Source organism: Hordeum vulgare, chromosome 6H (genome assembly GCF_904849725.1).
Source record: "Hordeum vulgare subsp. vulgare chromosome 6H, MorexV3_pseudomolecules_assembly, whole genome shotgun sequence".
NCBI classification, from domain to species: Eukaryota; Viridiplantae; Streptophyta; class Magnoliopsida; order Poales; family Poaceae; genus Hordeum; species Hordeum vulgare.
Genome location: NC_058523.1, coordinates 313,153,103 through 313,225,191, shown reverse-complemented (window position 1 = coordinate 313,225,191; position 72,089 = coordinate 313,153,103). Strand labels below are relative to the sequence as shown.

The 72,089-nt window shown below is 46.5% G+C and overlaps 1 protein-coding gene across 2 annotated transcripts; it reads right to left on the bottom strand.

Annotated features, from left to right (window-relative positions):
- Window positions 1–35,920: 35,920 nt before the first annotated feature.
- LOC123401791 lies at window positions 35,921–39,254 on the bottom strand. 2 transcript variants are annotated; one of them, XM_045095640.1, is made up of 5 exons: window positions 38,779–39,251; window positions 38,021–38,170; window positions 37,608–37,760; window positions 37,128–37,210; window positions 35,921–36,128 (listed from the first exon to the last, which is right to left on the bottom strand). In XM_045095640.1, coding segments are annotated over exons 2-5 (249 nt in total). In that variant the 5' UTR covers window positions 38,033–38,170; window positions 38,779–39,251; the 3' UTR covers window positions 35,921–36,127. The 2 variants fall into 2 exon arrangements, 1 of the variants encoding a protein (XP_044951575.1); XR_006611185.1 differs by lacking the exon at window positions 38,021–38,170 and having other exon boundaries at window positions 38,779–39,254.
- Window positions 39,255–72,089: the final 32,835 nt, after the last annotated feature.

Here is a 72,089-nt window from a genome sequence, read left to right as displayed (position 1 = left end):
CCTCTATGTATAGTGGCGACCCCGGTCCTCTTCCCTTGTCATTTCGGCGAGAAGGGATCCCACAACGGCCAATTTTGAAGGGGAACAGGGGAACATGCTCCCCTGCCCAAAGGTGGTCTTCGCGTGCAATGCGGCTGCCATCGCTGTAGGGACGGGCCCGGGGATGACATCTGTCCTGCTAGCGGGCGGCGACGACCTTGTTGCACCAGAATGGAAACCTTTGGAAGATGCCTTTGGTACCCTCGTACGTCCTTGCCCCCTTTGCACTAAAGGGGAAACTGCTCCGCCCTGTTGTCTGCTGCTCGCGTGTCCTTCCCTTGCGTCATCCTTGACTCCCGAGGCCAGGCCTCGCCTCGGAATATCCACCGCTCCGGAGGGGTCTTGATGCTGTTCCTCCTCGTGAGGCTTGGCCTCTCACGAGGGCCTTGCCTTGAGTGGTGCCGAGCCCATTGGTTTGTTTGATGAAGTGGGCCAGCCCTGGGCCACAGGCAGGCACGTCTGGGTACCCCCATTCGAGAACACTGGCAACAACAAATTGTTCATTAAAAGCTTTGTTAGGAGAACCAGAGATAATATCATCAACATATAGTTGGCATATGAACAAGCTTCCCTTGACCTTATTAGTAAAACGAGTGGGGTCAATTTTCCCAACTTCAAATCCATGGTCATGTAACATCTTGGTAAGGTGCTCATACCACACGCGTGGGGCTTGTTTAAGGCCATATAGTGCCTTATCAAGAACATACACATGATTAGGGAACTTGGGATCCTCGAACCCTCGGGGTTGCTTGACATAAACCAACTCCTTAAGGGGACCATGAAGAACTGCACTCGTCATATCCATTTGGTATAATTTGAAGTTATAATGAGAAGCAAATGCAAGCAACACGTGAATAGATTCAAGGCGAGCGACAGGAGCAAAGGTTTCACCATAGTCGATGCCCTCTACTTGGGTGTAACCATGTGCTACCAATCTTGCCTTATTACGACAGACGACACTGTTCGCATCTTGCTTGTTCTTAAATATCCACTTTGTCCCAATGACAATGTGGTTCTCCTTTGGTCTTGTCACCAGTCGCCACACTTTGTTGCACTCGAAGTTGTTGAGTTTTTCATGCATGGCTTCAACCCAATCCATGTCTTCGAGAGCCTCTTGTAACTTTAGGGGTTCAATGCAAGAAACAAATGCATGATGAGCACTAAAGTTTGATAATTGATGAGGAGTGGTTACCTCTCTCTTTAAGCTGTCGTAGACATTCTCGAGTATATGAGAATTCTTTATGAGCTTTTTGGCATTCTTGGACGCACGTCTTTCTTGAGTCCCCTTAGGGGTAAGCTGACGAGCCTGTTTGAGACTTTTACCGCCTTTGCGAGTTTGCCCTTGATCTCGAGCTCGGTTTTGTTCTTAAGCTTGCTCTTGATCTTGGACTTGGTCTTGATCTTGAGCTTGCTCTTGACCTTGAGCATCCTTAGAGGGGTGAGCTTGATCAAGGACATCACTTGGTGCAGGACCATCCCGAGGTTGATTTTCTCCTTGATCAAGATCACAGGGTTGAGGGCGTTCAGAGTGTTCTTCGGAAGCGTGCTGGTCTTGTGTCGATGATGGTTCCACATCAGTGGAACATTGTCCTTCTCCTTCAACCACAAGGGGTTCCTCAATGGACAGGAAGTGTCCCACACCCATTGTTCTTATGGCTTGGGGAGGAATTTCACACCTACATCACAAAGACCACTTTGCTCCACTTGGGAGCCATTATTCTCATCAAACTCCCTGTTACACGTCTCCTCAATCAATCCTAAGGACTCGTTGAGGACACGATAAGCGCGAGAGTTTGTAGCATAACCAACAAATATGCCCTCTTGAGATCTAGGTTGAAATTTAGACAATCGAGCACCTTTCTTAAGAATGAAACCATACAGCAAAACACCCAGAAGTACTTGAGGTTGGGTTTGTTACCCGTAAGAATTTCACATGGAGTCTTGTTCAAGACTTTGCGAAGGTAGAGCCGATTTGATGCATGACATGCGGTGTTGATGGCTTTAGCCCAAAAGTTATTTGGAGATTTAAACTCCGCCATCATGGTGCTTGTCGCGTCCATCAACGTCCAGTACTTCCTTTCTGCCACACCATTTTGTTGAAGAGTGTAAGGTGCAGAGTATTGATGCTTGATTCCTTCATCACTTAGAAATTCATTTAAGGTGTAATTCTTTAACTCGGTGCCATTGTCACTTCTAATCATCAATATCTTTGCATTATGTTGTCGTTGAGCTTCATTAGCAAAGTCGATGATGGTTTGTTGAGTCTCACTCTTTCTCTTTAAGAAGTATACCCAAGTATATCTTGAGTAATCATCCACTATCACCAAGCAATAATCCCTTCCCTCAAAGAGATCCATGTGGAGGAGCTCCAAGGTCCTTTTTGAGTAGATGGTAGTCGTGGGGCGGTGAGCAGTCTCATGAATCTTTCCTTCAATACAAGCACTCCAAGCACGATCTTTGGCGAAACTCACATTTGTTAGTACAAGAACGTGATCCCCTTTGAGGAGACTTTGCAAAGTTCTTATATTGACATGGTCTAGACGGTGATGCCAAAGCCATCCCACATCAACTGTAGCCATTAGGCAAGTCGTGGTCTTAGTGGGTCGCTCGGAAAAGTTAACCACATAGAGACCGTTCTCGACATGCCCAACAATGGATAGTTTAAGAGTCTTGCTCCACAAAAGGGCCACAGAGTGAATGCCAAAGAAGGTACTAAATCCCATAAGTGCAAGTTGATGAACGGAAAGTAAATTGTATGCGAGGGTCTCAACAAGCATAACCTGTTCAATGGTAAGTTTTGGAGAAATTACCACCTTGCCGAGACCCAATACCTTTGAAATCGTGTAATCACCAAAGGAGAGTTGGGTGGCATGGATGGGTCAGGATGAAAGTCCACCACCAAGTCCTTGCTTCTGGTCATATGATTTCTTGCCCCACTATCAGGCAACCATGTCATCCCACCGGAAGCAAGCTCCTGCATAAGATCAATGCTTGGATTTAGGTATCCTTTCTTTAATGGGTCCTTTCGGGTTAGTAACAAGGGTCTTAAGAACCAAAATAGACCATCAATGTACTAATTAGCAGGACCAAAAAATTTAGCAAAACCATTTCCATCACTCGCACAACATAAAACATAAGAGGGGTTAAAGTTGCCGACTGTGTTGGGAAGGAGGGTTTTGCCGTTCTTGGCATTACCTCCCTTAGCTTGGTCCTTCTTCTTCACTTGAGTACCCTCCCCAGTTTTAACAAAGGTTTCCATAAGCTGGGGAGGTTGCTTGGTCTTTGTCGGGGGGATAACCCCGGGGTACGCTCAACGAGCCTCCTCCTTTATCTTCAGCCTAGAAGGAATGACCAAAACAATTCCACAAGGTCTAAGTCCCCTAGCCGGCTAGGAAGCACCTGCCGGCTGGGGGGCAAGACGACCAATTCTCTAGCCGGCCAGGTAGCACCTGTCGGCTAGAGGAGAAACGTCTACCTCCCCCTGGCCGCCTAGGCCAAGCCAACCGGCTAGGGGCGAGGCGGCCGTGCTCAGGCCGGCTAGTCAAGCACGCTAGCTGGCTGGGGATCTCAAGTCACTTCAGATCGTAGGTCATGACGAGACCCTATGATTAAAGGTGGCTACGCGTCAGCAAAGGTACTAGGTCGGAGTGCACGGCGGGTACCAGCGTCGGCGTCCACGCCGCTGACCTCCCCCGGCTCTGATCCATCACCCTGCATAGTGTCGGCCCGTCCAACTCCCACTCCATTACTGCACTCGGCGTGGGAACAGTGGAGGCGGCATACTGCCTGCCCATGACGAATCTCGCTGGACGATGCCGGACGTACCATACGTGTCCTACGCCAACCTTACACGAGAGCCTCATTGGCTAGCCGGCGGGTCCCACACCCAGACGGGACCTTGCAGCCGGCGGCCCCCTCAAGCGACAAGACAAGACCACCGTGGGCCCCCAGGCCAGCCGGCGAGGCTGCTAGCCGGGTCCCACTCTTGTACCCTTTATCCATATTCTAGGCCGGTGGGTTCGTCTATAAACCCCCCGGCCCCCCTTCATGCAGAGGGTTGGTCAACTTATCAGACACACCAACCACATCGAAGAGGCAGAGTCGAGCCGGCTGCTCCTTCTTCCTCTTCCCCGATACAGCTCCAGGAGCAACTTGTAATCCCATCCATATAGATCATACACTCCGACATGACTAGGGGTATTATCTCTACGGAGAGCCCCGAACCTGGGTACATCGTGCGTTCCATGCTTGTACCAACCTCGCCCCCATCGCCCTGCGGTGTCACTTCGGTTGCTACCATATTTAGCCTACCCATGGCTAATGTTGTGAGTATTCACCGACATTTGGCGCCCACAGTGGGGCCGATCGCGGCATCAGCTGGCTTTACGCGTTGGGCGGGGCCCAGCACCTACACCAGACCGATCTGCATGCCCGTGGAGCCTGCCTTCGATGAGGCAACGCCGATGATGATCGACGTCCCTGTCCGCCATGCGGATTCGGACGGGGAGTCCGATGATGAGGCGCCTCCCAGCGTCGTCGTCGCTGCTATAGAGAACCTCATCGTTCTCTTTAGCGACGTGTGCCTCAACGATGGTCCTCGCTACTTCAGTGAGGACTTCGATGTCGAGGCATTATGTGCTAGCTTTGGTAGGCTCTCTATCGCTGAGAGGCCTACACACGCCGTCTGTGGGGTTCTTCAGCCCGTACCATGTCGCCACCATCTCCAACATTGTGGAGGTGTTCGTCATCGGCGCTGGCACCAGCACGGCTCATGGCAAGGCATCATCAGACGCCGATGAGCCTGCTGCTATCACCGCTGACACTCTTCAGGCTGCGCTTACTGGCCTGAAGACGCCCATCGCCGCCTCCACAAACCCTAACGACGTGCGGGCTTCGCTGGAGGAGGCTTGCTGGCAGATCTTAGAGGAGGGCATCGCCATTGCTTCGGCTAAACGTCGGATGGAGGACACGCAGCGCGAGTATAACTCCGCATACGGCCTCACTCCGGTTTTCGAGGCCCCAAGCCGGCTTGGCTCGGTCCGCGGCCGCGCCCGGGTCATCACTGAGATTCTAGGTGGCAAGCAGCCCATCTACGAGACTCCTGCGGCCAACTTGCGGGCGGCCCAGGCAGCCATGGCAGAAATGCCAAGTTTGGAAGGCGAGGAGCGCGCCTTCTAGGAGAAGCGGGTCATGGATCTCCTTGACGCCGCCAATGAGCAGCAGCCACGGCTTGACCCTGGTCAAGCCCAATGGGAGTCTCCGGGACCCAACCCCGCAGCGTGCCGCAACCCCAGCGGTCATCAGCATGCCAGAGGATCTTCCTCGCATCGCACTTCCGGCCGAAAGGGCGAGGCCAGCCACGACAGGTGCTCCCAGCGCCAGAGCGAGCATACTTAGAGCCGGCATCATGGAGATGACGAGAGTGACTCGGTGTATGAGGTTCCTCGTCCAGGGAGGACCCATGCCACCGGTTCGCAAGGTGCCCTTCCAATCCTGGCTTGGATCGGCATTCGTGTTCCCCAGGGCGATCATGACACCCGCAGGCGTCTCAACGCCCTCGCGCAGTCAGGTCTTCTGGAGGAGGATGGTCCCATCGGTCTGGCCTACTTCGCCCCCCGGATCCGAGGGAGCCGTTTCCCTGAGGCTTCACCCTGCCTCGGGATACTCCCAAGTATAATGGCACCGCCAAGCCAGAGGACTGGCTGATCGACTACACCACCGCCGTTGGCATTGCTAGGGGCAATAAGCGCGTAGCAGTCCGCTATGTACCACTCATGTTGGCCGGCTCGGCTCGGACATGGCTTAACAGCCTTCCAGCCGACAGCGTCAACTCATGGGTTGACTTCGAGAAGGCGTTCGTCCGCAACTTTACTGGCACCTACAAGCGTCCTGGCCGGCCTCGCGAGCTGGCCATGTGCGTCCAGAGGCCCGACGAACCCCTTCGCGACTACATCATGCACTGGACGGAGCTTCGCAACTCCTGCGAGGGAGTGCATGAGGTACATGCCATCCAGTACTTCATCGACGGTTGCTGAGACGGAACTCTCCTCAAGCACAAGCTCATGTGCTCTGAGCGCACCTCTCTAGCGGTGCTCATGGCCAAGGCGGGCAAGTACGCCACGACCGACTCCATGATGCGAGTCAAGGTGACCGCCTCGGACAAGGCTGTCCCCACGTCGGCTACTCCTAAGCCGGCTGGAGACAATCGAGGTGGCCAGAACAACAACAAGTGCAAGGCGGATCAGCTAGATTCACGCTCCAACAACAAGTTGGTATCCAACATGGAGGGTGAGGCGCCGGCTACTCAGGTCGGCTCCCAACAAAGGCGGCCCAAGAAGGGCAACTGGCATCCCAAGCAGACCTTCGAGCAGATGCTTGACGCGCCCTGCAAAATGCATTCTGAGGCACAACCCTCTACCCTGCAAAATGCTTTGCACAACGATTGTCGCAAGGGGAGGGCCTGCCGGCTGCCCCAGGTGCACAGGCTGCGCCTCAAGCTCCGGCTCCTGGTCCTGCTCCGGCTCCACCACCGCCGCCTCGCGACGACGGCCGTCTCCACGACGACTACCCCCATCAAGACGGAGCATTCGTCATCTTCACCAGTGAAGGCGACGACAAGGATAGCCTGCGCCAGCGACGACATGAGGTGAATTCCACGGTCCCCCCAGTTCCCCAATACATGCACTGGTTTGACAAGCCCATCACATGGAGCCAGGTCAACCATCCTGCGGTAATGCCCAACCCGGGCTCATACGCGCTCGTCCTCGACCCTACCTTCGCCTCCAAGAGGCTCACCTGCCGGTTCTCCTGGGTGTTGGTCGACGGCTGTAGCAGCATAAACATCCTCTACCTCGACACTCTCCTCAAGCTCCGGCTCAAGGAGACGGACGTCTTGCGGACCAGCACTGTTTTCCACGGCATCGTGCCGGGCAGTCCTGCTCACCGATCGGCAAAATCCAGCTGGACGTCCTCTTCGGCGACAAGGATCACTTCCGCCGTGAGTCCATATGGTTCGAGGTGGTGGACCTCAGCGGCCCGTATCACGCGCTGCTGGGCAGACCGGCTCTGGCCAAGTTCATGGCTATCCCCCACTACGCCTACCTGAAAATGAAGATGGCGGGTCCAAAGGGCATCATCACCATTGCTGGCGACTACAAGAAGTCGCTCGAGTGTGCACACGACAGCAGCCGCCTGGCTGACGCCATGGTGATTGCTGAGGAGAGGAGGCCAATTGACCGGCTCGTGGCTCAGGCTACCGAGCAGCGGACGATCCCTTCTCCTCCATCCCAGTCGGCCGACGAAGGCTCCTTCAAGCTGACTAAAGAAACCAAGTAGGTGCCACTCGACCCTGCAAACCCCAAGGAGTGCGTCACCATCGGGGCTGGCCTCAGCGCCAAATAGGAAGGCGATCTCGTTGACTTCCTTCGTGAGAATCGGGACATCTTTCCATGGTCCCCCAAAGACATGCCGGGTGTTCCCAGGAAGTACGCCGAACACAAACTTCACGTGCGACCGGATGAAAAGCCGATGAAACAACCTTTGCGGCGCTTCGCCAAGGGGAAGCAGTGCATGATTGGAGAAGAGATTACCCGACTCCTTGCAGCCGGCTTCATCATGGAGGTTTTCCACCTGGACTGGTTAGCCAATCCAGTCCTGGTGCTAAAGAAAAACAACACATGGCGAATGTGTATCGACTACAAAAGCCTGAATAAGGCATGCCCGAAAGGCCCTTTCGTGTTGCCCCAGATAGATCAAGTGATCGATTCCACTGCTGGCTGCGAAATGGTGTCATTTCTGGATGCTTATTCAGGCTACCATCAAATCAAGCTAGATCCAGCTGATCGCCTGAAGACCTCCTTCATCACGCCCTTGGGGCCTACTACTACACCACCATGACATTCGGTCTGAAGAAAGCTAGTGCGACATTCCAACGCTGCATGCATCAGTTCTTACTGCCACAGATTGGCACAAACATCCACGTCTATGTGGATGACATCGTCGTCAAGACCAAGCAGCACTTGAGCCTCCTCGATGACTTGCGGGAGACGTTCGCCAACCTGCACGAGTACAAGATCCGGCTCAACCTGGAGAAGTGCGTCTTTGTAGTTCCAGGAGGCAAGCTCTTGGGGTTCTTCGTGTCTGCTCGCGGCATCGAGGCGAACCCTGAGAAGATTGGCACCATCGAGTGGATGGTGAAGCTGGCTTGAATCCTTGACGTCCAGAAGTTCGCCGGCTGCCTGGCGTCCCTTAGCCGGTTTGCCAGCCGGCTCAGCGAGAAGGCCCTTCCACTCTACCAGCTCATGAAGAAGACGACGAAGTTCAAGTGGAATGACCAGGTGGACGAAGCCTTCCGCAACCTCAAGCGGGTCATCTCGAGCCTGCCGATCCTGGCAGCGCCGGATGAAAGGGAACCCATACTCATATACATTACAGCGACCACTCGCGTGGTTAGTGTAGTGCTGGTAGTTGAACGCAAGGAGGAGGGCAAGGTACTGTTAGTGCAATGCCCTATCTACTACCTCAGCGAGGTCTTGTCCACCTCCAAGCAAAACTACCCCCACTACAAAAAATGTGTTATGGTGTTTACCTTGCCGCAAAGAAGTTAAAGCAATACTTCCAAGAGCATGCCATCACTGTGGTGAGCACCGCTCCACTTTTAGAAATCATGGGCAACCGTGACGCGACTGGCAGGATCGCCAAGTGGTCCATCGCCATGGCGGACCACGACAACCGCTACGAGCCTCGCACTGCCATCAAGTCTCAGGTGGTGGTCGACTTTCTAGTCGACTCGGCTGAAACCCAATTTGAGCCGCCACCTCCAGACTCCACTCATTGGCGGATGCACTTCGACGACTCGAAGATGTGAACTGGTCTGGGAGCCGGCATCGTCTTGACGTCTCCGGAAGGAGACCAGCTCAAGTATGCTCTCCAGATTCACTTTGCTGCCTCCAACAACATCGCCGAGTATGAAGCACTCGCTCACGGCCTCCGGCTCGCCAAGGAGATTGGCATCCGACGACTCCTCTGCTTCGGCGACTCATACCTCATGGTGCAGCAAGTTTCCGGCGAATGGGACGCCCGGGACGCCAACATGGCAAGCTACCGCTTCCTCATCCAATAGCTTAGCGGCCCTTTAGAGGGTTGCGAGTTTCACCATGTTCCCAGGGCGGACAACGAGGCGGCCGATACATTGGCTAAGATTGGCTCCACGAGACAGGCCATCCTAGCCGGCGTCTCCCTCGAGCAGATGCACATGCCATCTATCAGGACGTCTCCAGAGTCGGCATCAATTTTCATGCCGACTGATTCCTTGGTGCAAGCGCCGTCGGCTACGCCAGCTGCGCCGGCTACAACTCCTGTTCTGGCTGCACTGGATCTGCCGACTTCAATTGCGGCACCGACTACAACCACTTCGCCGGCTACGACAACTTCGCTGGCTACAACAACAAATCCGGCTCCGCCAAGCCTCGAATCCTGTCGTCTCGACACCCAGCGGGCGGACGTCATGGAGGTAGACGATGAGCCAGTTGCCACGACGGCAACAAAGACAGAGCGTCTCGAGCCCGCGACTGCTTCATCAAGCGCGGGGGCTGCAGAAGCCCTCGATACATAGGTCGAGACGGAGCCAACCCTTGTGTCGGCTCCGTCATGGGCTCAACCCATCCTGGCCTTCCTTCTTCGCGGCGAACTTCCTCAAGAGGAGGCAGAGGCGAGACAGATCCAGCGCCGATCTGCAGCCTACGCCATCATCAATCATGAGCTGGTTCGGCGTAGCATGACTCGCGTGTTCCAGCGCTGCGTCGAATCAGAAAAGGGACAGGAGATCCTCAGAGACATTCACCATGGGGAGTGCGGGCATCATGCCGCCTCTAGAACCCTGGTGGCCAAGGCATTCCGCCATGGATTCTACTGGCCCACGGCCCTCGAGGAGGCCGTGGACATGGTCAACAAATGCGAGGGCTGCCAACGCTTTGGCGCGCATAGCCACATGCCGCCTTTGGCCCTCAAAACCATCCCCTTGTCATGGCATTTCGCCGTCTGGGGGTTGGACATGATGGGGCCATTCAAGACGGCTCGCGGTGGCATGACTCACCTGTTGGTGGCCATCGACAAATTTACCAAGTGGATCGAGGCTAGGCCCATCAAGAAGCTTGATGGCCCCATGGCTGTCAGGTTCATCACGGACATCACTGTCCGATATGGCATACCCCATAGCATCATCACCGACAACGACACTAACTTCGCCAAGGGCGCTTTGGCGCTCTACTGCTCCAAGGTAGGCATCCGGCTCGATTTGGCTTCAGTGGCACACACACAGTCCCATGGCCAGGTGGAGAGGGCCAACGGCCTAATCCTGGCCGGCAACAAGCCAAGACTGGTGGCACCACTTGTCAGGTGAGCCGGCTGCTGGATAGAAGAGTTGCCGGCAGTACTGTGGAGTGTCCGCACCACGCCCAACCGGTCAACCGGCTTCACCCCGTTCTTTCTGGTATACGGGTCCGAGGCTATCATCCCTAAGGAGTCGAGTTCGACTTGCCTCAAGTCACCCTGTACACGGAAACGGAGGCGAAGGAGGCAAGAGAAGACGGTGTCGATCTCCTCGAGAAGGCACGGGACCTAGCCTTGAGTCGGACGACAATCTATCAACAGAAGCTGAGGTACTACCACAACAAGAAGATCAAGCCTCTCTCTTTCAGAGAGGGAGACTTGGTGCTAAGAAGAATCTAGCGCACAGCCGGCCAGCACAAGCTCTCATCCCCATGGGAGGGACCCTTCATCATCAGTAGAGCATTGCACAACAATGCATACTACTTGATCGATGCCCAGAAGCCAAGGAAGCGCAATAGGGACGACTCCGGCCAGGAGATGGAACGTCCATGGAACGTGGCTTTGCTTTGCCCGTTCTATTGCTAGAAGGCACGTATCAAACATGGAAAGAGCATGCACATATGTATCTTTCTCCCTCTTCAGGGATTTCTAATGAATGCAATGAAAAGAGCATGCAAATATGGTTCTTTTTATATTCATATCTAGAGTTCTCACTCACTCTGTGAGTCCTTTGACCGGCTCTAATAGGCTCGGGGGCTTGCTAGCCGCCCGAACGACTTCCTTATGTTGTAGAGAAGCACATAGTGTACGTCGGATCGATCCCTGGTCGCCTCGTAACAACTACAAACCGGCTCCCGGCTGTCCGGCTAGCAAGGCGACGCTAGGTAAGGCCGGATACATGAAAATTTTGAATACAAAAAGGTTGCCTGCTCGGGTTGGTTTGATCTTTTTATGATCCCATTCTAGCCGGCCTCTGTTGGTTTATGTCTGAGTCTGTAAGTCTTGATGGCTTCGAAAAATCTAAGTCCTATATTCCCAAAGACAGAAGCCTCGACCCAGCCACAGACCGGCTCCCGGCTGTCGGGCTGGCGGGGTGGAAGCTAGGGGGAGTAGAGGGGTTGGAGAAAAATAAGTCAAGCAGGAATCAAAAGATGAAGATATAAAACAGCACGCATGGCATTACGAACATAATGCAAAATTCATGCATTCAAAAGCATTGGCCCACGACCGAAGTTCATTACACACCCCCAGTGGGTGGAACTGTTGGACTGACAATTCATTGCAGACAACCAAAAAACAAGACCGGCTAAGGGGCGGCGGCCTCGTCTGTCGCCTCGGTTGCGGCTCTTGAAGTGGTGGCTTCACCATCGTTGGCTTTTCCCGAGACGGTGGCACCGTCTCCTCCATGAGGGCTTTCGGCTCCGTCCTCGGCGGAGTCGGCGTATGCCTCGCCGCTGGAGGTGGCGTCTTCCACCTCACCGGTCGCCTCGTCGAAGCTGCCTTCGGCATCATAGGGCTGAAGGCCGTGCAAATCCTCAGGGATCATGTTTCCGTCTTCACCCCACTCCAAGTTGAGTTGATCCCAGGCGGCGTAAAATCGATGTCGCTCGCCCTCACGCGCAACTACTCCTCCACGGCGTGCAGCTCCCCCTTCGAGCCATCACGCTGAGCAATGAGCTTGCCCAAGTCCAGGTTTCGGTACCAGGACTTGGCCAAGCGCAGGGCCATGTAGGCTCCAGAACGCGCGGCCGAAGCACGCCAAGCGTCAAGGCGATCATGGCCTTCCGCAAGCCAGCGAGAGAGGCGGCTCATCGACCCTGACGCAACGGCATCAGGCCACATAGCCTTTATCATCGACGAGCCTGCGACTTGTAGCCGCGCCATGGACTCGCCCAGGGCACACCGGAAGGCTCTGAGGCCCACGCCGATCTCCTCCACGCTCCAGCCGGAAGCGACGTCTACGTCCTGCCCGGCCACGCGATGCTCCTCGCGGCTCACCTCGACGGCCGTCTCGACTGCGTCCCGTGTCTCAGGGAAGAGACCCGAGATAGGGAAGGGGCGCAAAGAAGAGTAAGAAGAGGAGGCAGCAAAGAAGAAAATTCAAGGCAAAACAAAGAGGACTCACGGTCGAAGTGGCCGTCGGTCTCGTGAGCACTCTCCAGGGCCTCGAGCTCCCGCACCTTGCTCGCTTGGGCGATGCGGGAGACTTCTTCCTGGAGGGCCGAGGCTGTGTCCAGCGCCTTGGCCAGCTGCGCCTGCCTCTATATCAGGGCTTCCTCCTTCTCCTTCAAGGCAGCGTCCTTGAGCTTCATCTCCTCTAGATGAACCGTCTCAAGACGCTCCATGTCGGCAACATGGGAGTTATCCTTCTCCTGCAGGGATGCGCGCAACTGCTCCTGCTCACCCTGGCGGGCAGCCTCGAGCTCCTTCTTCTCCGTCTGGGGAAGAGTGAGCTGCTGCTGGAGCCGGACGTCCGCCTCGCGTAGGGCGTCCCGCTCCGCGACAACCTCACCCAGCCGGGCCTGAAGTTCGGAGACCTAGCCATCAGCCGCCTGGTTCTGAGCTCGCAGCGTGTTATATGCCTGCACCTGGGCATCATAAAGATCCTACAAGCAAAGCAAAGTAAGATTCGACCTGGTTAATTCATAACCAGCTCGATTCTCGGGGGCTACACCCAGTGGGTGCACTAGCGCGCCCCCACTAAAAAAGCAAAGCAAGAGATAAGCTTGAAGAGATTCGGCCCGGCCAATGCATGGATGTCCCGATTCTCGGGGGCTACACCCAGTGGGTGTGTTGGCATTCCCCCACTGATTCAAGAAGAAGAAAAAAAATCAAAACCCCAGACAAAGAGGAGGCAAAAGACGAAGCACTTACCCTGGTGCGCTCCTCCAGACGCTCCAGATCGCTGCCCGCCAAGCGGGCTGCGTGATCCACCTTGTACCGGCTGTTGGCGAACAACGATACCAGCTCCGGGACGCCTTAGAGTATGGTGCCCGCGGGCAGCGTCTGGCGCTCAAGGTTGGCCACTCGCCAAGCCTTCATGGGCCGGCTCCCGGCTCTAGGACTGGATCCTGGAGCAGCCGGGCCACGATTGGAGACGACGATGGTGCCGTCTCCAGGCGTCGGTGTGGCGGCCGGCTCCGCCAACGTCCCAGCCGGTGCCGTCTCCATAGTAGAAGGTGGATTGTCCGCGTTCAGCGCGTCCATGACCACCTCTGGCACACCCATAGGCGCCTCCGGCGCGTCCAGGTTCAGCTCCGGCGCATCGGCCGCCGCCTAGGCCTCCAGCGACTCAGGGATCTCCTTGAGGTCCACTGGTGCAGAGGCGTCCGGCTCGGACGGCCTGGCTGCCTTGGCCTTCCAGGTACGCCTCGGGGCCACCTCGCTAGGTGGCTCCTCCACGCGAGCACGCGTGGAGGGGTCATGTCTAGCTTTCGTACGCCTCTCCGCAGGCTTCTCGGCCAGGCTAGGCCGAGATCGGCCTCCGACCATCTTCTCCGCCGCCACCTCCTAGCAGCGGGCGAATTGTTCTTCAATTTCCTTGTGGGCAACGTCAGCCGCTGCCCAGCCGGCTCGCTCAGTGGTGGAGGTGGTATCTTCCTCTACGTCCTCCTCCTCCCTGCCAAGTAGTGCTTTGAGGAACATGTTTTCACACAAGACAAAGCAAAAGAATGCAAGGGAACCCTTACCCCGCGACGATGGGCACCTGCCTCTTGCCGGAACCAGGACGACGCTTCTTAGTGCCGCCTTTTCGTACTCCGGCTCGAGGACCTGTCGCGACTCGTTTGGGAGCCGGCCTGGAAGTTGTGGCACCCTTGCCTTTCCTCCGGGCCGCCTCACCAAGACCGGCCGTCTCAGCCGCATGGCAGCGACCGCGCATCAGGGGTGGGCTGGTGTCCTCCTCCACCCCATCGGAGTCTTCCGCGAAGGCTGCATCAGATAAGGAGGGCGGTGTCTCATCATTATCCGTCCAAGAAGCAATGGAGGGCTTCAGATGCTCACCAGACGGCTCCGTGCCCTCCGACTCCAGCGCATCCTCCGAACCTTCGGAGACGGCAGAGCGAGCCTCGATCATGCCCTCGTCCTCGATCTTCGAGGCGTCAGACGTCACCACATCGGGGGCAGGCGGGTTGAGTGCTTGCAGCTTGTCAAACATCTGCGCAATGGAGTCAGCGGCCAGCTCAAAAAGATGATTGACTACAAGAAAAACAACAAGAACAGCCTCAACGAGAGGGCTTACCATCGGCGGCGGACGGGACCTGTCATAAGGGGCCAACCTCGACTCCCAGTTCCCACCATCGTCCATGTGGGCGGTGGAAATCTGGTTCACACCCCGCGCCACCATGCTGGCTGTGAAGCTCTTGGTGGAGATCCGGCAGGGATCATACCGGCCGCTCATCAGGCAAACCAGTTGGGGCCGCCTCTATAGAGGCAAGATCTTGCGGGAGACCATGGTGGTAAGCAGGTCACAGCCCAGGAGGCCGCGACCCTTCAAGTTGTCGAGGTAGGCGCTGATCTGTGCTACCTTGGGAATCGGCCTCGGATACTTCGCCTGGCAGTTCAACTTCGCCATCGGAGGCGCGATGTCGAATGGAGGCAAGTTGAGGGTGTCATGTGTGGGGCTGGCGTTCGTCACATAGAAGAAGCGTCTCTGCCACTTCTTGATGGACTCTTGCAGTGGCATCTGGGGGAAGCCGGACTTCGAGCGGTGGTGCACCAGTGCGGCTCGGCACGTCGTCATCGGGCGAGGGCCGTCGAGTTTCTCCAGCTCGGCCTTGTCCATCTTCTTGGACTACTGCTTTAGGAAGAATAAGCTCTGCCAGAGGTCGAGGCGAGGCTCAATCCCCAGAAAGCCCTCGCAGAGGACGACGAAGGAAGACAACTGGAGAATGGCGTTCGGCGCCAGGTGGTGTGGCTGCATGCCAAAGAAGACCAGCCAGTTGGAGAAGAATGTGCTCGCCGGAAGCCCGAAGCCCCTGTAGAAGTGCTCGTCGAACATGACGATCTCTCCGTCCTGCAGCGTCGGGGATCTGCACAGTCACGAGAGAGGCCGGAGGCAACATCCGGCGGTGGCAGAGCGCCTCGATGTGGCCATCGCAAATCTCGCTGCCGAGCCAAGCTCCGTGGGACGAGCCCTTCTTCAAAGAGGAGATGCTCGCCATGACTACGGGCGTCGGAGGCTTGGGAAGTCTGGTGGCGACGGGTGGCACGATGATGACGGAGAGGATGAAGACAAAGATAGACGGACTCTTTCTCTCTAGCCTCAGGGAGGAACATGGCGTCGATGCGGGGCGAGAAGGGGGCGAATGGCCTCCTCGGTACCCCCGCATCCCATTTAAACCCCACGAAGGATCGTGGGGAGGGCATTCGGTGTGCGCACAACCCCACTAATCCCGTGTATTACGGGCGGTAACGTTTCTCGAGACACAACCGTCGCGGAGTAAATCCGCAAAGGATCCTCCGCACAACGGCCGAGAGGGCGTCGTGGCAGGACCCAGGTCCCAGGCTCGGTCACGTCACCTGCGTAAACCATCATCACGTCAGGCCGGGCGTGGCACGTGGAGCGATTTGCGCTGCCTACGACGAAGCCGAGGCGTGGCTTGGAAGCCAGCCGGCTTTCAAGCCGCCGTCTCCTACCTCAGGCAGTGGCACGAATACAACGACATACAATCAAGCCGGTGAGGCCACCGCAACCAAGCGGCGGGCCTCTCCAGCTTCGGGGACTACTGTCGGGCGGATAACCCCGGGGTAGGCTCAACGAGCCTGCTCCTATATCTTCAGCCCAGAAGGAATGACCAAAACAATTCTACAAGGTCCAAGTCCCCTGGTCGGCTAGGAAGCACCTGCCGGCTGGGGGGCGAGACGGCCAATTTTCTGGCCGGCCAGGTAGCAGCTGCCGGCTAGAGGCGAGGCGGCTACCTCCCCCTGGCCACCTAGGCCAAGCCAGCCGGCTAGGGGCGAGGCGGCCATGCCCAGGCCGGCTAGTCAAGCAGGCTAGCCGGCCGGGGATCTCAAGTCACATCAGATTGTAGGTCATGACGAGACCCTATGATTAAAGGTGGCTACGCGTCAGCAAAGGTACTGGATCGGAGTGCACGGCGGGTACCAGCCTCGGCGGCCACACCGCTGACCTCCCCCGGCTCTGATCCATCACCCTACACAGTGTCGGCCCATCAAACTCCCACTCCATTACTGCACTCGGCGTGGGAACAGTGGAGGCGGCCGTACTGCCTGCCCATGACGAATCTCGCTGGACGACGCTGGACGTACCATACGTGTCCTACGTCAACCTTACGCGAGAGCCTCATTGGCTAGCCGGCAGGTCCCATAGCCAGACGGGACCTCGCAGCCGGCGGGCCCCTCAAGCGACAAGACAAGACCCCCATGGCCCCCTGGCCAGCCGGCGAGGCTGCCAGCCGGGTCCCACTCTTGTAGCCTTTATCCATATTGTAGGCCGGTGGGTTTGCCTATAAAACCCCCGCCCCCTCCATGCACAGGGTCGGTCAACTTATCAGACACACCATCCACATAGAAGAGGCAGAGTCGAGCCGACTGCTCCTTCTTCCTCTTCCCCGATACATCATACACTCCGGCAGGACTAGGTGTATTATCTCTACGGAGAGCCCCGAACCTGGGTACATCATGCGTCCCATGCTTGTACCAACCTCGCCCCCAGCGCCCTCCGGCGCCACTTTGGTTCCTACCATCTTTAGCCTACCCATGGCTTATGTTGTGAGTATTCACCGACAGTCTTCCTCTTCTTGTTCTTCTTGGACTTGGGAGCAAACCCAACTCCTTCCTTTGCAACCACTTCCTTTTGATTTCTCAAAAGGTCATTAAGATTCTTTTAACCATGGATGCATGTCACAAGGCCTTCCTGAAGATGCTCTCTTAATTTGGTGTTCTCTTCCACAATATGTGCATGCTCATGACAAGGGTTAGTAGCATGGACATTATCAATTAAAACAAATGGAGAGCAAGTGGCTATTTCCTTAGTGAGTTTTACTTGGAGTTCAGCATGAGAGTATTTCAAAGAGGCATGAACACTCTTCAAGGCCTTGTGAGCCTTGTCAAGTGTTGCAAGCTCTTCCTTGAGTCTAACATGGTCGATTCCAAGTGCATCCTTTTCGGATTGGAGCACACGAGTAAGAACAAGAGCATGATCAAAATCTTTCTTCAATTTAGCGAGGTCATCATTGTGTGATTCCTCAAGACTCAAATGAAGTCCTTGTTCTTCTTCAAGAGCAATAGAAAGATCCGCAATCTCATTAACATAGTCACGACTATGTCCTTGTAATGTGGAGATGGTTTCTTCATGGGATTCAATGAGGTCATTAGCCTCTCCTAGTTGTTCCAAGAGATCAACAAAATGCTTCTTGGATTTACCCTTGATTTTTCTCATGAATTTCTCAAAGGCATTTTCCTCATCCTCCACCTATTCATTTTCATCACCACTAACGGAGGTAGTGGAAATGGCAGCATTGAGGTTGGAAGTTTTAATGTTGGATGTTACTTTGTTGGATGCTTTGGCCATATGGCACTTGGCAATGCGGTTCTCGTTGGGGGCGTTGAAGAGGGACACCTTGCTTGGAAAAGAGGATGCAATGGCCACAGTGGGCATCCCCATCACTTCTCCACTTGCTTCATCATCCTCGTCCTCATCGGAGAGGTACACTTCTTGAGACATCAACACCTTTTGGGGCTTGTTCTTGAAGGAGTTGTTCTTGTTTGTGAAGGGCTTCACCTTGTCTTTGCGAATAAGTTTGCCACCATTATCTTCCCTCTTCTCATAAGGACAATTAGCCACAAAGTGACTCACATTGCCACCGTTATAGAAGGTTCTCACACGTTGCTTGCCTTTGGTACCATTGGAGTTGTTCTTGGAGAAATTTGGCTTTGAGTTTCTCTTGTTGCCCCAAAACCGTCTTGACGCAAGAGCCATATGCTCGTGATAAGCATACTTGGTGTCTTCGAGTCATAATTCCTATTCTTCTTCCTCATCTTCCTCTAATTCAGCCTTTGCCTTCAAGGCTAGGTTGGGAGAGTCTTTTCTTGACCGTTGAACACGAGCAAGAGCATTGTTAGTGTTCTTGCTCAATATGTTCATGGCAATAAACTCATCCAACACATTGCGTGAAGACAAGGAGTTAAAGTCTGGCCTCTGACGAATGACGGAGGACATGCATTTGTTGAAGGGCATAATAGCCTTGAGAAACTTACTCTTGATCCAATTGTCATCCACATCCTTGCTTCCATGATCTTGAAGTGCGACAACAAGAGTCATGACCCATCAGTATAGCTCATGAGGATCTTCATCCTCAATCATAACAAACTCATCGGCCTCATCAAGTATCACTTCATAGTTTAACCGTTGAATACTAGAACTTCCCTTGTACATGGAAATGATGTGCTCCCAACAATCTTTGGCATGAGTGAAGGGACGCAAATGAGCAAGATCTTCAATAGGAACAACCGCTTGAAGGATGAACATGGCCGAATGGTTGAGCTGATTATCAACCTCTTCTCTTGAAGTGAGGTTTCTTGGATCATGAGGGTAGTAGCCTTGCTCGATGATTCTCCAAAGTTGTGTTGAGCTGTGATTCAAATGAGCCTTTATACGAAAAACCCACTTAGCAAAATCATTCTTAACAAGCTTAGGTGGAGGACCGAGATTAATAATATGCGGTGGGTGAACCGGTCCTCCATAGACCATGGGAGGAGGAACCGAGGCAAATGTATTTGCCCCACTCGTTCCTTGAGGAAATTTATCTTTTTCACTACTAGCATTTTCCTTTTCGGAATTGGCCCCCATATCCGAAGTTGTAAGATTAGCCACAAACAATGGGCCAGTAGACGATTTGTAATTATCAAGGAAATCTTTAAGCATGTTCTTGATCTCGATTGTCACTCAGGATTCAAATGTGGACATGGCCTTATCTAGGTCCTCCCGGGAAACCGAGTTTGCAACAGCTACATCCGGCAACTCCCTTGGACTAACCCCATCGTCAGCCATAGTCTTTGGGTGGTAAAACCTTAATAAAGAGACGAGGCTTTGATACCAATTGAAAGGATCTATATGGTTGACTAGAGGGGGGGGGGGGTTAATAGGAAACTAACAAATTTTAAACTCTTCTTAAACAAATTAGGTTTAGCAACAAATAGGTTGACTAGATATGCAACTAAGTGAGCAACCTATACGATGCTAACAACAACAATAATAACTAAGAAGTAAATACAAGTATAGGTAAGAAATAACCACAAGTGGAACCAATGAACACGAGGATCTGTTTCCAAAGTTCCTTCCCTTTGAGGGGAATTACGTCTCCGTTGGAGCGGTGTGGAGGCACAATGCTCCCCAAGATGCCACTAAGGCCACCGTATTCTTCTCATGCCCTCACACAATGCGAGGTGTCATGATTCCACTAAGTGGTGCCCTTGAAGGCGGCGACTGAGCCTTTACAAACAAGGTTGGGGAAATCTCCACAAATTAATTGGAGGCTCCCAACAAGACCACGAAGCTTCACCACAATGGAATATGGCTTCAAGGTGACCTCAACAATCTAGGGTGATCAAACACCCAAGAGTAACAAGATACGCAAGGGATTAGTAGGGAGAATCAAATTTCTCTTAATGGAAGTGTAGATCTAGGCCCTCTCAACCAAACCCTAGAATATCAATAAGTTTTGTTGGCTAGGGAGAGAGGTTAGGTTAAAATGGAGCTTGGAGCAACAATGGAGCTTTGGGGGAAAAGGTAAGTCTCCACGGGGAAGAAGACCCACTTATGTAGTGGACGAACAAAGTGACCATTTTTTGCCCGAAATCTGTTCAGGAGCAGTAGTACCGCTTGGAGTAGTGGTACTTCGGCTTGCATGGAAGAATCGAGTCAAGCAGTCAACGATCAGGAGAAGAGGAGCGGAAGTTCCGCTAGAGTGGTACTACAACTCCGGTCAGCGGTACTACCAGTCAGCACTGATAGGGAAGAAACATAGCAGAAGTACCGCACAGGGCGGTACTTCTACTACAAACTTCCGGTCCGAAACAATTGCTAAATAGAATCGAAGAAACGATATAGTTAAGGGGAAGTTGGGACAGAAGTAGGGACCGGCAGTACCACGCAAGCGGTACTACCGTGCGACTCCTAGCGGTACTTCCACTTACTAAGACACAAGAGGATATCTCCAATGAGATGAGGAGGAAAGGAGGAGACGAATGTGTACGTGAATGATTCTCCCAACTTTGCCAAATGCGGACATCCTCTTGATAGTACGGACTATCGTATGACTCAGGTCCACCAACACTAAATCATACGAAGCACTCCATCTTATGAAGAGTTATGAAGAAACTTGTATTTACAAGAAAGTGAGTGGGAGCACTATAGAATTTCTGTTAAGTATATGCGGTTGACATTTTTTTGATTGAAAATGATGTAGAATTTCTGGAAATCATAAAGGGTGGTTTGAAATGAGTTTTTCAAAGGAAAACTTGGATAAATCTACTGAAAATATTGGGCATCAAGATCTATAGAGATAGATGAGGACGCTTGATAAAACTTTCAATAAATACATACCTTGAAAATATTTTGAAGGAGTTCAAAATGGATCAGTTAAAGAAGGACTTATTGCGTGTATTGTAAGGTGTGAATTTGAGTAATACTCAAAGATCGACCACCACAAAAGAAAGAGAAAGGACGAAGGTCATCCCCTATGCTTTAGTCGTAGGCTCTATAGTATGCCACGTTGTTTACCACACCTAGTCCGTGCCTTTCCATGAAGGTGATCTAGGAGTGGATCGCTCGACAATGGTCAAAGTTATCCTTAGTAACTAGAAGACTAAGGAAATGTTTCTCGATTATGGAGGTGATAAAAGAGTTCGTCGTAAAGGGTTACGTCGATGCAAGCTTTGACACCAATCCGGATGACTCTGAGTAGGATACCAGATTCGTATAGTGGAGCACTCATTTGGAATAGTTCCAAGTGGAGCGTGGTAGCAGCATGTATAGTATGACATAGAGATTTATAAAGTACACATGGATCTGAATGTTGCAGACCCGTTGAATAAAACCTCTCTCAAAAGGAAAACATGATCAAACCGAGAACTCATTGGGTGTTAATCACATGGTGATGTGAACTAGATTATTGACTCTAGTGCAAGTGGGATACTGTTGGAAATATGCCCTAGAGGCAACAATAAATTATATATTATCATATTTACTTGTTCATGGTAATCATTTATTATCCATCTATAATTGTATTGACTGGAAACTCAAGTACATGTGTGGATAACGAGATCACATCATTAGGAGAATGATGTGATGGATAATACCAAAACCTTAAGCATATCATTTGGTCGTATCCAATGTACTACTATTGCTTTCTGCATGTCAATGTATATGTTCCTATGACCATGAGATCATGCAACTCACCGACACGAGAGGGATGCCTTGTGTGTATCAAACGTCACAATGTAACTGGGTGGTTATAAAGATGCTCTACAGGTATCTTCGAGGGTGTCTGTGGAGTTGGCATGGATCAAGACTGGATTTGTCACTCCGTATGATGGAGAGGTATCTCGGGGCCCACTCGGTGATAGAACATCACAATAATCTTGCAAGCCATGTGGCAAAGGAGTTAGTCACGGGATCTTGTATTATGGAACGAGTAAAGAGACTTGCCACGAACAAGATTGAACTAAGTATGGAGATACCGATGATCCAATCTCGGGCAAGTAATATACCGATGGACAAAGGGAATTGCATACATGATTAACTAAATCCTTATCATCATTGGTTTGACCGATATAAATCTTCGTAGAATGTGTGGTAACCAATATGGGCATCCAGGTCTCGCTATTGGTTATTGATCGTAGAGGTGTCTCAGTCATGTCTGCATAGCTCTCAAACCCGCCTGGTCTGCGAACTTAACATTCAGTGACGATATAAATATAGTTGAGTTATTGTGTTGGTGACCGAATGTTGTTCAGATTCTCGGATGAGATCTTGGATGTCACAAGGTGATCCAGAATGGTTCGGAGGTAAAGATTTATATATGTTGCTAAGTAATGCTCATCCTTATCTTAGTCTTCTCAAGTGCCTTGCCATGACTCACACACATCAATTTGGTTGAGCCTATTCTTAAGTTTCCTCTTTTACATGTTGCTCAACCATATGTTTTGTGCAAGTGATATGCTTATTGCCTCATCTATTTTCTTGTAATTGTTATGTGTTTTTATTAATTCTGGGGGAGCAACGATCCTATTTTGCGCACTTGTATCAAATAGAAAAAAATCCTATTAGTGCACAAATCATGGGGAGCTTCTCTAGCTTAGATAAAACACTCCTTTGCCCTTATCATAATATCTTTTATTCATGTGGTTCGAAGGACCATATGATTTCTTGTTCCTACTGGTATCTTTTGATTACTTGCTTCTCTCTTTTGTATGTCTTTGTGACATACGATCCTTCTTGCAATCTTTGGGTCCTCGATATAGTTCGTTTTCCTCGAACGTTTATTATTATATTTGTGTATTTCTTTGCACTAATTTCTTGAGAAGTACACACTTTTTGGAGGATCACCTACTATATTGGCTTTCTAAACTTTTTGTCCATTTTGGCAATCGATGCTAATGGGGGAGAAGTTTAGAGAGTTTAGTTTGGTGTTGCTTATAGGATTTTTGCTTTTATTTCTTAAGCATTTACATCTTGTACGCATGCATTATTTCTTTGTATGTGTGTGCTTGGTTATTCTTATTTCCTTATATAAACTCTCTTGTAGTGATTGTCATCAATTACCAAAATGGGCGAGATAGTTAGAGCATATTTCTCTGTATGTGGTTTTGGTAATTGATGGAAATCCCTATGGACTAATGGTTGCATTGAGTTATATTCGAAGGATTTGTCCATAGGCACTTCTTGAAGTCCATCTGTTGGTTTCATGGAGTTTATATGATGACCAAGGTGGTATTCAAAGTATTATCCAAAGATTGGTCATAAATACACAAGGTTGATCAAGACTAAGCAAAGAGTAAATCAAGATGATCAACACACAAAGTTTAGAAGATGTACCGAGAGGGATCAAGTGATCCCATGGTATGGTAAGAATTGTCCATAACGTTTTTGTCTACTAACTCATGGTATTCGTGAGAGTTCTATGTGGGGTTAGGCGTGTTTCCATGGGTTTGCGTCAAGAGGAAGATATCATTCAACCTATTAAGGATGACATCAAGTGGTGATCATCATCAAGATTGCAGTTTGCAAGTTCAAGTGGAGCATCATGAAGATATCATGCTTGAAGCATGTCGTCCATTGTGGTGGCAATGGACTTGTGAAGATGTGTTGAAGAGTGGCTCACCCATAGTGAGTATGGGGAGCAATCAACTAGTCTTCATCGAACCAACGCAATCAACAAAGGTGGTCCATCTTGAGGAAGCCAAGATCATCACCATCCAGGTCAAGAGGACTAGGTGCAAGGTATAGGTTTACCCTTGATAGTTTTTTCTATTTTAGGATAGATTGTCGTACTGTCAAGGGGGCTCTCAAGTGAGTAGATTGATCGTATCGTTCATTGAGAGCTCAAACCATTTGCATACTTGCATCATATTTCTTGGTTCTTGTTTGGTGTTTCTCTTTGTGAGTTCTAGAGCTTATGGCCATCTTCATGCCAAGCTCGAGTTCATCGAAAACGGAGTCCATATGCATCTTCTATGATGTTTTCGATGGTGGAAGTTTGCCGGTTCTTCATTCATAGAGGTCTCACATCTCTATATCATTGGCATGTTCGTAACTGCATGTTCTTAAGATTGGATAGCTCTTTTCGTCCTGAATCCAACAAGCTTGAGTTTGCTCGATTCGGAGCTCGTATGCGAAAGTTATGGCAGTTTCAGTACTAGAGCTATTTTTCTAAATAGACGGTAGTACCGCTTGGGCGGTACTTCCGCTGTGTAAAGAGCGGACGTAGTTTTTTACTACCGCCCTCAGGCGGTAGTATCACAACCATGTCTGGTACTACCATGTCGGATTTTTGCACAACCATAGCCTGAGCGGAGGTAGACACAAAAGTAACTTTTTTACTCCCGTGTACCACCTGTGGCAGTTGGATACTACCCTACGGTAGTACCGTAAGGGCATGCGGTAGTACCGCTCCGGTGGTTCTACGGCTCGTTGCGCCATGCAGTAGTTCCTCCCTCTGCCACTACCGTGCATGCGGTAGTACCGCACCGGGCAGCGGTAGTACAACACCTGGCAGCGGTAGTATACCGCTTTGCTCGGGTTGAAAGTGGGGATAATGGTTGGATTCTTTCCCACGCTATATAAAGGGGGACTTCTTCCCCAATGGATCTTATCCGTTGATCTCGTGTTCTTCCCCCATTGTTGACCCTGTTTGAGCTTGCTAACTCTCAATCCCTCCAATTATTCTTGCTCCATCTTGAGAGGAGATCTAGATCCACATTTCTGCCAATCACTTTCTCCTTGAGGGGAACCCCTTGGATCTAGTTCTTGGAGTCCTTGGTGTTCTTCTTTGTTCTTCCTCTCATTTTTCACCATAGAATTAGTTGTTGTGGTGGGATTTGCGAGTGAAGGACTTGGGCACTCCGTGTGCCCTTGCCATTGCATTTCGTGCATAGATTTGAGTTCTCCACGGTGATACGCGGAAGTGAAGTTTGAGAAGCTTATTACCCTTTGGTACTTGGTACCCTAGAGATTGTTCTTCATGGATGCTTTGGCGTCCTAGAAGCTTGGTGGTGCCTCGGATCTCAATCATTGTGGTGTAAAGCTCCGGGCAAGTGTCGGGGTCTCCAATTAAGTCGTGGAGATTGCCCCGAGCATTTGAGGTCACCTCGAAGCCATATGACTTTGTAGTAAAGCTTCATGGTGTTGTTGGGAGCCTCCAATTAAGTTATGGGGACTTCCCCAACCTTGTTTGTACGGGTTCGGTAACTGCTCTCAAGGGCCACTTAGTGGAATCACGACATATTGCATTGTGCGAGGGCATGAGGAGATTACGATGGCCTTAGTGGCATCTTGGGGAGCATTGTGCCTCCACACCGCTCCAAACGGAGATTAGCATCCGCAAGGGTGTGAACTTCGGGATACATCGTCGTCTTTGTGTGCCTTGGTTATCTCTCACCCGAGCTCTTTACTTGTGCACTTCACTTTGTGATTGCCATATTATTTCGTGTTGTTTATCATGCTTAGCATAAGTTGTTGGTGCACATAGGTGAGCCTAGTTGTTTTAGATTTTGTGCTTGACAAATTAAACTTAGTTTTATTTTGCATTTGTTCAAGCCTAAACCGTAATTATTTTAAAGCGCCTATTCACCCCCCTCTAGGAGACATCCACATCCTTTCAAAAGTCATATTTTGGCTACCGGAAATGTTTCAGGTTTTTTGGTATTGTACCGGGAAGCTTCTAGAAGGTTCCGGAAACTTCTGGAGGAGTTGGGACTTCCACCAAGGGTTCCACCACGTACCAAGGGTTTGCATTGGATGAGGGGAGGCGCCGTGGTAATATTGGGTTAGGTGCACAACTCCCTCAATGCCCATGCAGTTGGGAAAGGTGGAAAGTCCACCTTTGTATGTAACGGAAGGAAGAGGACTAGGATTCCACCTCCTCCCACCTTGTACGCACCCTAGGGCTTGGAGGGGCTGTTCCCCACGCCCCTCCACCTATATATACAGGGGAGGGGCACCCCAAGAGGACACACCAAGCCCTTCGCACCCCTATCTCTTCCCAGATCTCCTCCGTTTGCGGTTTCGGTAGTGCTCAGTACGGTCTTGCCGGAATAGCACCACCACCACCACCGCCAGGCCATCATGTTGCAGGAGAACTCAACTACTATTTCACCCATGCTCTCTAGATCGAGGTGGTCAAGGCGTCATAGAGCTATACGTGTGCGGAATATAGAGGTGATGTCCGCTCGACACTTGATCGGGACGTTCGTGATTGGACCGGGGACGGATTATGATTGGACCACGAAGACGTTTGACTACATGAAGCGTGTTTCTCAACGCTTCCGCTTAGGGATCTAAAAGGGTATGTATATGCACTCCCTCTCTCGTAGTTGTTGATCTCCATAGATTGATCTTGGTGAGCGTAGGAAATTTTCTGTTTGCCATGCGATGTTCCCCAACAGTTTGGGCACCCTAGAGCTTGTGCCTCTTGGGTGCTTTGGTGCCATAGATGGTTGGTGTTGCCTCGGAGCTCCATAATTGTGGCTTAAAACTTCGGGCAAGTGTTGGGGTCTCCTATTAGATTGTAGAGATTGCCCCGAGAACTTTGTACGTGTTCTAGTGACCGCCCCCAAGGGTTACCAAAGTGTATGGGTGCCGTGACCACCCTCAAGGGTTTCCATTTGTACGAGTTCGGTGACCTCCCTCAAGGTCCCCTTAGTGGAATCATGACATCTTGCATGTGCGAGGGCGTGAGGAGATTATGCTGGACATATTGGCTTCTTGGGGGGCATTTTGCCTCCACACCGCTACAAACGGAGATTAGCATCCGCAAGGGTGTGGAATTTGGGATACATCGCAATCTCTGTGTGCCTCAAATATCTCTTACCCAAGCCCTTTACTTCTTACTTTTTGATAGACATATTGTTTCATGTTATATATCTTGCTTAGAGTAAGTTGTTGGTGCACATAGGTGAGCCTAGTTGTTTTAGGTTTTGTGCTTGACAAATTAAATGCTAGTTTTCTTCCCCATTTGTTCAAGCCTAAACCGTAATTATTTTAAAGCACCTATTCACCCACCTCTAGGCGAGATCCACGTCCTTTCAATTGTCTTTAATAGGTCATTCTAGGCCCAATTTCTCTAACTGTATCAAATGCATGTCTTGTAATGAGTGGGACCATATTGCTAGAGACTATCACTCCCCTGCCCAATGCACCTCTCCTCCTGAGCCCATTCTAATTCATCAATAGAGGGTTGGTATTGCAAGGTAGCATACCACTATTCCTGTGACTTTGACTAAACAAGTAGTCAATCGGCCGACCACTCAGGATATTGCAATTAATGTTGTTTGGCAATCACTCCATGTTGGTAGCATCCATTGCTGGACTCTCCAAAACTCAGTGACACATTGCCTCCACTTAGCCACAATCCAACCTAATCCCCCTATCATCCCTTAGCCTCCCCACCTCAAGCTCAATATCACCTGTCATGGCCTCCTTCCCATTTGATCAGACACCATGCCTGTTGCAAAACCACCACAAAAATGAGGTGGAGGGGCGGCGCACCAGGGTTCCGGTCATCATGAGAACAACGCCGCCGTCTCGCGAGGATTGGGCGATGTTTACTATTCTCCCCATGCCAAATATGCTTGTGGTTTTTAATACGATCAGAGAGGTACTCACTGATTTTCTTTCTAAGAAACATTTGGGGTTTTCTGGCATTAAGTCATGCCCATTTGGCCAAGCTTATGTGAAGATGAACAATATCTTTCATAGAGGTGACTTGATTACAAATAAGCCTCATTTGTTTATGGATGTGCATGTTACCTTTTAAAATATAACAGAGGACTAAATTGGAGGAGACTTGTTCTTACCAGAGATGCATGTATTTTGTTGTGTGACTACCCATTTGATAAGAGATGTATTTGTATAGAAGGTTAATAATGCAGTTTGCAAGTTTGGAAAATTCATGATGTGGGACACACTTAGGGGTACCATAGCTAAGTTGATTGTCAAAATTAAGGTTGAAGAGATTAGGGACATTCCTGCTAGAATTGTACTTGGTGAACAAGATGAACTTTAGACAAGATCTATAACTTTACGAGTGGTCATTCTCCAACAACAGATTTTGGGTGTGGAAGCACGTACTTGTAAACTGCGTTGGGATTTTTCTCGATGAGGAGAAGAGATGTAGCACAATATACATAAGTATTTCCCTTAGTGAGAATCAAGGTTATCAAACCAATAGGAGAACCACACAAATTCCCGCCTTCAGCACCTACACACAAAAGAGCAAACACTTGCACCCAGCGCGAGCAATAGGGTTGTCAAGCCCCTTGAACTTGTTACTTGCAAGTATTAAGTAGTGATAGATAGATAATATAAATATAAAATTAAATAATATAAGATAAATGACAGCAATATTTTTAGTGTTTTTGTAGTATATTTTGTGAACACCTGGGGTCCATAGTTTTCGCTACAGGCTTTTCTCTCAAAGAAAGCATACGGTGGGTAAACAATTACTGTTGAACAATTAATAGAAAAGGGCATAGTTATGAACTACTTATTCACAACAATGATCATATATATGGGCATCACATACACAAGGAAGTAGAATGACTCGTACCTGCATCTACTACTATTAATCCACTCACCTATCGCTATCCACCATGCATCTAGAGTATTAAGTAAAACAGAGTAATGCTTCAAGAAAGATGACATGATGTAGACAAAGTAAGCTCAACCAATATGAATAAACCCCATATTTTTATCCTTAGGGACTGTTTGGGACTGCTCTGCTTCAAAAAATTCAGCTCCGCTCTAGAAAACGTAAGCCAAACGGGGTAGCTCCACGATATACCGCTCCGCAAAAAAACTAGAATCTGGGGTCCAACTCCTTATTTTTTGTGAAGCTCCCTAGGAGGTGCTCCATAGAATTATAGAAGCTGGAATTGGAAGAAAATTACCCACCACTGCCACCAGTAAGTGGATACCCCTTCGTTTTTACCTCTCATCCAATCAAATAGATCATTTTCACCAAATTTTCCATTCGTGAAGCTGGAGTTAAAGGAGAGCCAAACATTCTCTTGAAATGGTTGCAACTCCTATATGAAACTGCTCTAAAGTGGATTCGATGAAGAGGAGCTGATTTTGATGGAGTGATGCAGTCCCAAACAGGCCCTTAATCTAAGAAATACAAATATGTGTCATGTCCCCTTCTGTCATTGGGATTGAGCACCACAAGATTGAACCCATCACAACGCACCACTCCCACCAAAGATAAATCAATCTAGTTGGCCAAACCAGACTGATAGATCAGAGAGAAATATAAAGCTATAATCATCATGCATGAAGAATTCATAGAATACTAAATATATTTTCATGAATAATCTGATCATAAACCCACAATTCATCGGATCACAACAAACACATCGCAAAGAGGATTACATCGAATAGATCACCGCGGGGACCGCGGTGAACTTCGTATTGAAAAATATAGAGAAAGAGATAGCCATCTAAGTAATAGCTATGGACTCATAGTTCTGTGATAGACTACTCACACATCACCATATGAGCAACAAGGTTGATCTATAGGCCCTCTGTGATTGATCCTCCCTCCGGCAGGGCATCGGAACAGGGCTCCAGACCGGATGACAACGTAACAGAGGCTTGCGGCAGCGGAAAAAGTCTTTCATGTAGCTCTCTGGTGTTTTCCCAGTGTTAGAGGATTTATAGAGGCTTAGTTAGGTCACGAGGCATCGGTAGGTGGTCCCAAGCCACCAGGGTGCGACCACCCCTCTGACAGCACCCTATTGGCTTGGCACCAGCTCGTGTGGCGTCTAGTCTCCCTCCAAAGCTTCCAGGTCTTATTTTTGTCCAGAAAACATCATCAAAAAGTTTCTTTGCATTTGGACTTCATTTAGTACTGATTTCCTAAAAAGGTAAAAAACACACAAAAACAACAACTAACACTAGGCACTTGGTTAATAGGTTAGTTCCCAAAAATGATATAAAACAACATATAAATGCATATAAAGTCTCCAAGAATGATAATATAATAACATGGAACAATAAAAAAATATATTGGAGATGTATCAAAGGACAAGATGAAGATCCAATCCCACCACATGGATATCCTAACCGTCTGCCTCTGATACGTCTCCAATGTATCGATAATTTTTTTTGTTACATGCTATTATATTATCAATATTGGATACTTTATGTGCCATAATATACTATTTTATATCATTTTTGGGAATAACCTATTAACCAGTGCCAAGTGCTAGTTGCTATTTTCACGTTTTTTTGGTTTTCTAGGAAAACTGTACTAAACAAAGTCCAAATGCTATGAAACTTTTTGATGCTTTTTTTCTAGACAAAAGAGACCCTAGAAGGTTAGGAAGGAGACCATAAGACACACAAGGAGACCACAAGGCAACATGGAACACCCTGATGCCTTGTGGGCCCCTCATGGCTCCAACTGACCTAATTCCACCTTCCTAAACTGTGTAAAATCGGGAAACCAACAAAGAGCCACCCGAAACACTTTGTGTGCTGCCACAAGTATTTATTCCGCCATGATCCCATATAGAGAACTTTTCTGGTGTCATGTCAGTGGGGTAATCGATCTCGAAGGCCATCTACATCAACCTTGTTGCCTCCATGATGACATGTGAGTAGTCCACTACAGACCTACGGGTCCATAACGAGTACCTAGTTGGCTTATTCTATCTCTTTGATCTTCAATAAAAATTTCATCGTGATTCACTCGGTGATCTATCCGATGTAATCCTATTTTGCGGTGTGTTTGTTCGGATCCGGTGAATGGGCTTATGATCAAATTATTCTTTAAAATTAGTTGAGTCTTCTCTGAATTATCTTATGCACGATTATTATAGCTTCGTATTTCTCTCCCATGTATCGGTTTGGTTTGGTCAACTAGATTTGATTTATCTTCAATGGGAGTGGTGTGTTGTAATGGGTTCAATCTTGCGGTGCTCAATCCCAGTGACAGAAAGGGACATGGCATATATTTGTATTGTTACCATTAAGGAGAAAACGATGGTGTGTGAACATATTTCTTGCACCATGTCACCTTGCTCCAAGCATTACTTTGTTTTATAATTAATACTCTAGATGCATGCTCGATAGCGGTTGATGATTGCGGCCCGCTTTCCTGACCTGTTTACCATCACGATGGATCCCTGGATATACATTGCGGCGACCCTTATTTAGGGCACCTAGCGTTTCAGTCGCCACTTGGCCCCCCGGACACCATTGCATGGCATGAGTACCTTAACACAATCGCCCTCCACGAACTGAATGTTAACCAGATTAGTGATCATATCGCCTGGCGTCTAGAATCATCAGGCCATTTCTCAACGAAGTCTCTATACCAGGCCAATGTTCCCACCCTCGCCCCAGAGCCCTTTGAGTTGATTTGGACGATCAGGCTACCGCTGAAGATTTGAATCTTCATGTGGCAATGGATCCGCGGGCGGGTACCCTCCTGCGTAGAGGTACTTAAGTGGCATCGATCGTGCGATGGGATTTGGCCCCTATGTGGGACAATTGAGGACTCTAACCACATATTCTTCTCATGCGTGTCTGCCCAGTTCCTCTGGTCCTGCCTCCCCCCTACTGGAGGTCGTTGGTGTAACACCAACTTCCCTGACCTTTACACCGAGATCCAGGCCTCCCCCCTGCGGGACGCCACATTAGGTGGCTGGTTATTCGGGTCCTTGCTTGAACGTTGTGGAAGGTTCACAATAAGGGTGTGTTTCAGCATGTTCCTCTCCACCGTGCGAGTGATGCCATGTTCAAAATGTGTGGTTACTTGCAGCTCTCGCGTCCGCTTAGCCAGACCCAGGACCAGGACACCATCCACTACTGATCTCCGGACGATGGCCTTGCTCTTGGCGCCACCACTCCTTCCTTCACCACCTGAGGTGGATTAGCTCCTCCGCTTTGCAGAATTTCTTCCTTTCTTTTATTTTTAGGGCTTGTTGAGTTGTGACCTCACCAGAACCCTCCCGTACTTGTGTTGTGTTGTGTGAGTTTGGTTGGAACCTTGTATTGAACCTTGTGGCTATGGTGGTTTGCTTTATCTATAAAGCGGGGAAAAATCCTTTTTTGGTATAGCGGTGCATGAGTGGAGTAATAGTTGTAGATGCAGGTAGGAGTCAGTCTACTTGTTTATGGTCGTGATTTCTATATACATGATCATTGCCATGAATAACATGTTATAACTATGCGTTGTTCTGTCAATTCCCCAATAGTAATTTGTTTACTCATTGTATGCTATGTTCAAGAGAGAAGGCTCGAGCAAAGACAACGGCCACTGGGGCTACTTAAACATATGTTCTAAAACTCAATTTACCTTGCTGCAATTTATTAAATTTTATATTTATATTATCTATCTATCACTATTTAATCCTTGCAAGTAACAAGTTCAAGGGGCTTGACAACCCTCTTGTCTGTGTTGGGTGCATGTGTTTCGTTCTATTTGTGTAGGTGCTGCAAACTAGGAGTTTTTGTGAGTCTCCTATTGGTTCAATAATGTTCTTCTCACTGATGGAAATACTTATATCTACTTTAGTTTACAAGTAGTAGGAAGAATTTCTCGCACCGTTGTCGGCGAGACATCATCAAATTCTTGTGAAGTTCCTTCACACAAATTATCATTCACTTGTTCTACTTTTCATTTACTTATATATTTTATTTCTAAAAAATATCAAAAACATAAAAAATATTATCTTTTGCTAGTTTACTTGTTTTTCTTGTTAGTCGCTATCATGCCACTAGTATGGAACACTTTGATCTTCAAGCTTTCCCAAATAATGAGAGTACTAAAAGAAGTTCTGATGAAGTGGCTATAGAAAAACTTGATAATCTTGCTGCTGAGCATCCTTCTAGAGAAGAACCCACTATTATGCAAAGAAAGAAATTTCACATAGGTAGTGGTAATATTATTGGGAAAAGTGTAATTCAAGACTTTTTCTGTTTTGCTCGCTCGTTACCATTGATAGGAGGACCTATTCTTACTAGAGCTACTAGTTATGGAGATGCTATATCTTTGCTTATAGTTTAATTGGAGAGACAATTCGTGCACATCCATCCCCGTATACAATGGTTGTTCGTAGAATTTTTTAGTATTCATCATCCTTCTACTAAATGCTTAACTATAGTATTTGTCGTACATGAGTTCAGCTACATTATAAAAGAAGCTAGGGAAAATATTTTCTCAATATAGAACTAATGGTGAATGCCCACCTATAGAGGGAACTTTACATGACTTAGAAGAAATAAGAAAACCGAGATCCACAGATTATGTTGGATATGGTGAGAATTTTAGGAAAAAGGTTCCACCTAGTGTTTTGGTTCATAAAATTTTGGAACACAATGATCAATTAGTCATAGCAAACCTTGGATTATACCTTATACTTTATAAAGAACAAAGGAAGTACCTTTGTCGAAACGTATATAATGAGGAATTAGCTATCACCTATGAGAGTCCTAAGGATGGGCCTCCTCCTCTTGAAATTGATCTCACGGATCCTTGTGTAGTAAAATATAGTCCCTTCAATTATTTTTTGCTTACCCATTAGATAACTAGCTGGTGAACGTAGGGAATATAAATTGAGCAAACTGGATCTCCCCTATGATTACTACACTTGATACTATGCATTAGGCCTAACTAGGGGTATAAAACAATATCGCTTGTTGTGAGGAAACCCAATAGTTATCTTAATTTTTTTTACTTTCTGTTTTGGTGTATTGACATAATTATCTATACTATATTGATTCTATTTTTATGTTTTGATTAGTATTAGTGCCAAGTAAAACCTGTGGGATGAATTGGATGATAGTAGAATTGATGTTGTGCAAAAATAGAAACTTTTACGTCCAGTGCATTTTTTCTTTGATTTTACTAGAACAAATTTTTGCTCTGAGTTTTTTACAATGTATTTGTATACAAATTACCAAAGTTTTCCCAATGTTTCAGAATTTTTGGAGTTACGGAATTACGATTTAATGCTAATCGTACGCTAATAATACACACGAATGCGTACGATCAAGATTATGGACTCACGCGAATATATAACAACACAACTCTAGACACAAATTAAAGTCATACAAGCTTTATATTACAAGCGAGGGGCCTCGAGGGCTCGAATACAAACAAGTCAGTGGAAGCAAATAATATCTTAGTACAGACATAAGCAGGCAAGTTCGCCTTAAGAAGGCTAACACAAACATAACATAGATCGAAGAGGCGAGGCCTCCTGCGTGGGAACCTCCTAACTACTCCTGGTCTTATGAGACCTCCACGTAGTAGTAGGATCCACTGGGGTGGTAGACGTCGGTGGGATTAGCCATGTCCTGGGCTCCGTCATCTGGTCGTGACAATGGTATCAATAGGAAAAGGGGGAGCAAAGCAACGGTGGTACTCATCCAAATTACTCGCAAGGTTGATATCAAAACTATGCTAAGTATGCATCAATATCAAAGGAATGGGGATATATCTTTGCACTAAATGTAGAAATGCCAAAATAGAGAGAAGGGTCTAGTCCTATCGAAGACTAGCATCTTTAGTGTCTTGCAACATTAGAAGATTACAAATGAGTAACACATAAGTAGTCACATTGTTGTAGCAAATTTACCAAGTCACGCCGAGAGATCCTTTCTCGACTCACTGCAAGAAAGAAATCTCAGAGCGAGTCATTCAAGTTCAGTCACAGTTCTAGTTGTATTAGATCGGGATACAACTTCAAGTCGTCCTGTTACCGTGGACACGACTATTCGAATAGTTCAATCATCACTGCAGGGGTACACCACATCTCCCAATATGCTAGATCAACTCCGACCGGACACACTTTCCTAGGTCATGCCCAGCGTCGGGAGATCAACATGTCTTATCCCACCGTAGGATCAACAGTGAGGGTAGTTCGCCAGTCTAAATCCTAAGCGCGCATGGGTATTGGGCCCATCGCCCTTTGCACTCCTGCCTGTTGCATGGGCAGCCGAGATCAGTCCTAGAACCTCTTATACAAGATCAATGTTTACACGGACTACTCGGGAGTGCGCCACTCCAATGCCGACGTCCGAAGAGCTTCGGCTGATACAATGACAGTGATTGCCCATAATTGTCACTGCGTGAAGGTTAGTGCGAAAAGGTCAAATGACATCCTCACATCAAATACCCAATACCATAAATGTTTTGTTAACTGTGGTAACGATGAATGATCCATGATATGTGGTCCCATCGCTCCGTCTCGAGGATGTGTATCAAGGCACTACAAGAAATATGCTAACTTACGACCTTCAGTATTTTTCACCGAATGGTCGTTGGTTTCCATTTGCGACCTTTTTACGACCAAAAACAGAAGGTCAAAAGCTGAGGGTCTCTAATGAACTATAACGACCTTTCTGCTGGAATCGTCGTAGAATTTTATGACCAAATGAAAGGTCGTTGGTTCTATGACCAATCGTTTTGGTTGTTGGTTGTCTGCCCAGGCCACGTCAGATCCAACGTGGCAAGCTAACGTGGCAAAGTTACGGCCAATTAGATTGATCGTTGATAAGAATCAACCCGGTCCAGTTTGATGTTTTACGTGGGCCAAGCCCAACAAATTAGCCTTTTTATTTTTTTCCTATTAATTTTCTTCAGCTACATGGGCCAGGCCCAACATTTTAGCCTTTTTATTTTTGGGTTGTAGCCTTTGTTTTTTGTTTTTTAATGCACCCCAATTGTCCTAGTAAGTGGGTCCCACATGTCACATTCTGCTTTGTGGGTCCGTGTTGTCAAGGTCATGTTTTTTCAAATTTCAATATGTTGATAATTAAACAACCAATATTTTAATCAAAATAGACAAAAAACAAACACAATACTTCAAACAATAGCAAATAGCAATCTTTTACATAATAGAACACATATAAATGTGACAAGCATTAAGTTCACAATCAAACAAATAGCTCTACAAGTGTATAGTAATGAAGCATCATATGGGCTTCATTACTCCCATAACTAGATCCATTGAACTATGCTTCTTCTTCTTTGTCATGATGCTTGCGAAGAAACATGAAAGCCTAGCATCTGCACATTATACAACAAAATGGTTAGGAACAAAATAAAAATAATCTAACAACATATTTAACCCTAAATAACTAATAATGCAATAAATTGGTACAGAGCAAGGTACAATGCATAGGCCAGAGCAACAATAAATTGGTACTAAATCCAGAAATCACCATCTAAAATGAAGTTAATAGGACATTTTAGAATCAACTTGCCAGCTCATAGTAATGTTTGCATTGGTCACATCCAGAACTAAAATTATACATAAATTCCTAAATTCCAATGCGCAATGCCCGAAATGTAAGATGCTGGTTCTGGAAAAATAATAAACTTGCAACCAGATTTAAAGAAAACAGAATAGCAAGGTGATGCCATGACCAAATCCTAACCAGAATGCATTTAATAAAATGGATTGCTTTTGGCTGTTGTAGTAGAATGCATTTAACCAGATTTAATGCATTTAATATATATACATGCTAACGACATGTAGGTTTCATGAGGTCATGATCAACTACTCCAAACCATTGCATGCTTTGCAAAAAATATACTAGATGAATCTCACTAACACGAGCACTAGATGATTAATGGACGAAGTAATCTGCAGATTATACAGTGAACAAGTAAAGGATTTATATCTCTCCCTATGGAAGAACTAAGTCGATGAAGACATGCAGCAACAGTAGTAGAAGACTTGCATCATCAGTGTAATGAGAAAACTGGTTATTGTAGCGGCAAACTATTGCAGAGTTCATCACAATGAGATTACTGCAGCAGCAAACTATACTAGCAGCAGAGAAAATGGAACAAAATGATTATTATTACTATAAAATTAAAAGGAAGCTCAACTTATATCCATGATTTCCCTCTTGTGAAGCAAGCATCAAACAACACAATAGCAATGACATTGCACATCCAAATAGAACAAGACATGATGGCGTGTTGTGTTGGGAACAATTGCAAGTATTTTGTGCACATCACATCAGATCTGCATGGGTAGAAAGACGGAGTGGAGCTCACCACGTGTGGGGGTAGGAGAGATAGGTTGAGCAGCCATGAGCAGTCGTCCACCTGCAACAGCAGCTTGTTCGCGTCATAACAACCTGCATGCAAAACAAACGCAAGGATCAAAATAAGAAGAGATGCAGAAACTAAAGCCTGAAGCTGCGTTGCCGAATGCTAAATCAATAATCGACAATCAAAGAAACTGAAATTGGATCAAAATTAATGTTGTTCACTAAATGCTGGTAAACCATTTAATCATTGGATAAGGGCCATGCAAGCTACAATATTTTTAACATCTGAGCACAAATGAATAAATTATTATAACCTATTAACTAGCACATGGTCCAAACAGTGTATGTTGTTCACTAAATAGAATGTTACAAAGATATCCCTAACATTTGCATTTGAGGATCCAAATGGAAAGTAACTCAAGCACCCTGCAGCCCCAGCAAGTCGAGTTGAATGCAACAAGTTGAGTAGGGAATGGCGACTCACCCTCCACCGCCATAGCCTCTCGACGGGCGCGCGCTTGGCGGGGATGTCGAAGGGGTCGTCGTCCCCGATGCCCCGCCCGTCGGTCTCAAGGGCGTCGTCGCAGCCGTCATCATCGGGCGGCACCTCGTCGACTCGCCGCACGGGGTTTGGTTTCTAATAAAAATCAGTTGGACATGTCACGTGGTGAATTCACCTCAATGCACAACCAAGGTTGGGATTTGCAGAGTGAAAGGAACATGGTACATGCCGCTTCCGGAGGTAGTGGGAACTCAGGGAGAGAGAGGTCGGGGAACAACGGTTGTGCAATTGTTTTGGTGCTATTATCTAGATAGTATTTGATAATGTATTATTTTATTATGTTTACACACAAAACGTGTGTACATCAAAAGGAGAGCAAACGACTACCAACCCACCAAAAGTGCCATGGTTCTCTACATCAGGCTACACCCTGCAAAGCATACTGAATTAGTCTCCCAGCAACACTTGTTCAAGATTTCTATAGACACTGCCAACAACAATTTGGCCCCTATAAGCTCCATTTGCTTCCCAGGTTAATTCTTCTTCTGCAAGGCAGATCAATAAGACAGCACATGAGAACATCATAGAAATAACAACATTAGGTTTAACTGGATGCATCTTACTCAAGCAAGCAAAGCCGCAACTCTACCAAAAACATTAGGTTTAGGCACCAACAGTGGTATCTATCTAACTACGAATCACAATTCTGCGGCTCATGGATCGGTTTCAATGAACATTACAGAGCCAAGCGTCGCCAATTGCGCGTAGAACAATATCGCCGCTGCATTCGGACGGTACCGTCATGTGGGTTGCGTGCAATTCCCCTGTTATCAGGTATCAGACTAGGCATGCCAGGGGTGCAGAGTGCGGGCACATAAGCGTTGCTACATAGCTGGTGCCATTTTGCCCTGCCCAACGGCCTATATAGAACGCCAATACAGTAGTAGTACTACCCTAGGGCTGCACACCACACTGCCCCCAGATCTACCCGAACGACTCGCCGGAGAGGAGCCGTCGGGGCACCCAGCCCGGGGGCAGAACGAATTAGGCGCAGTCATGTGCGCGGAACTCTGGCCGGGAACACGGCGGGGCTACACAATAAACCGGGGATTGTGCAGGGATGGGAGGGAGGAGGGGTTGCGTGGGTGCGTACGTGACGGTGAGGTTGAGCTGGTGAAGCTGCCGATGCAGAAGTGGGCACACGTTGGTCCGCCTGTTCACCGTGACGACACCGCTAGGGTTCCCCGCCGCCGCCGCCACACCGTCCATCCCCAGCGGATGGTCCTGCTGGTGGTGGTACTGGTACACCATGGCGGAACAGGCCTGCGCGCGCGGGCTATAGCTCTTGCTGTAGCCTCCGAGCGAGTGGTACCACCGGAACAAGTGGAGGAGGATGAGGGATGGGTGTGGCGTGGGTGTAGTTGCAGGTAGCAGTAGCAGTAGCAGGCAGAGCGGTCAGGCAGGCAGGCGGGGCGGTGCGGTGCAACGGCAGAGTGGCGGTGGAGGGCGACGAGCGGCGGTGGATGGCGGCGAGGGGATGAGGAGGGGAGGGATCTGGATCGGGGAGTGCTAGGGTTCGCTGCACGGGGGAGAGAGAGGAGTGGTGTGCAGGGGAGAGAGGAGCTCGCGGTGGTTTTTTTAGGGGTAGCTCCCGGTTGGTGGAGGTGTGGGCCATTGGATCTGGGAGTATCCGACGGTCTCTAATGCTTGATCCGTGTGACATGCTCATAGACCAATCAGAACGAAGTAGAGGCTTCGATGACGTTATGACCATCTCCATTGCTCGTAATCGATTAATAATAGGAGGCTGCTACTAGTCAGCCAGTATCTAAAATTACTATTTTTTGTGAAAGATCTACCATATATTTGTTGCAAAATCGGACCGAATCATTTTTCTAAAATATTATATCATGTTTAATGTACAATTGAAAAAAATGGTTGGGTGTCAAAATCTTTGAGACACCTCTCGTGAAAAACAGAAATTTTCCCGGATTCAACATGAAGTGGGTCAAATTTGAACTGCAGTTGCATTATAGATTGTTTTTTATTTTTTGCAAAAATCATTTATAGGTATAAAATTATCCATTTAATCACATAAACACCAAAAATATTCCAAGATTCATCCACTAGCTAGGAACGGGCATGCCCGTTGTTTCGACCGCATTTTGAAATGGGCATTCAAAATTAAAAAAAATGAAAAAATTGTGAAACCTTCGCATTGTGTCATTATATGTGACCCAGTTACGAGGACAAATAATAAACTTGACATATGACAATTACTTTTAAAAAGTGTTCTAAAAAACGAGCTATCATGTGTGAACATTCATAGCTTTCAAGCGAGATGATCAATCTTATGGCCACATTCATGAAATACTTTATTCAAATGATCTTACATTGTGCACAAGGCTGCATATTGGAATGAAAAACATTGTTGTCTAAGGAAGTTTTCATTTTTTTAGACGAAAAATTCATTTTCCATTTTCCCAGTACCTAAAATGAGTTTTTTGTGAAGGACCTACCATATATTTGTTGCAAAATTAGACCAAATCATTTTTATAAAATACTAGGCCACATTTAATGTACAACTGTACAAATGGTTGGGTGTCGAAAGCTTTTATTCATCTCTCGTGAAAAAGAAAAAATGTTCGTCGAATCAGCTCGAAGCGGGTCAAATTTGAACTCAGCTGCATCATAGTTTGCTCTTTATTTTTCCCAAAATTAATTTCTAGGTACAGAAGTATCTATTTCATCATAGAAACACCAAAAGATTTCCAAAATTGAACCACTAGGTAGGAACGGTCATACCCGCATTTTTGATCACATTTTAAAATTGACAAGACAAATTTAAAAATATCAAAAAAATGGAAAACTTTGGAATTGTGTATTTATATGTGACAAAGTTACCAGGTAAAAAATAAACTTGTAATATGGCAATTAATTTTAAAAATTGTTCTTAGAAATGAGCTATAAGATTCATGACTTTCAAGCCAAATGATCAATCTTAGAGCCACATTCATGCCATAGTTTGTTCAAATGATCTCATATTTTGCAAAAGGGGGCATGTTGGAATGACAAACAATGTTGATTAAGGAAGTTTTTATTTTCCTTGTATGAAAAATTCATTTTCCATTTTTCAAGTGCCCAAAATGAATTTTTTTGTGAAGGACCTACCATATATTTGTTTCAAAATTGGACCAAATCATTTTTTCTAAAATACTAGGCAAATTTAATGTACAATTGACAAAATGGTTGGGTGTTAAAAGCTTTTATCCACCTCTAGTGAAAAAGACAAATTGCCGCCGATTCAACAAGAAGCGTGTCAAATTTGAACTAGAGATGCCTCATAGTTTTCTGATGATTTTTTCCAAAAATAATTTTTAGGTAAATAAGTATCTATTTAATCAGAGATCCAACAAAAATTTGGCAAGATTCAACCCCTAGCTATGAGCGGTCATGCCAGCCGTTTCGACCGCATTTTGAAACGGACATACCAAATTTTAAAAAACTCAAAGAAATGCAAAACCTTCGCCTTGTGTCATAACATGTGACCAAGTTACCAGGAACAATAATAAACTTGCAATACGGTAATTATTTTTAAAAAAGTGTTCTTAGAAATGAGCTATCATGTGTGAAGATTCATGACTTTCGAGCGAAATTATCAATCTTATGGGGACATCCATGGCATAGTTTGTTGAAACGATCTAATATTACGCACAAGGGTGCATATCGGAATGGCAAACAATGTTGATTAAGGAAGTTTTCATTTTCCTTGTATGAAAAATTCATTTTCCATTTTTCAAGTGACCAAAATGAGTTTTTTTGTGAAGGACCTACCATATATTTGTTTCCAAATTGGACCATATCATTTTTCTAAAATACTATGCCATATTTAATGTACAATTGACAAAATGGTTGGGTGTTAAAAGCTTTTATCCACCTCTAGTGAAAAAGACAAATTTATGTCGATTCAGCTAGAAGTGGTTAAATTTGAACTGCAACTGCATTATATTTTTTCTCTTTATTTTTCCCAAAAATCATTTATAGGTACATAAGTATCTATTTAATAATAATTACATGGTGTGGTGCCTTGACGCCGAGGTTTGGATGGTGGTCGAGGGCCCCAACTCCAGATCGCGTGAACTTGCATGCGAGCCGTGTGGTCACCGCGTTACCGTTGCGTTGCAACAAATTCTGGGTGGAATAGGCATGTATGGTGTGTTGGAAACTCCCTCGGTAGGTGTTAGGAAGAAGAATACAATAGAAGAATCTCATGAGGAGACCTAACTAAGCTAAAACATGAATTAGCACCCAAGTGTTTGATTAGCGGTGCGGGTAATGCACATAGACAATGGGCCTAAATTTTGGCTGATGATGATCATCTACTAAGGAGACTCTCTTGCCAAAATTTTAGCTCAAATGGATGAACCTAGGTGACACTTGGTTTGCAAAGTACCACACTGTGCAGAAATATGGATGTTGAAGCTGGGATCAAATGAATCAATGGATTGAGCTGAAATTTGGTGTATGATGTTAATTTGGGCATATGATGGCACTGTAAGATTTTTATACCATTTGGACATGCCAAAGTGACACTTCCTTCACAATGTGCCAATCTAGACAGAAAATGGTAATTGAAATTGGGCTCACATAGATGATTGGATTGAGCTGAAATTTGGAGGAGGATGACAATTTGGGCATATTAAGGCACTGTAAAAATTTCATAAAATTTGGATAAACAAAAATTGTACTTCCTTCATAATGCTCTCTACTGAACAAAATATTGGGAAAAATATTGAGGGAAACTGGATGAATTAAATGAGCTAAAATTTGGTGGAGTGAGGTCATATGGCCACTTTTACTACATGGAAAATTTCATCAACTATAAAGAAATATAATATGTAGTTGCTTCACAAACTGAAATTATTACCAGAAACAAAGATTGGATGATTAGCTTACATGGATTGTTAGTTGGGGCTAAAAGTTTGTGGAGAGCTATGTTTTGGGCACATAGAAGATGTGAAAAATATCAACTCATCAGGATATTCCTATCTAGTACTTCCTTCACAAAGCTGTTGGCTGAACACAAACTTTGGAAATTTGCTAAGTAAGATTTACTAGGCTAATGGTTACGGAAGTTTTCATGAGGCAATGATTTGGATAGGAAAGAGTGCCAATTTTTTTTTAGGGTAATCAAAGAAACAGAAATAGAACTTCCTTCACAAAGTGCTATTCTGAACATAATAGGAAAATGAATATCGCTGAATTGTTTTCGAACTATGGAAGGAATGGTTTTAACATATTTGAGGAATATATGATCCAAAGTATTTATGAGAATTTTTCGAGAATTTTTGGAATGACAGAATAGTAGGTTGCTTCACAAACTAAGCAAAAATTCGCACATGGACATGACACGTAGGCAAAACTGATGATGTGGCAACTAGTCGTAGCTATGACCATCTATATTGGTCGTAATTAGCTACAAATTAGGCAGAGAACAGGGCTATCCGCTTTACGACCATTTCTAGTAAGGAAGTTACGACCTTTCTGAGGAAAATGATCGTTAGTTTTTGAGGTTAGGACCCCTCCGGACAGCTTATGACCAATTGGTCTCAAATGGTTGTAGATTTTCGACCAATTCTGCGAGTGTCACTGACAGAAGGTCGTTAGTTGACATATTTCTAGTAGTGAGGGCCAAGAATTCCCGGCCATGCCTCATCACAATCACGCGGGAATCCACCCGCACCACACTTCTCATCATTGTCCACTAGTAAGTGAAAGTAAAAGTGTGTCTATAACATCAGAGGAATCCGAGGTATCACCCTCAACAGATTCCAATCTACCATCAAGATGACTAGGTAGGAATCACCCTCGATGGTTCAAGCTTGAGGCTTTCCACGACAGAGTCATTATCGGAAGTGGTGAAGGGGGAATCACCCTCCATAATCCACCTCCGGTTATCTACACTACAAAGTTAACATCAGGAGTACATTACGAGGTATCATCCTCGGTAATGAATAGTAGCTCTTGAGAATCGTACAACTAAGGGGGTGTGAAGTGATGTGACATGTCATGGCTTGTCGACCATATAACCGGGTCTTTGGGTCTCCGAGTCTTCAAGTCGTCGAGTCTTCGATGATGAAGTAGGGCCAAGTGGGACTAACGGGGTCACTGGGGATCACTAATCCACCTATACTAAGAATTTGTTATACATTAGGGTACAACACCAGTTTACCAAAAATGGGATATGCATCAGAATAGGAGCTATCTACAACAGTAGCAGAACCTAATGCAAGCATGAGGGATAAAGAATGGGTGACATAGGGATGATCAAGGGGGTTTTGCTTGCCTTGTTGCTCTGCTGCAAAAGGCTGCATGTTAGGGGGGTAGTCATTCCTGGTAGCAGCGTGAGCTTCAATGTCTACCAGAGAGAAGAGGGGGAAGAAACAATAAATAAAAGCAAGCAGGTGCATCATGATGCATGACATGGCAATATGCAGTGCTAGGGATGAGCTAACGCAGTACTACACATCATTGACGAAGCGGGAAAAATATCTGACAAAATTTCCCAGGTTTGTGTCTTGTAGCGGACATGTGATTATGACGCAAAAATGTCCATGTTCATCATGCTAGGAGCAAGTGACAGATGAACGGACAACATATTCAGATGTGTGATTATTTTGAGCAACTTTCATATATAAATTATTTTCATGTGACTTACATATTACTTTATATTAATTTTCAAAGTTTATTAATATTGTGAAATCAATATATATTTATTTTGATTCAAAAATTGACTTATTGCATGAACATGACATCCAGGTGATGTCAGCAGTCAACCCAGCTCTCTCAGGTGAAACCTGACAGCTAGGCCCCACATGTCATAGACACTTGGTTTTAACACGAGTTTTATGTTAATCTAATCAACTAATTATATATCAAGGCCCACATGTCAGTGACCTATTAACTCAAATTAATTAATTAATTTAATTAAATATATTAATTAGGGGCTAATTTAATTTAATTAAACATATTAATTAGAATGGGCCCATATGGCAGTGACTCACGCCCCCAATCAGGAGTTGACCAGGGGTCAACCCAGCCAACTAGGGCCCCACGGCCCACTAGCTAGCTTCAGTGATGGTGACCCCTGCCTGGCCACATCGGCAGCGACCGCCGACAACCAACAAATGCGGCATAGGGCTCGGGCAGCGGCGAAAAATGGCTACGGGTGTCCATTTTACGCGCGACCGGGCGCGTTCAAAAGACAGGGCACACCCGCATCCATGCCGACTAGCGGGAGGAGCTAGGGTGGCCGCTAGCATCACCGTGTCGAGCTTTGCATCGGTGACTTTCGGGTGAGATGGGGACAGTGCTACGGGGCAAAGGGAGGAGTGCGACCGCGTGCGTCGGCTCGTGGGAGCCCCAGGAGCACGATGGGGTGCGTGGCCGGACCGGAGGAGCAAGGAGTGGCAGCAGCGAGGTCACTGATGGAGCAAGGTTTGTACCTCCATGGCAGAGCAGCTTGGGGATGCGAGAGAGGTAATGGAGGGGAGAACCGAGAGCTCATCGGGCCCTCTAATAGTGTAAAGTGGGTCGGGGAGGCTCGGTGCGGCCGGATCGACGACGAGGGGTGGCGGCGATCTAAGGAAGAAGGTGACGACATGGAGCCGTTGTGGTGGCTATGAGGTCGTGTTCGAGGTCGGAGTGGACGAGGCAGTCGACGATGGAGCTCCTGGTGTGGTCAGAGGTCACGGGGTGGACGGGGAGCGTGTAGACATTGGAGGCCATGTCGACGATGCTTCAAGTGTGAGCGTGAGGAGGAGCAGGTGGCGCGAGGCGGAGAAATGGATGGGGCTAGGGTTGTGAGGGAGGTCGTGGGGGCGCGGGGGGGGGGGGGGGGCTCTTGTAGGGGTCGGGGAGGCGCTGGATGGGCGCCACGACAATGGGGGCGGACTGTGGTGGACATCACCGTGCCCACGTCCTCCCATTTTAACATGAGGAGGAAGAAGGGCCAGGTGGGTTGGGCCTCCAGGCCTAAGTGCAGAGTGCACTTAGGCCCCTTTTCTTTTATTTGTTTTCCTTATTTATTTTTCCTTTTATTTGTTTTCTATTTTGTTTTATTTTTGTAACAAAATTCTCTTGCAAAATTATGGCAGAAGACCCATTATTCATTTTTCTACTTATGACACTCCCATAAAAAGTTTGCGGGGCCTTATAATTTATTTGGAACTTATTTAAATCAATAGAGCATTTAGTAATAGATTTGGCCCTTGTTATATTTATTTTGAGGGACCAAAATACTTGATAAAATGTTGGTTCATATTTTATAATTACTAGGTGAATATTTGCAATCCAACCATGATTTTAGTTTTCATGCTTGACAAAATATTTAATCCACTTAGTAAACGGAGTTTGAATTTCAAAAGGAATTTGAAATGAGATATGATTCAAAGATTGATCCAGCACTGTTTAGCAAAAGCATTAGCTTAAATCTTGGCCATCGATGTACCTTAATTACAATGTTAGTGTAGCTTAATCGAAGGGTGTCACAACTCTCCCCTACTAAAAGAAATTCTTGCCACGAGAATTAAGAGGTAGAAGGAAAAAAGCTCGAGGTATTCATCACGAAGATGATCCTCGCGTTCCCAAGTGGCTTCATCCTCTGAATGGTTTGACCACTGCACTTTCAAGAACTTGGTAACCTTTTGACGAGTCCGATGTTCAGTTTGGTCAAGAATGCAGACTAGGTGCTCTTTATAATAAAGGTCTTGTTGCAGCCGAAGCATATCAGTATCCACTGCTCGAATAGCATCCTTCAAGCAGCGGCGGAGCTGTGACACATGGAAGACATCGTGAACCTGAGAAAGGTTCAATGGTAGTTCCAATTGATATGCCACCTTTCCACGCCTTCCAAGAATAGTGAATGGACCAATATAGCGAGGAGCATCACATCTCCACCGTCGGTGTGCACCCCTCATTGGTTCGACTTGAAGATAAGCCTATTCGCGAGGTTGATAGACCATATCTTGGTGATGACGGTCATACTGACTCTTCTAACGAGACTAAGCAGCCTTCAGATTCTCACGAATAACGCGGACTTGATCGTCAGCATGTTGGATAATATCCGGAGCAAAGAGTGGCCATTCCCGAGTTTGTGACCAATTCAGAGGAGTTCGACACTTTCATCCATACAACACTTAAAAGCGGGCCATCTTCAGATTAGCTTGATAGCTATTGTTGTAGGAGAACTCGACATATGGGAGAGATTCCTCCCATTTATTGTTGAAAGAAATGACACAAGCTGGAAACATGTCTTCAAGAATCTGGTTGACTCGTTAAACTTATCCTTCAGATTGAGGATGAAAGGCGGTGCTAAAGGACAAATGAGTTCCCATAGCCTTCTGGAAACTCTCCCAGAATCTTGAAGTGAATAAGCTGCCATGGTCTGAGCTAATTACCAACATAATGGCACGGAGTGAAATAATTATGTCCATATATACTTCTGACATCTGACTAGCACTGATGGTTTCCTTGATGGCCAGAAAATGTGCAACTTTGGACAGTCGGTCAATGACGACAAGAGTAGCATCATTGCCTTCCTTTGATCTTGTAAAACTAATGACAATGACAAAGTCCGTTTCGACATGGTCCCATTTCCATTCAGGAATAGAGATAAGTTGCAGAGTTCCAAGAAGCCTTTGATGTTCGACTTTGATTCAACAACAAATGTCATATTCTACAAAATAACGTGCAATGTATTGCTTCATGTTTTACCACCAAAACATTTGATGAATGTCTTGGTACATCTTGGTACTACCTAGATGAACAAATCGAGGTGTATCGTGAGCATCTTTCATTACTCTCTCAGTCATATTTAGGTTTTCGCTCTATCTTGGAATGAACAGGCGACCCTTGAAGTACAAGGCGCCATCATCAGCAATAGTAAAGCAAGAGGGTTTACCTTCTGCAAGATAGCCTTTAATCTTTTCAACTTCATCGCCATAGTGCTGAATAGTTTAGAAGTTGCCCACGAGATCTGGTTTAGCAACCAGGTTATTAAGGGAACCCTCATTGACAACACGAAGGTTCATATTGTGGAACTCTTTAGGAGGGGGATCAAGATAACCCTGAGGACCAACATGGAAGTTCATCTTACTGAATTCTTCTTGCTAACGGGCCTGAACCTTATGAACCTAGAGGTGGTTACAATATGACTTGCAGCTCAAGGCATCAACCATTACATTAGCCTTGCCAGGTGTATAAGAAATACCCAAGTTGAAATCTGCTATGCTCTCCATCCATCTCTATTGAGGGAGGTTCATATCTGGCTGAGTAAAGAGGTACTTCAGACTTTGGTGATCGGTGTAGATCTCACAATAATTACCGAGAAGGTAATGTCACCATAGAAATAACGAGTACATAACTGCAACAAGTTCAAGGTCATGAACTGGGTAGTTGTCTTCATGAGCACGCAACTGCCGTGAGCCATAGGCAATCACTCTGTGCTCTTGCATTAGGACAGAACCCAATCCTTGACGAGAAGTGTCACAATAAAAATGACAAAGCACTAGAGTAGATGTCAGTTTGTCCTTGAGTTTCTTAATAATTTGCTGACATTTACCTATTCACACATACTTAACACCTTTATGAAGCAGATTGGTCAAGGGTTTATCACTTTTAGAGAAGTTCTTGACAAAATGACGACAATAGCTGGCGAGTCTGAGAGAAATTCTGACTCGCTTGACATTCTTTGGGGGAGTCTAGTCAAGAATAGCCTGAACTCATTCAAGGTTGTCCACAGTACCATCCTTGGAGATCACATGACCAAGGTAGGTCAGATCGTCCAACCAGAATTCACACTTGGAATACTTGGCATAAAGTTGATGCTCCCGAAGGTTTTCCAGTACAAGATGAAGATGTTCAACATGTTCCTCTTTATTCTTGGTGAACACCAATATATCATCCAAATAAACCACGACGAATTTGTTGAGTTAGTCCATGAAGATATAATTCATCAACCGAGAGAAGGTTGCTGGAGCATTGGTTAAGCCAAAGGACATGACGGTGTACTCGTATGAACCATATCAAGTAAGGAAGGCGGGTTTTTTGGATACCCTCTTCACGAACACGGATCTCGTGGTATATGAACCTCAAGTCGAGCTTAAAGAAGACCGAGGAACCAACAAGTTGATCATATAGATCATTTATCCGAGGAAGATGATACTTGTTCTGAATTGTTGCCTGGTTGATATGACGGTAGTCTTGAACCAAACGATTCATTCCATCATTGTTCTTAACATAGATAGAAGGTGCTCCCCAAGCAGAAGAACTTGGATGAATGAAACCACATCGAAGAGATTTGTTTATTTCTTCCTTAAGTTCAAGGAGTTCATGTGGTGGCATTTTATAGGGTTGTTTGGCGATAGGAATTGTGTGTGGTAGTAAGTCGATGACACAGTCGAAAGCTCTCACACAGGGAATTCCTGCGAGTTCTTCTCGAAAGACATCTTGGAAGTCACAGATAACTAGGATGATTTCAATCCTCTCAAGAGGTGACACATTTAATGCATTCAAGGCATATAGTCGGGCTTCAGCATCACGAACAAGATGAACATGGTAGCTTACTATCTCATTTGAAGGATGTAGGAGATGGACGGTTTTGGTGGCACAAACGATTGACACTGTATGAGATTTCAACCTGTCCATTCCCATAATGAGGTCAATATTGGAAGACTTTAGCATTATGTGAGAGGCAAGGAATTCCAACCCTTCAATTTCAACAGAGAAATTGGGGCTAACCATGGAGGTTCTACATTGCCTGCGGAGGTGTTTACCACTATTGGAACATTCAACTCTTCACATTTAATGTCATGCATGTATGCAAAAATTTCTGACATTAAAGAATGCGATGCTCCTATATCAGACAATAGAGAAGCTGGTACTGAGTTAACAAGAAGTGTACCCATCACAGTGGTAGGCTAGTCTTGAGCTTGACTCAGTTTAATGTTGTTAGCCTGACCACGACCATAAGAAGACCTAGTATTGTTGTTTTGGTTCTAATTGTTACCACTGCCAGTTGAGGGTAGTGCCAGCTCATTTTACTGCTGCTTGCAATCCCTGGCACGGTGACCTCGACGACCACACTTGAAGCACAACCCATCTTTAGGACGTGAAGGAGGAACTCAGGGTGGTGGAGATGGGAGCCTCGGATGCCTAGGTGGTGGAGGAGGCACATGAGGTGCAGCATAAGACGTCCTTGGAGCATGAAAAAGTGCATGGTACATGTTGTGGGGAATCCAGATCTTCTGCTTCTATGCAGATGAGCCTGAAGATGAGTGCATGTCACGGTTGAGCTTGCTGCCATCATTGTATTCTTGTAGACCAGTTTCAATCTGGACGACCTTGTTCACCATGGTGGAGAAATCAGGATAGTCTTGAATAAGGAGCGCGGGCTTGATGTCAGGGTGAAGGCCATCACAGAAATTCTCGTGTCTACGAGCATCAATAGCAATGTCTTCTTCAGCATAGCGGGACAAGTCCAAAAAATCCCGCTCATAAGCATCCACAGTCTTGTTGCCCTAGGCGAGGTTGCGGAAGTCATGCTTTTTTTGGTCCATGATTCCGTGAGGAATGTAGTGGGCATGGAAAGTAGCTTGGAACTCTGACCAGGTGATGATGTTTCGAGCAGGCTGAGAACGCATGGACTGTCCCACCATTGAGCAACATGACCCTTCAGGAAGTATGCCGCAAAGGTGACATAGCTTTCCATGGTAACATTAGCACACTCCAGTTCATAAGCGATGTTACAGAGCCAGTCATCAGCATCAAGGGTCCGAGTTGAGCTGCGGTAAATTGCAGGGTTCAGACGACACAAGTCCTGCAGTGTCACAACTTGCTGCTGGTTCATGTTCGGACGTGGGAACTGATCCATGGGACCTTGCATGAACTAACGATTAAGGTCAAACTGTTGGATCATTCCAGCCATATATTCAAGGGGTGGTGGGTTGGCGACACCATAGCCATGGCCACCTGGTCTAACCATCCTGTTAAAATTTAACAGGATAGTTTAGCATATCGTAATTGAGGGGTATAGAATCATTCATGAAGAAACAAGCATAACGAAAGGGAAATGGAATAGATACTTCATAGTAGCCAAGTACAACATACCAATCCATACATAAGTTCGATTACAAATCAGAGGTTACAAGTTTGAAATTTGACCATAACTTAGATCAACTAGGTGGCACATAGGCACGAGGTGGAGGGATACAACAATGGGACATAGCGATAATGCTACATAAACATATGGGACAACCATTGAAGCTAGGTAACCGACAATGACCCTGAACGACAAATACACGGGCATGATTCTGCAATCCACGAACACTCTGATGCAGATACTAATCTCGAATGGGGAGGAGAGGTCCAGGTGAAGGAGTACGACCTCCAACAACAAGGCACTCAAGACCTGGTGGTAGATCTGTCCTCCGCGGGTAAAGGATGTACTGTGGATGTATCCTTACGCTAACTATTGGTAGCAACTGTGTCATCACGTCATAAAGACGAGTACGGGTGGTGTACAACTCAACAGTCAGAGCTAGGACAACACTATCCAGCGCCTGAGTGTACTGAACCAGAACCTGTAGGTCATAGCGAAAAATCATGTAGAGGGTACAGACAAAGATGTAGGATCGATCGATGCGTTGCCGCACGTAAGGGATGTAGGCAGTATTGTCAGATCCAGTCTCATCCCAGCGGGGGTATACAGGATGTATCTGAATCTAGTCTCCTCCAAGCAAGGGTACTCTCCACGGAGGCGGGTGATAGCAGTATAGGCAGCATCATGGACTACCATATCAACAGTCACCCAAGACCACAAAAGGTGTGCAACTCAGTGATGGAGTGTTGTGCCGATCAAAGATACGAACCACAACCTGATACCGCTCCTAGTTGAACTCGTGGTAGTCCTTGTAAACATTGTACTTGGGGTACCAGCGATATCCATGCGTAGTCAAAAGGTCGACCAGAATGGCCGAGAACCTAGTCACATCGACAGCCATAGTCACGCGTACGAGCTGTCTTGCGGGATGCATCTGTAACAAGGAGTATCAAAGATGTCAAAAGACAATGTGTGTAACATACTTTTGAAAGAAACAAAAGCAGATAATATGGTGCTCCGGTGAATGTGATTACGAGAACCTAATATCAGATTTAGCAAGATCTATAAACCGAAAGAGAAGAGATATCAGAACCCAAAGTGTAGAAGAGGAGTAAAAGATCCTAATCCCACCCAATTGAGATGTGGGCCCATAAGACAAACAACAATGTTAGTAAAAGTTTTCAATTACTAGAATGAACTTTGTCCAAGGAATTGGAAAGGGGGATACCTACAGGGAATCACCTCTGATACCAATTTGTGACGCGCCCAACTTAATTGTACGCTCATCATACATGCAAATTCGTGCGGTCAAGATTAGGGACTCACGAGAAGATATTACAACACAACTCTAGACACAAATTAGAGCCATACAAGCTTTATGTTACAAGCTAGGGGCGTCGAGGGCTCAAATGCAAACGAGACAGAGGAAGCAAATAATATCTGAGTACATACATAAGCAAACAAGTTCGCCTTAAGAAGGCTAGAAAAAACATAACATAGATCGAAGAGGCAAGGCCTCCTGCCTCGGAACGTCCTAACTACTCCCGGTAGTAGTATGCTTCGCCGGGGTAGTATTTGTCGGTGGGATCAACCATCTCCAGGGCTCCATCATCAACTTGCGGCAATCGTATCAAGAAGAAAAGGGGGAGCAAAGCAATGGTGAGTACTCCTGCATGTTGCATGGACGACCGAGATCAGTCCTAGCACCTCTTATATAAGATCAATGCTTACTCAGACCACTCTGGCACCTGCCGCTCCAATGCATACGTCCGGAGAGCTTCGCCTGATACAACGATGCTGAGTTCCCATAACTGTCCCCGCGTGAAGGTTAGTGCGAAAAGGTCAAACGACCAACTCGGATCAAATACCCAATCCCATTAATGTTTTGTTAACTATGGTGAGGATAAATGATCCACGATATGTGGTCCCATCGACCCGCCTCGAGGATGTGTGGCAAGGGCCAAGAATACCCGGCCACGCCTCGTCACAATGACGCGGGAATCCTCCTGCACCACACTTCCCATCATGTTCAACTAGTAAGTGAAAGTAACGGTGTGTTTATAACATCAGAGTAATCCGAGGTAACGCGCTCAACGGATTCCAATCGATGTAATCTTCAAGGTGACCAGGGAGGAATCACCCCCGATGGTTCTTGCTTGAGGGGTTGCACGACAGATTCGTTATCGGAAGTGGTGAAGGAGGAATCACCCTCCGCAATCCACCTCCGGTTAACTACACTGTAGAGTTAATATCAGGAGTACATTACAAGGTATCACCCTTGGTACACAATAGTAGCTCTGTAGAGTAATACAACTAAGGGGGTGTGAAGTGACGTGACGGGTCATGGCTTGTTGACCAGACGACTGAGTCTTCGGGTCTCCGAGTCTTCAAGTCACCGAGTCTTCAAGTCACCGAGTCTTCGATGATGAAGCAGGGGCAACTCGGACTAAGGGGGTCACCGGGGATCACTAATCCACCTATTATATGCATTTGATATGTAGTAAGGTACAACATCAGTTTATCAAAAATAGGCTATGCATCCGAATAGGAGCTCCCAACAATAATAGATAAATCTAATGCAAGCATGAGGGAGAAATAATGAGTGATATAGGAATGATCAAGGAGTTTTGGTTGCCTTGTTGCTCTGTTGCAAAAGGCTGGTCGGCAATTGGTAGTCGTACCCGGCAGCAGCGTTAGCTTTGTCGTCTACCAGAGAGAAGAGGGGGAAGAAACAATAAATAAAAGAAAGCAGGTGCATCACGATGTATTAAATGGCAATATGCAGTGGTAGGGCTGAGCTAACACAGTACTACACGTCATGGACGAAGCGGGAAAATATGTGACAAAATTTCCCGAGTCTCTCGCTACTACCGGACACGTGATCCTGACGCCAAAATGTCCATGTTCATCATGCTAGGAGCATGTGACACATGAACGGAGAACATATTCGGATTTGTCAGATTTTTTTGGCAACTTCCATATATAAATTAGTTTCACGTGACTTAGAGATTATTTTATATTTATTTTGAAAGTTTTAATAATATGCTGACATTAATATATATTTATTTTAATACAAAAAATGACTTATTGCATCACCATGACATCACGGTGATGTCACGAGTCAACCCAGGTGTGTCAGGTCAAACCTGCTAGCTGGGCCCCACCAGTCATAGAGAGTGGGCTTTAAGAGGGTTTTATATCAATCTAATCAACTAATTATCTATCAGGGCCCACATGTGAGTGTCCTATTAACTGAAATTAATTAATTTAATTTAATTAAACAAATTAATTAGGGGCTAATGGCCCTGGACTCACCTATTAGTGGCCTAGGGGGAATGGCCCCACATGGTAGTGACTTGGGTGCCGAGCCAGTAGTTAACCGAGGGTCAACCCAGTCAACCGGGGCCCCATGGCCCATTGACCAACATCATCGATGGTGGCCCTGGCCTAGCCACGTCGACAGGGACCAGCGGCTCGCCGCCGATGACCAAGCAATGCGGCGGAGCGCTCGGGCATCGGCGGAAATTGGCTACGGGCGTCCATTTTATGTGCGACCGGGCGCATTTGGAAGCTAGGGCATGCCCGCATCCACCCCGGCCAGCGGGAGGAGCTCGGGTGGCCGTTAGCATCACCAGCGTTGGGCATTTGAGCAAGGGCTTTTGGGTGAGGACGGGGACGATGCTATGGGGAAAAGGGAGGAGTGCGGCGGCGTGCTTCAAGCTCGTGGGACCTGAGGAGCACGATGGGGTGCGTGGCCGGACCAGACGAGCACCGCAACGGCAGCAACAAGGTCATCAGCGGAGCAAAGCTTCGGCCTCCATGGCGGAGCAGCTAGGCGATGCGAGCGAGGCTATGGATAGGGGGGAGAACCGGGAGCCCACCGGGCCCGTGTAGTGGCTCAAAGTGAGCTCGGGGGAGGCTTGGTGCGGCCGGATCGACACAGAGTGGTGGCGGTGATCAGAGGAAGAAGGCGATGGCATGGAGGCCCTTCGGTGGCTGCAAGCTCGTGGTCGAGGTCAGAGTGGACGAGGCGGTCGACGGCGGAGGTCCTCGCGTGGTTCTAGGGCGTGGAGTGGCAAGGGAGTGTGTGGACGACGACGGCCATGGCGATGGCGCTTTGGGTGTGAGCATGGGGTGAAGTAGGGTCACCATGAGAACAAATGGAGGGGGCTAGGGTTGCCAGGGAGGTTGGAGGGCTCTTGTAGGTGCTGGAAAGGCGTCAGATGGGTTCTGTGGCGACAGGGGCGGGCGGTTGCGGCCAGTCTGTGCCCACGCCCTCCTCCGTGAACAGGAGGAGGAAGAAAGGGTCACGTGGGCTGGGCCGCAGGCCTGGCCGACATGCCTAAGTGCACAGTGCACTTAGGCCAATTTTCTTTTATTTCTTATTTCTTTTTTTGCTTTTCCCTTTTATTTGTTTTCAATTTTATTTTATTTTTGTAACAATAGTCTCTTGCAAAATTATGACACAAGTTCCATTATTCATCTTGCAATTTATGACACTGCCATAAAAAGTTTGTGGGCCCTTAGAATTTATTTGGAATTTATTGAAACCAAAATAGAATTTAATAATTGATTTGGCATGTGTTATAATTATGTCGAGGCACCAAAATACTTGACAAAATGTTGGTTCATATTTTATAATTACCAGGTGAATATTTGCAACTAACCATGATTTTAGTTTTTATGTTTGACAAAATATTTAATCCACTTATTAAAAGGAGTTTGAATTTCAAAAGGAATTTGGAATGAGATATGATTTAAAGATTGATCAAGCACTGTTTAGCTAAAGCATTAGCTTAAATCATGGCAATCTCTGTAGCTTAATTACAATGATGACTGTAGCTTAATCCAAGGGTGTCACGGGGGAGGGGGGTATAAGTCATGGAGAAGTTACAATACAATACCTTATGCAATAATTAAATATGAACAAATTTATAACAATACCTAAAGTTTATAATTTGCCTATTATACCAACGAATCTCATGAGTTTTTTTCGATTTTGTGCGTTGAAGTTTTCATGTATTTGGTGAGATAATTATGGATGATGTTAATAACATTTTAATATTGTTGTGTTAATAAACGAGAGTGAACTAAATAATTAAACGTGAAGTTCCGTCAATATGCAACTCGTTGCATATTGAGCTTCACTTGACGTGTAGTGTTTGGTTGACGTGAATTGCCATGCCATGCCTTGCATATTTATCACTGATCATGCATCATATCGTGCATGTGCCGTGGTGAATATCGTGTGTTGATGTTTGTTCCCGTTTGCTTCGTCTCGATAGAGTCCGAACTGCTTCGGAGTGTGAGGATCCCTTTGGCTACGTCGGTTCGTCTGCTTCATGGAGTTTGTTCTTCTTCCAAGCGGGATCTCAGGCAAGATGATCATTTCCCTAGATACCATTACTATCATTGTCATGCTATTTGTCTCGTTTCTTTCATTATGTCTTGTTGCCTACCACCTGTTAAATGTCAGCCTCTCAACATTGCCGTGAAAACGTTCAATCTGATCACAACCTAGCAAACCACTGATTAGCTATGTTACCGCTTGCTTAACCAAGTGTTAGCGTTGCTAGTTGCAAGTGTTGTTGCTTCCATGTGTTAACATGGGTCCCTTGTCATATCACCATATTAATTGCTATTTAAATTAACACACCTATATACTTGGTAAAAGGTGGAATGGTCGTCCTTTCTAACCTGGTGTTTTGTTCCACCTTTGCCGCCTTAGTTTCGGCTACAGGTGTTATTTTCCATAAATGAATGCTCCCAACATGCTTGGGGTTGTTATGGGGACCCCCTAGATTATGGTTTTGGGATAAAGCTCTTCTAGCAAGGACCAACATTGGTACTATATTTTCCCAACATAATAATTCTGTTAATACTGAAAAACGTAGGGCGTCATCAACCCGAGGAGTAATTCAACATAATACATGGGGGCCCAGTGCTGATGGTGTTGGTCCCAAACGGGCAGACCGCGGTGCCACCACGAGGAAACTCGAGGTTTGGTTTTACTCGTAGGCTTTCCCATCCGATCGTGTCCTGAGAACGACGGCTCCTATCGGGTTCGTCGACACGTCGGGCGACTTTGCTGGACTTGTTTTACCTTTCTCGAGTGTCTTGTGCGAGGGATTCCAAGGTAGCTTTGGGTTATCTCGATGTTGAGGTTTTCCAATAGGAACCCGAGGAGATCACGGGTTTCCCTGATCGAGGTCATTCCGTCATAGCGTGTGGTAGTTTGTGGTGGACTAGTGGGAGCAACCCTACATGGTTAAATCTTTCGAAAAGCCGTGCCCGCGGTTATGTGGCAACATGGAAACTTTGTTTAACATCCGGTTCTAGATAACTTGAAATAAGCTTAATTAAAACTTGCCAACTGAGTGCGTAACCGTGAGTGTCTCTTTCATGAGCCCCTTCTCCATTGAGGACACGGTGGGGTTATGTCTGACGTAAGTAGGTGTTCAGGATCATTCACTTGATCATCAGTACTTCACGTCCGCTATGCGTAGATCATCTCCCTCTTATTCTTGTACTCGTAATTTAATCACCTCAAATAAATGCTTAGTCGCTTGCTGCAGCCTCACCACTTAACCATACCTCACCCACTAAGCTTTGCTAGTCTTGATACCTCTGGAAATGAGATTGCTGAGTCCCTGTGGCTCACAGATTACTACAACACTAGTTCCAGGTACAGGTGAAGGATTACTTTGACGTGAGCGTGCTGATTGTGCTATTTGGAGTTTCTTCTTCTTCATCAATCTAGGATGGGTTCCATGCCGGCAACATGGGATAGCAAGGATGGACATCGTTATTTTGTCGTTTGCTTCCGTCCGTAGTCGGACCCTGCTCTTCTTCATGATGATTGTATGTATTGTACTGTTGTGACTCTGATGTAACTTGTGGCGAGTGTAATCCAACTCCTTATACTCATCTTTTCAGTACATGTACTTGTAATGATATCCATTCTTGCGAAACAACGAGATGCGTTTCTATCCCTGTCGAGGCCCTCGTGCCAAAATAAGGATAGGACCACATCTTGGGCGTTACATTTCAGTCACCGGAAAAGTTTCGGGCTTTATCGGTATTGTACCGGGACCACCAAATGGGTTCCGGTGGTCCACCTGCCCCGGAGGACCACGTGGGCTGAATATGGGTGGGAACCAGCCCCCTAGTGGGCTAGTGCGCCCCCAAGGGGTTGGGAATCCTAGGGCATGGGGGCCCCTCCCACCAACTTGGGAGGCAACCCCCCCCTTGGCCGCCGCCGCCCCCTGTAGATGCATCTAGGGGGCCGGCCCCCTCTCCCCTTGAGCCTATAAATAGATGGGGGTGAGAGGGCAGCGACACCCCTAATCCCCTTGCCCCTGGCGCAACCCTCCCCCTCCTACACCTCCTCCTCCTTCGTAGTGCTTAGCGAAGCTCTGCCGAAGAACCACGAGCTCCATCGCCATCACGCCGTCATGCTGCCGGAGCTCTCCCTCAACTTCTCCTACCCCTTGCTGGATAAAGGAGGATACGTCTCCGGGGTGTACATGTGTTGAACGTGGAGGCGTCGTCCGTTCGGTGCTTGGATTGGATCTTTTGCGATTTGAATCGCCGTGAGTACGACTCCATCAACCGCATTCTTTGGAACGCTTCCGCTTAGCAATCTTCAAGGGTATGAAGATGCACTTTATCTCTCTCATTGCTAGCATCTCCTAGATTGATCTTGGTGACATGTAGGATTTTTTGAATTATAACTACGTCCCCGAACAGTCGCATCATGAGCTACGTCTATGCATAGATTCTATGCATGAGTAGAACACAAGTAGTTGCGGGTGATGATTTGGTCAATTTGCTTGCCATTACTAGTCCTATCTTGATTCAGCGGCATTGTGGGATGAAGCGGCCCGGACCTCCTTTACACGTACTCTTACGTGAGACTGGTTCCACCGCCTGACATGCACTTGTTGCATAAGGTGGCCAACGGGTGTCTGTGTCTCCCACTTTAGTCGGATCGAATTCGATGAAGAGGGTCCTTATGAAGGATCAATAAAAATTGAGAATATCACCGTTGTGGCTTTTACATAGGTGAGAAACGTTCTTGCTAGAAACCCATAGCAGCCACGTAAAACTTGCAACAACAATTAGAGGACGCCTAACTTGTTTTTGCAGGGTATGCTATATGAGGTGATATGGCCAAAAGGATGTGATTAAATATATGTGATGTATGAGATTGATCATGTTCTTTTAATAGGAATCATGACTTGCATGTCGATGAGTACGACAACCGGCAGGAGCCATTGGAGTTGTCTTAATTTATTGTATGACCTGTGTGTCAATCAAAAACGCCATATAATTACTTTACTTTATTGCTAACCGTTAGACATAGTAGTAGAGTAATAGTTGGCGAGACAACTTCATGAAGACACGATGATGGAGATCATGGTGTCATGCCGGTTACAATGGTGATCATGCCGCGCCCCGAAGGTGGAGATCAAAGGCGCAAGATGATATTGGCCATATCATGTCACTTTATGATTTGCATGTGATGTTTATCATGTTTTTAAATCTTATTATCTTATAACGATGGTAGCATAAATGAGATGATCCCGCACTTAAATTTTAAGAAAGGTGTCCCCCCTAAGTGTGCACCGTTGCGAAGGATCGTTGTTTCGAAGCACCACGTGATGATCGGGTGTGATTGATTCTAACATTCACATACAATGGGTGTAAGCCAGATTTACACACACGAAACACTTAGGTTAACTTGATGAGCCTAGCATGTACATACATGGCATCATAAGACGAGAGACCGAAAGGTCGAACATGAGTCGTATAGTAGATGCGATCAACATGGAGATGTTCACCATTGATGACTAGTCCATCTCATGTGATGATCGGACACGACCTAGTCGATATGGATCATGTATCACTTAGATGACTAGAGGGATGTCTACCTGAGTGGGAGTTCATTAAATAATTTGATTAGATGAACTTAATCTAAAATTGTCTTTACAGTCTATCCTGTAGCTCCAATGGCCCACGCTAATGTTGCCCTCAAGTTCAACGTGTTCCTAGAGAAAACAAGCTGAAAGACGATGGAAGCAACTATACGGACTGGGTCGGTAACTTGAGGCTCATCCTCATAGCTTCCAAGAAAACATATGTCCTTGATGCACCGCTAGGTGACGCACCCATTTTCATAGCAACTCAAGACGTTATGAATGCCTGGCAGTCGCGTAGTCATGACTACTCCCTGGTTCAGTGTGACATGCTTTACAGCTTAGAAACGGGGCTCCGAAAGTGTTTTGAGAAACACAGAGCATATGAGATGTTCCAACAATTGATAATGGTTTTCCAAGCTCATGCCCGGGTCGAGAGATATGAAGGCACCGACAAGTTCTTCAGTTGTAAGATGGAGGAAAATAGTTTTGTAAGCGAGCACATACTCAAAATGTCTGGGTTGCACAAACGCTTGTCTCAAATGGGAGTTAACCTTCCGAATGACTCGTTTATTGATAGAATCCTCCAGTTGGTTCCACCTAGCTACAAGAGCTTTGTGATGAAATTCAATATGAAAGGGATGGAGAAGTCCATTCCTGAGTTATATTCGATGCTGAAATCAGCGGAGGTGGAGATCAAAAAGGAACATCAAGTGTTGATGGTGAATAAGACCACCAGTTTCAAGAAAGGCAAGGGTAAGAAGAACTTCAAGAAGGACAGCAAAGCAGTTGCCGCGCCCGGTAAATCAGTTGCCGGGAAGAAGCCCAAGATTGGACCCAAGCCTGAGACTGAGTGCTAGTATTGTAAGGGAACCGGTCACTTGAAGCGGAACTGTCCCAAGTGCTTAGCGGATAAGAAGGCCTGTAACGTCAAAGGTATATATGATATACATGTTATTGATGTGTACCTTACCAGCGCTCGTAGTAGCTCCTGGGTATTTGATACCGGTGTGGTTGCTCACGTTTGTAAATCAAAACAGGAGATGCGGAATAAGCGGAGACTGTCGAGGGATGAGGTGACGATGTACGTCGGGAATGGTTCCAAGGTTGATGTGATCACCGTCGGCACTCTACCTCTACATCTACCGCCGGGATTAGTTTTAAACCTAAATAATTGTTATTTAGTACCAGCTTTGAGCATGAACATTGTATCTGGATGTCGTTTGATGCGAGATGGCTACTCATTTAAATCCGAGAATAATGGTTGTTCTATTTATATGAGAGATATGTTTTATGGTCATGCCCCGCTGGTCAATGGTTTATTTTTATTGAATCTCTAATGTGATGTTACAGATGTTCATCGTGTGAGTACCAAACAATATAAGGTTGATAATGATAGTCGAACATACTTGTGGCACTGCCGCCTTGGTCATATCGGTGTCAAACGCATGAAGAAACTCCATGCTGATGGAATTTTGGAGTCTTTTGATTATGAATCATTTGACACGTGCGAACCATGCCTCATGGGCAAGATGACGAAGACTCCGTTCTCCGGAACAATGGAGCGAGCAACCAAGTTGTTGGAAATAATATATACTGATGCATGCAGTCCAATGAATGTTGAGGCTCGCGGTGGCTATCGTTATGTTCTCACCCTCACTGATGACTTAAGAAGATATGGGTATGTCTACTTAATGAAACACAAATCTGAGACCTTTGAAAAGTTCAAGGAATTTCAGAGTGAGGTAGAGAATCAACGTGATAGAAAAATAAAGTTCTTACGATCTCATCGTGGAGGAGAATATTTGAGTCACCAGTTTGGCACACACTTAAGGAAATGTGGAATTGTTTCACAACTCACACCGCATGGCACACCTCAGTGTAATGGTGTGTCCTAACATTGTAATCGAACTCTATTGGATATGGTGCAATCTATGATGTCTCTTACTGATTTACCGCTATCATTTTGAGGATATGCATTGGAGATTGCCGCATTGACTTTAAATAGGGCACCGTCTAAATCCATTAACACTCACCGTATGAATTATGGTTTGGGAAGAAACGTAAGCTCTCATTTATGAAAGTTTGGGGATGTGATGCTTATGTCAAGAAACTTCAACCTGAAAAGCTCGAACGCAAGTTGGAAAAGTGCGACTTCATAGGATACCCTAAGGAAACTATTGGGTATACCTTCTATCTCAGATCCGAAGGCAAGATTTTGCTGCCAAAAATGGATCATTTCTAGAGAAATAGTTTCTCTCGAAAGAAGTAAGTCGGAGGAAAGTAGAACTTGATGAGGTAATTGTACCCCCTCTCAAACCGGAGAGCAATGCAGCGCAGAAAAATGTTTTTGTGGTTCCTGCACCGACTAGAGAGGAAGTTAATGATGATGATCATGCAACTTCGGATCAAGTTACTACTGAACTTGGTAGGTCCACGAGGACACGTTCCGCACGAGAGTGGTACGGCAACCCTGTCCTGGAAATCATTTTGTTAGACAACGGTGAACCTTCGAACTATGAAGAAGCCATGGCAGGCCCGGATTCGAACAAAGGGCTTGAAGCCATGAAATCCGAGATAGGATCCATGTATGAGAACAAAGTATAGACTTTGGTGGACTTGCCCGATGATCGACAAGACATAGAAAATAAATGGATCTTTAAGAAGAAGACTGACATGGATGGTAATGTGACCGTCTATAAGGCTCGGCTTGTCGCTAAGGGTTATCGACAAGTTCAAGGAGTTGACTACGATGAGACTTTCTCACCCGTAGCAATGCTGAAGTCCGTCCGGACCATGTTAGCAGTTGCCACATTTTATGATTATGAGATATGGAAAATGGACGTCAAAATGACATTCCTTAACGGTTTTCTAAAGGAAGAATTATATATGATGCAACCAGAAGGTTTTGTCGATCCTAAGAATGCTCACAAGGTATGCAAGCTCCAGCGCTCCATCTATGGGCTGGTGCAAGCATCTCGGAGTTGGAACATTCGCTTTGATGACGTAACGAAATCATTTGGGTTTGTACAAACTTACGGAGAAGCCTGTATTTAGAAGAAATTGAGTGGGAGCTCTGTAGCATTTCTCATTTTATACGTGGATGCCATATTGTTGATGGGAAATGACATAGAACTTTTGGAAATCTTAAAGGCCTAGTTGAGTAAATGTTTTTCAATGAAGGGCCTTGGAGAAGCTGCTTACATATTAGGCATCAAGATCTATAGAGATAGATCTAGACACCTCATTGGTCTTTCACAAAGCACATACCTTGACAAGATATTGAAGAAGTTCAATATGGATCAGTCCAAGAAGGGGTTCTTTCCTGTATTGCAAGGTGTGAGATTGAGCACAGCTCAATGCCCGATCACGACATAAGATAGAGAAAAGATCAGTGTCATCCCATATGACTCATCCATAGGCTCTATTATGTATGCCATGTTGTGTACCGGACCTGATATGAACCTTGCCATAAGTTTAGTAGGGAGGTACCAAAGTGATCCCTGAATGGAATACTAGACAACGGTCAAGAATATCCTTAAGTACTTGAAAAGGACTAAAGATATGTTTCTCGTTTATGGAGGTGCCGAAGAGCTCATCGTAAAGGGTTACGTCGATGCTAGCTTCGACACAGATCCGGATGACTCCAAGTCACAAACCAGATACGTGTATATTTTGAATGGTGGGCGGTCAGCTGGTGCGGTTGCAAGCCAAGCGTCGTGGTGGCATCTACATGTGAAGAAGAGTACATAACTGCTTCGGAAGCAGCACAGGCAGGAGTCTGGATGAAGGAGTTCATCACCGACCTAGGAGTAATTCCCAATGTGTCGGGCCCGATGACTCTCTTCTGTGACAACACTGGAGCTGTTTCCATATCCAAGGAGCCCAGGTTTCACAAGAAGAGCAAACACATCAAGCGCCATTTCAACTCCATTCGTGGTTACATTCAGGATGGAGATATAGATATTTTTAAAGTACATACGGATCTGAATGTCACAGATCCGTTGACTAAACCTCTTCCACGAGCGAAACATGATCAACACCAGAACTCTATGGGTGTTCGATTCATCAGAATGTAATTATATTATTGACTCTAGTGCAAGTGGGAGACTGTTGAAAATATGCCCTAGAGACAATAATAAAATGATTATTATTATATTTCTTTGTTCATGTTAATTGTCTATTGTTCATGATATAATTGTATTAACCGAAAACCGTAATACATGTACGAATACATAGACCATACCATGTCCCTAGTGAGCCTCTAGTTGATTGGCTCCTTGATCAATAGATGGTCATGGTTTTCCTGACCATGGACATTGGATGTCAATGATAATGGGATCACATCATTAGGAGAATGATGTGATGGACAAGACCCAATCCTAAGCATAGCACAAGATCGTGTAGTTCGTTTGCTAGAGCTTTTGTAATGTCAAGTATCATTTTCTTAGACCATGAGATGGTGCAACTCCCGGATACCATAGGAATGCTTTTTTGTGTATCAAATGTCACAACCTAATTGGGTGACTATAAAGGTGCACTACAGGTATCTCCGAAAGTGTCTGTTGGGTTGGTATGAATCGAGACTGAGATTTGTCACTCCGTGTGACACAGAGGTATCTCTGGGCCCACTCGGTAATACATCATGATAATGAGCTCAATGTGACTAAGGAGTTAGTCACGGGATCATGTGTTACAGAACGAGTAAAGAGACTTGTCGGTAACGATACTGAACAAGGTATAGGGATACCGATGATCGAATCTCGGGCAAGTAACATAGCGATGGACAAAGGGAATAGTATAAGGGAGTAATTGAATCCTCGACATCGTGGTTCATCCAATGAGATCATCGTGGAACATGTGGGAGCCAATATGGGTATCCAGATCTCTCTATTGGTTATTGGCCGGATAGGTATCTCGGTCATGTCTGCATGGTTCCCGAACCCGTAGGGTCTACACACTTAAGGTTCGGTGATTCTAGAGTTGTAATGGGAATTGTATGTGGTTATCAAAAGTCATTCGGAGCCCCGGATGATATCCCGGACGTCACGAGGAGTTCCAGAATAGCCCGGAGGTGAAGATTTATATATGGGAAGTCCAGTTTCAGTCACCGGAAAAGTTTCGGGGTTTATCGGAATTGTATCGGGACCACCGAAAGGGTTTCGAGGGTCCACCGGGAGGAGCCACCTGCCCCGGAGGACCACGTGGTCTGAATATGGGTGCGAACCAGCCCCCTAGTGGGCTGGTGTGCCCCCCAAGGGCCCAAGGCGCCTAGGGTTGGGAGACCTAGGGCGTGGGGGCGCCTCCCACCAACTTGGGAGGCAATCCCCCCTTTGGCCGTAGCCGCCCCCTCTAGATGCATCTAGGATGCCGGCCCCCTCTCCCCTTCAACCTATAAATAGATGGGGGGTGAGAGAGAAGTGGCACACCTAATCCCATTGCCTGTGGCGCAAGCCTCCCCCTCCTACACGTCGTCCTCCTTTGTAGTGCTTAGCGAAGCTCTGCCGGAGAACCACGAGATCCACCACTACCACGGTGTCGTGCTGCCGGAGCTCTCCCTCAACTTCCCCTCCCTCTTGTTGGATCAAGAAGGAGGATATATCCCCGGGTTGCACGTGTGTTGAACATGGAGGCGCCGTCCCTTCGGCGCTTGGATCGGATCTTCCGCAATTTCATTCGACGCGAGTACAACTCCATCAACCTCATTCTTTGCAACGCTTCCGCTTAACGATCTTCAAGGGTATGAAGATGCACTCCCTCTCTCTCGTTTATAGCATCTCCTAGATTGATCTTGGTGACACGTAGGATTTTTTTTGAATTATTACTACGTTCCCCAACAACTAATATGTCACCAACGTATCTATAATTTTTGCTTGTTCCATGCTGTTATATTATCATTCTTGGATGTTTTACAATCATTTTACTACAACTTTATATTATTTTTTGGGACTAACTTATTAATGGTTGCAAAATTGCACAATTTATTGTTTCACACTTCTATTTGTAGGAATTAATTAGAAATTCTCGAAAAAAGCAAAATGAGCCTTGTTGGAGGAGGATTCTAACTCTCTTGAAGTCTGTCCACAAACGTCAGTTTGACCCCCGAAGACGACACGAAATGGAAACAACTAAAACTAGGTAAGTGTGGGGAATTTTAAGGCAATGATTCGGGACTACAAATTCGTCCAAAACGGAGTTCGTATGCGTTCTGGAGACCCGTTTTACTGAAGGAACATATCTGATTAGGGGATCACGAGAATTGTTGACGTGATTGAGTCCAACTCATAACATATCTGATATATTCGGCCAAGCCACGAGTTTAGAGACTCATGAGGGCTGTGAGGAGCTCCTATGAAAGTTCTATAGGTGCCTGAGAGCCATGGGATCAAGGGTCCATCCATCGGAGGGCCATAGAGCACCATAGAGGCACATATAAGGAGAGAAAAACCCTAATTTTGGTAGAGCCACGAATTGGCCTCTCCCTTGGCAGCTGCCAAGAAGGGGAGAGGCTCCTCCATTGCAGCACCAAGACCAAGGAAGAAGGAGGGGAAAGGGGCCGCCGCCCGTCGCCGGTGTCGTGGCCGCCATCGCCTCCATCTCTTCGGGGTTGTACCTCTATATCAACAAATCTCTCTTTCTCAGCATGATAATTTGTGAGTAATCGTCCTTGGGGCTGAGGGTATGTACCAGTAACTATGTTTTCAATCTCTCTCTCTCGTATTCATGAGATGGCATGATCTTTATGTATCACGAGCTTTATTAATATAGATGAGTTATTTGGAGTTTTTCCCTCTCTATCATCTTGTGATGAATATGAGTTTTCTCTTTAAAGTTTTCTTATCGGATTGAGTCTTTAAGGATTTGAGAACACTTGATGTATGTATTGCGATGAGATCTCTATGGTGAGAATGGGATATTCTGTTGATACGCTTGTTGTATGTTTTGGTGATCAACTTGGGGGTTCCGTGACCTTGGTATTCTATGCATAGGGGTTGGCTCATGTTTTCGTCTTGACTTTACGGTAGAAACTTTGGGGCACTCTTTGAAGTTATTTGTGTTGGATTGAACATGAAGAATCTGAAATTATGTGATGCATATCGTATAATCATGCACATGGGTACTTGTGGTGACATTGGAGTATCTAGGTGAAATTAGGGTTTTGGTTGATGTGTATCTTAAGGTGTTATTTTAGTACAAACTCTAGGGATGTTCATGACACTTATAGGGATAGCTCATAAGATTGATCGGAACAGATAACTTTGAGGTGGTTTCGTACCCTACAATAATTTCTTCATTTGTTCTCCGTTATCTGTGACTTTGGAATGAACTCTTTGTCGCACGTGAGGGATTTATATATGATTCAACTATGTTAGTATTCTTGAGAGAACTTGCACTAGTGAAAATATGGACCATAGGCCTTGTTTCCAAGCATTTATACAACATTTTGCTCTCTGTTTACTATTAGTTACCTTGCTGTTTTTATATTTTTAGATTACAAAAATCTATATCTACCATCCATATTACACGTCTATCACCATCTCTTCGCCGAACTAGTGCACCTATACAATTTACAATTGTATTGAGTGTGTTGGGGACACAAGAGACTCTTTGTTATTTGATTGTGGGGTTGCTTGAGAGAGACCATCTTCATCCTACACCTCCCACGGATTGATAAACCTTAGATCATCCACTTTAGGGAAACTTGCTATTGTCCTACAAAACTCTGCGCTTGGAGGCCCAACACGAGTCTACAAGAAGAAGGCTGTGTAGTAGACATCACCGACAGCTCATCAATCCAGCGCCTTTCTTGCCTGTGCAGATTATTGAAGGTTCTTGTCTTGAGGCCATGCAACAGTTTAGCATTTTCCCTTTTCTACTTGGCCATTGCTTCTGGGATGAGCAACTGGCGCACAACAGATTTGGAATCGATTTCTTGGCAATACTACATAAAGAAGTTTCTCGTGAACTATCTGCCATTATCCGTGATGATCCTGTTGAGCACACCAAAATGGCAAACAAATCCTCTAAAAAACTTTACTCCTTCTTGTGATGTCACCTTCCTCACTGGCTCCACCTCAACCCACTTTGTAAACATGTCGATTGCTATGAACAAGAATTCAAATCCCCCGATAGCATGAGGGAAGGCGCCAATGATATCGAGCCCCCAGACTGAGAAAGGGCATGAGAGTGGTATGGTTTGTAGGGCTTGTGTCGGTTGATGAATTTTATTGGTGTGGAACTGGCATGCTTCACACATACAGACCACCGCCAAGGCGTCTTGAAGGTCTGTCGAACAATAGAAGCATTGCCGGAATGCTTTTTCAACAAGGGCATGGGACCCAGTGTGAGAGTCGGAGATCCCTTCATGTGTCTCTGCTAATAGCTGTTGTCCAACTTCCCGAGAAATGCACTTCAATTTCACCCTGTTTGGCCTCCTCTCATCTAGAGTGTTGTCCACAAGTGGGTACATGCTAGACTGTCGGGCTACTCTTTCAACTTCTTTTTGCTCTTCGGGAAGCTCTCCTTGTTGTAGGTACTAGAAAATTTGTTGCACCCATGTTGGAGCTTGTGACTCGATGACAAGGACTAAAGGCATCTCTTCCACTACATGGGAGCCAGCTTCTATGTCAAAGGTCATCGGGCCTGCTATAGTGTGCTCCTCTCCGACAAGCGTCTTATCATTACCGACAACTTTCTTGGCGGTGGTTGGTAGCTCTACCAGGAAGTAGTCGCCAGAATTTATTTTTCTTTTCTTTTCCTGCCATGTCGATGGTGTGACAGATGGTTGAATTAGTCGAAGAACAAAATTACATGGTTCCACTGGTAGCTTCTGAGGAGCCTGTTTTGACAAGTCATCAGCAATGTTGTTTTCCGCACATGTGATGTGCTTTGTTTGTAGACCGTATAAATGCTCTTCTAAGTTCCTAACTTCATCGACATATGCTTCCATCAATGGGCTCTGATAATCTTTGTTTACTTGATGTACAACCAGATGTGAATCCCCCAGACTATCAACTTTCTAATGCCAAGGTCGACTGCTAGCTGTGGGCCGACTAGTAATCCTTCGTACTCAGCTGTGTTGTTCATTGTCACCTCTCGGGAAAATGCATCCGTACCACATACTTGAGGTGCTGTCTGTTGGGTGCAACAAGGAACACACCCGCACTCGTGCCTTGCTGCGAGAAGGCTCCATCAAAATACATGATCCATTCTTGTGGTGCTTCCTTGGCGTGAAGGGTTGTTTCTGGAAATTATTCGTCTTGCGTTGGAGTCTATTATACAATTAACTCCACCAAGGCCCTGCTCTGAATGGGTGTCGTGCTTTCAAAGCTCAGGTCAAAGCTGGCTAGCTCCAATGCCCACTTAAAAATCCTGCCGGTGGCTTCAAGATTCGTCAAGATGCGCTGTAGTGGAAAGCGAGTGACGACGGTAATATGGTGTGCTTGGAAGTAGTGGAGCAACTTCCATGAAAAGATGAAAAAGTAATTTTTGCACTCCTGAATATTTTGATCTAGCCCCCTGCAAGATGGAACTGACAAAGTGTATTAAGCATGGCACCATCTTTTCTTCTGCATAACGTGTTGATTTGTTTCTTGTGCCTTACTTGTGTTGTTAGATCGTTGCGCTAGTGTAGGAAAGCCTAGCTATGGCGTGGAAAAAACGGCCTTGCTAGCATGGACACCCGATACCACAAATATAGTGCCAATGTTAAAAAATACTGCTAGCGTTGGAGATGACGCCAAGAGTATTTGACATATTTATGGCATGGCATGTGGACAACGCTTGTAGTAATATACATCAGTATTGGCATTGCATGTTAGTGCAACGTCAACAATTTGATTTTCACATTTAAACCAAATATGTACAACAACACGATCCAACCAAAATGACATCATAATCAAAGTTTAGAACTATGATTAAAAAATACAATTCAAATACCATAATCTAAGTTCAATAATACCCATTTATTGACATTATTCAAACTAAAAGTAACGAAAATAGGAAAATAACACAAGTACACAAGTTCAAGTAAACATGAGGTGGTGACAACATGAGATAAGCCATGCATGCATGCCTACTAGCTAGCTAACTCGACATTATGACGAGCGGCATCCCGATCATAGTCTAGAGTAAGTTGACCATCATCATCACTTTAAGCAGGCGTGTAGTAGACCATGATCTCATAAAGATTGTAGTCAAGGTCGAACATGGCTCTCTCCCCAGCTTCCACCTCATAAGTAGCTACAAGAGTTGTCCAACCAGGGGAAGCAAAATAGGTGTGGTTTGACTCGTTGGTGACAAGACAACTGAATCATTGCATCGTCACCATGTTCATGAGGGTGCATTGGAATGTGATAGTTGCATCAAGCGGAACTCGAAGCTTCTCTAAGAAGTCACACCTTGCCGTGCAAGGGATGACCTGAGGAAAATTGGAAAATAATAACCAGTTAGACAATTTCGGTAACAACTATACCATCTGAAACTCAAACAGAACATGTTGAATTAGATCATATATATACCGTCTTAGTGATTAATTCTTTTGGAAGATCGATTAACAAGTTCCTATCCTTCTGGCTTCTCAAAGCACCACAATTCTTATACGGGGCATCCATTTACTGTTGTCAATATCAGACCAAAGTAAGCATAGATCATTAAACAAGATATCTAACACATCAAACTAGAACATATACTAGTAATTAAGCAAATCTACAAATGGTGCACGGTTCAACCATATAATAACATGCCAAAAAAGTGAAGCAGTCATTCATATATGAAATAGCTAGTGCTACGTCCATCTAGCAAGCTACTGGCCAAAGGGGTCGGCCTCGTGGCCATCCCCGGCGAACCTACGCCGATGTTGTAGTGGCTGAACCTCCTCCTCCTCCTCCCGTGCCACTAGGTTATCCCAATCTACGGGATCCTCCTCTACACTCTTCCTTGTTGTATATTGAAGGAGCATCATCTTGTTGGTCTATAAGAGTTTGTAATCTCTCGCAAGCTCCTTCACTAATGGGTCAAACAACTATTGCTTGGCTGGGGGTTCTCCTTATACTCAGCCCTACAATTACAGTGCAATTTTGACGGGGGGATAACCCCGGGGTAGGATCATCGAGCCTACTCCTTTGGCTTCTAACTTGAAGGAACATCATGACTCATTCTATGAGGCCCAAATCCCCCTGACCGGCTAGGAAGCTCCTGCCGGCTGGGGGCGAGACGGCCGAATCTCTCTGGCCGGCTAAGAAGCTCGTGTCGGCTAGGGACGAGACAGCTACCTCCCTCTGGCCTTCTACGTCGCGCCGACCGGCTAGAGGCGAGATGGTCGTTCCCAGGCCGACTAGTGAAGCGACTAGCCGGCTAGGGAGCTCAAGTCACATCAAACCGTAGGTCATGACGATACCCTATGGTTAAAGATGAATACGCGTCAGCCAAGGTACATGATTGGAGCGCACGGTAGGTATAGTGTCAGCGGCCATGCCGCTGACCTACTCCGACTTCGATCCATCATCCTGCATAGTGTCGGCTCATCAAACTCCCACTCCATTATCATACTCGGCGTGGGAATAGTGGAGACGGCCGTACTGGCACCCCATGACGAATCTCACAATATGACGCCGGACGTACTACACGTGTCCTACGTCGGCCTTACGCAAGAGCCTCACTGGCTAGCCGGCGGGTCCCATAGCCAGATGGGACCTCGTAGGCAGCGGGCCCCTCCAGTGACAAGACAAAACCCTAGTGGGCCCCCTGGCCAGCCGGCGAGGCTGCCAGCCCGGCCCCACTCATGTACTTTTATCCTTACTTGTAGGTCGATGGGTTCGTCTATAAAACCCCCCGACCCCCTCCATGCAGAGGGTCGGTCAATCCTTCACACAGACACTCATACAGGAAAGGTAGACGCAAGCCGGTTGCTCCTTCTTCCTCCTCCGTAGAACAGCTCCACGAGCACATTGTAGCCTCATTGTTGCATTATACACTCCGACAGGATTAGGTGTGTTATCTCTACGGAGAGCCCTGAACCTTGGTACATTGTGTGTTCCATGCTTGTACCAACCTCGTCCCCAGCGCCCGCCGGTGTCACTTCGGTTCCCACCATCTTTAGCCTACCCATGGCATATGTTGTGAGTAAACACCGAAATTTGGCGCCGACCGTGGGCCCATCCGTGGCATCAGCCGGATTTACGTGCTGGGCGGGGCCCTTCGCCAACACCGCCGGATGCTTCGCGTCCGGACCGATCAGCGTGCCCATGGAGCCTGCCTTGAGGAGGTTTCCAGGATGTTGATTGGCGTCCTAGTCCGTCTCACGGATTCTAATGGGGAGTCAGACGACGAGTCACTCCCCAGCGTCGTGATCGCTGTTGTTGCGAACCTTGGCATTCTCTTCAGCGA

Coding starts and splice junctions, on each gene's coding strand:
- LOC123401791 (XM_045095640.1), bottom strand. Junction 37,211..37,607: donor AGAGGCTATGGCGGTGGAGG/GTGAGTCGCCAT, acceptor TTTTGCATGCAG/GTTGTTATGACGCGAACAAG.